This window comes from Rhinoderma darwinii, chromosome 4 (assembly GCF_050947455.1).
Source record: "Rhinoderma darwinii isolate aRhiDar2 chromosome 4, aRhiDar2.hap1, whole genome shotgun sequence".
Taxonomy (NCBI): Eukaryota; Metazoa; Chordata; class Amphibia; order Anura; family Rhinodermatidae; genus Rhinoderma; species Rhinoderma darwinii.
Genome location: NC_134690.1, coordinates 24,030,962 through 24,091,909, shown reverse-complemented (window position 1 = coordinate 24,091,909; position 60,948 = coordinate 24,030,962). Strand labels below are relative to the sequence as shown.

At 44.4% G+C, this 60,948-nt stretch overlaps 1 protein-coding gene across 2 annotated transcripts; it reads right to left on the bottom strand.

Moving 5' to 3' along the window:
• Positions 1-5,568: 5,568 nt before the first annotated feature.
• Positions 5,569-25,684, bottom strand: LOC142759064 (cytochrome P450 2K1-like). Of its 2 annotated transcripts, none has more exons than XM_075860898.1 (9): positions 25,459-25,684; positions 25,162-25,324; positions 15,314-15,463; positions 14,427-14,587; positions 13,466-13,639; positions 11,995-12,136; positions 11,087-11,271; positions 9,446-9,587; positions 5,569-6,314 (listed from the first exon to the last, which is right to left on the bottom strand). In XM_075860898.1, exons 1-9 carry the CDS (start codon positions 25,642-25,644, stop codon positions 6,133-6,135), a joined length of 1,485 nt encoding a protein of 494 aa, XP_075717013.1. In that variant the 5' UTR covers positions 25,645-25,684; the 3' UTR covers positions 5,569-6,132. The 2 variants fall into 2 exon arrangements, with proteins under 2 accessions (XP_075717013.1, XP_075717015.1); XM_075860900.1 differs by lacking the exon at positions 5,569-6,314 and adding an exon at positions 8,072-9,313.
• Between the last annotated feature and the right edge of the window lie 35,264 nt (positions 25,685-60,948).

Sequence of the window (60,948 nt, the reverse complement as noted above, 5' to 3'; positions counted from 1 at the left end):
ACAGAACAAAACACTTGTTAAAAATCAGCCAATGCTCACTGGCAATGAGAAATTTGCAGGCCTAAGATGCAATCAGTCAGTGCAGTATGGTATATCTGTATATGAACAGCGTCTGCAGTACGCTGTAATTTGTAAGTCAGGTAGTGACAGTGGCTGACAGTCAGTGAAGCATTGCGGTTAAAAAATAGAGAGAAGCCACCCCCCCCCTCCCCCGACAGCGTCCTCAGGGGTTCAGGTGGGGCTACTAACGGTGTGTTACTAATCCACCCTTCTTAAGACTTCGGGCCGCCATGACAGTGGGCGTCGGTCCAGAGGCCTACGCATTAACATCATACCCAATGGCCTTCGTAACGATAGTAGGTCATGCATCTCTGTCTGAATCTTCTGTACTGGGGTCTTGGGCTGGCCAGCGGGTTCCATGGCCTGAGCGTACTGTCACGGACACAGGGTATGTGGACCCGCTAGGCCGCTCCGCCGTAGAGGGGAGGCAGCTGACCAGGTCACAGTCTATGCGAAAGTCAAATGGCAGACAGTAATGCTTGGGTACCTGAAATAGTCCGGACGGTGGCTATGGCCTCAGCACGGATGGAGGCTGGTGCGGCAGGTGGCGCCAGACGTGGCGGGCAGTATCCGATGAGGCAGAAGACACTTGGCGTGGCAGAAGACACTTGACGTGGCAGAAGACACTTGACGTGGCAGAAGACACTTGACGTGGTAGACGACACTACTCCAACGCTGGTAGGCACAGGAACTAGAACAATACGGAATATAGGAACGGTAACAGGGCACGGGTAACAGCTGGAACGGAAGACACTAAGGGACCATTGCGAGACAGACTGGGAAAGACTAACAACGCTAAGGCAAGAATTAGAAGGCCAGGGGCCTTTTATAGACCAGGAAATCGTGGCAGTTGATAGTGATGACGATTTCCTATTTGCACACGCTGGCCCTTTAAGGCCGGGCGCGAGCGTGCGCTCGCACCCTACGGGACACAGCCGAACGGAGCGGAAGTGAGCGCTGGCATCTCCTAGGAGGGAGACGGAGACCAACGCTCACAGATCCATGGCTGCGGGCGTCGGGAGGTGAGTAAACCCAACGGCCCGCGGCCATGGACGCTACAGGCTGTATGGCGTTAGCACCATACAGCCCCCTCTGTAGATAACGCCATACAGCACCCCCTGTAGAGAACGCCATACAGCCCCCCCTGTAGAGAACGCCATACAGCCCCCCCTGTAGATAACGCCATACAGCCCCCCCCCCTGTAGATAATGCCATACAGCCCCCTTTGTAGATATCTACAGGGGGGGGCTGTAAAAAAGGCACTTTCTACAAGGGGGGGTTGTGTGACACCCAGGGGAGGGGGGACCCCAGTCAAAAGTTTGCTATGGGGCCCAGTCTTTCCTAGTTCTGCCCCTGATCCACACACAATGGGAACACCAAAAATCTCCAAATCTGGGGGATCACCCAATTAAAACTGGGCCCCAGAGCTGGCAATCTTGACAAGAAACTCCTCCAGAAGGAAGCTTGGTGGATCCACAGGCTTAGCTCTTTGAGCCCTTATGGTCTCAATGAGGGCTTCACCTATGCTGCCTTCCTTTAATCAAAGGGGGCATTGTTCTATCATCTTTGATCCCATTTTTGGGTCTCCTTGACCACTGTAGCCTACCTACCTCTTCTGATCATCACCTACTTGTGATCTAAATTATACGTATATGTAAGTACCACTCCTGAACACGACCAATTATACAGTGTTTTATACCTACAGTCCTAGTTGCATATCTAGGATATTATATTCCCTTTCTCCCAGTTTTTGCTCATTATAATCTTTACCTGTTCCCCCAGTTTCCTTTACCTCCATTCAATCATTAATCCAATTGTGATATATTCTCTTCTCCTTCTGGCTCACCCTCAGGACGGTATCCAAGTTTAGTCCTCCTGGTATTTTATATCAGCACTCTATTCTGCTGACAGTACATTCATTCATTATTCATCTGTACCACTTAATCTTTTCAACATACGCCTGAGTGTTGTTACGGACGCAGCTATTCGGTCTTTGCACCCAGTACTCCGGATCTCTAGTTCCCTAACTCTATAATGATTTCATTTGACCATATACCTTGTCTTTACAAATGTTTTTTATCGCCATTCACTCATTCCTTCATACACTTATACATTTATACCGTGAGCTATTGGTCTACTTTACATTTGTTCATTTGTCCTATATTTTGGAATAATTCTTTTTATTTTATAATTTTTTTTTTATGTACTTCATTCTTCGAAATGATATCACATAATCAGTGTGGATTCTCCATACGTATTATTTCAAGAATCATCAGTAAACCCAACACATGGACGTCCCTTTTCCAGGCTCTATGTTAGTTTATCTCACTTACCTTACTGGACTTTTCTCCCGATACTCTAAGTGCAGTGACATGCGCACTTCTTGTTCTCTCGCACTTCTTGTTTCTGGCTATACTCTAACGCCTTGTGCGCAGGCGTGCTTACCTTGATTCTTGATTGGTGTTGTCTATCGGCCATTTTGATTGGCCAATGGCCTGCCTGTCCCAGAGATGACGGCTGGTCTGTTTAGCCTCGCTCTATTGGGTCCCTGTGGACCGACGCCCACTGTCATGGCGGCCCGAGGTCTTAAGAAGGGTGGATTAGTAACACACCGTTAGTAGCCCCAGTTGAACCCCTGAGGACGCTGCGTGTGCAGCGAAACATGTCGGGGGGGGGGGGGGGGGGGCTTCTCTATGTGTTTTAACCACAATGCTTCACTGACTGTCAGCCACTGTCACTACCTGACTTACTAATTACAGCGTACTACAGACACTGTTCAAATACAGACATACCATACTGCACTGACTTATTGCATCTTAGGCATGCAAATTTCTCATTGCCAGTGAGCATTGGCTAATTTTTAACAAGTGTGTTGTTCTGTTTTGGTGTATTTACTTATCCATTTAACTATATCCAATAAAAGTTATATTTTATTTTATCTCACACTTTCATAGCTGGCTGGAAATAAGGGCATCCCCCTTTTTTTGCTTAACCGCAAATCAGTTGAACTAGTGCAGTGTAAATGAGTGGAGAGAAGTGCATGACGCTGATTGGTCACTGATTGGTCAGCGTCATACACTCCTCTGTACAACGCCCACTTGGTCTAAAGTAAAAACACGCCCACTTGGGCATTAAGAAACTAATTAGCATAAAGCTAAAAATCGCTCATAAAGTGGTAAAAATAGATCGTTTTTAAAAATAAAAAGCACTGCTGTCATCTACATTATAGCGCCCATCGGCTTATGTAGGAGATAGGGCACTTATAATGTGGTGACAGAGCCTCTTTAAGGCAGAGATGTAACGAGGTTCTTTCATCTAGGGCAGGGAAAAGATTTAGTCCTCACAGCTCCAGCTATTCTGGCTTCTAATTGGCATCGACTATAACACGCAGGGCACAAGTCCTATCAGCACTCCTCTAGCTATGCCCCTGGCTTAGGATATTGTGTCCGATTTCGAATAGCAGAAATCTTTAGGCAGCCCTTTCATTTTGGAAATCAGTGGAGGTACTAGACCAAAGACTACAACAATGTGATTCCACATATCTACGACCTCCCAGAAAATCACTAGAAGTGGAATTCCCTTTAAAGTCAAAATACTTTCAATAATCCAAAAATTGTTATTGTCCCTAAACCTCAAAGTATGACTCTCCTGTAGAGATAACCATCCCAGTCTATACAGTAAAACTGACAATTGAGCTGCAGGAAACAGAAAACATTAGCCTATTTTGACTGTTCTAGTGGCCATTGCGAAAACTGGAATATTACAAGATTTTTAAAGTGAAAATGCTTGCAGTAACCCGAAATTGTTATGGTCCCCAACTTTTAAATCCCTTAAAGTATCACCTACCGGAAAAGTGCCATTCCAGAGATCCCCCACATCCTCTTTTTAGGCTCCAACTGAAGACTGTTTCGGCAGGGGTCACGGACTGCGACCTCCACTTACCTGCCTCCTGCAGATCTTCCTCTTCCTGCCGGTGTCTCCCTCCCCAGAGACACTGGCACATGAGTCCGCTCTGTCCCGTAGTGCTCACTAGAAGGGGCGCGCTGGTTCCCGGCCTTAAAGGGCCAGCGTGCGCATATGTAAATAATTATTTAATAATTCACTGATCACCCTGAACTATAAAAAGGGCCCTGCCCTTCTGATCCTTGTCTAATCATTGTTAGTAATTCCCATGCTAGTCTTGCAAATGGTTCCTTAGTGTTGTCCCGTTCCCAGTGTCCCATGCCCTGCTACCTGTATCCCGTATCCCATGCTGTGTTATTGTTCCTGATCCTGTTTAATGATTGGACTCGTGCCTCACCACACCCATTGTAATCTGCCACGTCTGGTGCAACCTACTGCACCTGCTGTCATCCGCCACGTCTGGTGCAACCTGCTGCACCTACTACCATCCATGCCAGAGGCCCTGCCACCATCTGTACTATTTCAGTTACCCTTGTGCTATGAACTCGTATAGACTTTTGCATAGAGTGTGACTTGGCCAGCTGCCTCTCTGCTACGGCGGAGCGGCCTAGTGGGTCCACATACTCCTAGATCGTGACAAAGACGGTGCTGGGTCCTTACTTCCAAGTGATAGTATTTTTACCTTTCCATCTTCCCCGTTGATCTCATTAAGATGGTTGGGCATTTTAGGTCTTCTAGACTGATTTCTAAAAAGAATGGTCCCGTTTACAAACATATAATGACCATTAAATATTAACCATAAATTTTTTGTATATCTAGAAAGTTGCTACTATAATTTGTTTATTTCAAAACTCTGAGATGTGAGGCAACCAGAGATGTTTTATTGGAAGTGAAGGAGTTTATCTGCCATGAGTTTTATGAAAAACCCATTGAAAGGGCCTGGTGGGTGAACCCCTTTTCCACCGATACAGTCAAGACCTCTGGTTATCAGTCAAGTGCGATTTAGCACACCAGGTATTGCTAAATAAAGGCTGGTAATTCATGAAGTCATGGCTCCGAGCGTTCCCAGTTTGGGTGAAGAAGTAGTTTGAGCCTCACTGATTACTGATAAGGTCATTGTTTGTGCCTGGTCCTCAGCATGAAGGCTTTTCCCTAGTAGTTAGGGAAGCTCTCAGGCTACCAAGAATTCTAGTTTTAGGATGTCTGTTCATTTGATATAGAGTTTAAATACATTTTCAGATAATGATGGGGCTTAGTCCCCCAATCCTAGTGTTGGGATAGTCATGTGTGCACAGTCACTCTCTTATGGAAACAATCAGGTACGCTCACCATTAACTATAATGGCAAGCCATCATGCATGCACGGCCACCAATCTGCCAGGAAAGTCTATTTTTGGGATTTTATGGGAAAACATCATATGTGTATGCTGCCATGTGCTTGTCTTCCTGGTGATCTTTCCATCTTGAGTAAATCCAACACATTTCTAACAATAAATGAAACAAATCATTTACCAGGTTCAAGATTTACAGAAATTCTTGCTATTTACTTCCTGCCGAATCCGGTGAGAACAGAAATAAATAAAACAAAATGTTTCAAACACATACATTCGAAGTAATGAATATTTATTGAATTGAAAAAAATCCCAAATCATCGAACAGATCCCTGTTTTTAGTATGACTTATTACATTCTCCAAAAGATGATGTGGTATAGCCCTACAAAAACTAGGGACTGACAAGAGCCTTATCTGTATATATATAGAGTATAGTGTTAATATCCTGCCTTATCTATGCTCCTAGCAGTACAACAGAGCTGTAGTTTACTCGCTCTCAAAATTATAATGAGATGACACTGCTATTCCAGTCTATACAGAAAAGCTGACAATCAAACTGCGGAATACAGGGAGCATGAGCATTGCTCTAGTGGTCATTGCAAAAACTGCACATAAAACAACACCAAAAATCTTATTCATGATACATTCCCTTTAAATAAAATCTTTGAGCACAATTCTTGAGAACCACAGCTGCAGGAGGAGCCCTGTTTATTTACCTGTGGTTCATTCATACAAGTACTTTCATGATGTAGATATGGTAATGTTGATGATAATCTAAACTAATTGAAAACATTTATATTGTAAATGCAGGTCCATTGCGAAACACTGCAGATTTATTTTAATAGCGAGGCACAGCGCAAATCATCTGCGGTTTTGGTGCACTTGTTAATCCAGCAACAGACGACAGGTCCACATCAGTGACCCCCAGGGGGAGACAGAAGGTGAATTTCTGTAGTAGGCTTGTAAAAAAGACAAAGAGCTCCATTCTTGCAAGTGTCTCTCCAGCACAGGCTCTCCGACCTATAATGAAAAATGACAAGAGTTGAATCATAGGCCAGAAATTTGAATACAGTAAAATTCCAATGATCTTGAATCCTAGGAACCACTAAGGTGCAGGATAATCAAAAATGATGGACCATCAGATGTCTTTATACCTACTGTACTTAACACTTACTAGGAAATAGATCCACAGGCCACTCTTTGTGGTAGGGTCAACATATTTAAGGGTTTCAAAGCTTCTACTTTGAAGTTAAAATGACAAGGACAATGGTGCACACAATCAAATGAAATATAATATCCTAAGAGGGCCACTCCCGGCTCCAAGCGTAAGGAAACACCATACACCCTGTGGATTAAGGCTATGTTCACACGGAGTATTTTGGGGGAGGAATATCTGCCTCAAAGCTCCAAACGGAATTTTGAGGCAGATATTCCTCCCCCAAAATACTCCGTGTGAATAGCAATTATTGCGCCGTTTTTCGCCCGCGGCCATTGAGCGCCGCGGGCATAAAACACGCTTTCTCCTGCCTCCCATTGAAGTCAATGGGAGGTCGGAGGCGGAAGCGCCCGAAGATAGGGCATGTCGCTTCTTTTCCCCGCGAGGCAGTTTTACTGCTCGCGGGAAAAAGACGCCGACGCCTCCCATTGAAATCAATGGGAGGCGTTCTCGGGCCGTTTCTGCCGAGTTTTGCGACGCGGTTTCCGCGTCAAAAAACTCGGCAAAAGACCCCGTGTGAAAATAGCCCTCTACCACCTCCCTACAAAAACAGTCAGGTGTCCACATGACCACAGCATATGTTTGAAATCCATTGTATCCTCTGGGCACCAGGGACTCCTACATCAGCCCTCAACTCCATGCTCTGCAGTATTTGAAAGGTCTGGTTGACTACAATTATTTCTGTTGCACAAACTACGCTGTACTACATTACAGGACACTAGTTTAGTCAGTGATGCCACCACATCTTCACAATTTTCTTCGAAATGGGGCCTTCATAACGCTCCCATTATAGATTGCTTAACTAGATGTTTATGCATCCATATGCCATTGATATGAGCCCCTTTTATATAGTAGATTGAAATCTATGGTCTAATATACACACAAAAAAATTATTCCAAACTCGACTACTTGGGCCTGAAGAGCCTCATCTGAAAAACGGAGTCAAGTTGGCTAGTCCAAACTCTTTCTGGATCTGTTGAAAGGTTATAATCACTCCTTCCGTATTTAATTGGAAAATATACTTAAAGGGGTTGTCCGAGATTTAATGACTTTGTGTTAATGCTTGTAAATTATAAATGTAAATACATTTGTAATATACTTACATTTTTCAAAGTGACCCCGTTTCCAGATCCTGCCGTGGGGAACTTGACGGGTGACGTTACTCTCTGCACTGGCTCTGGCCGCTTTGTTGATCTTGAATTCTTTGCTGTGTTTACGACACTTCACTTGTCACGTGGTGTATATCGGCTTGTTCTGCTTCACAACCCGTAAAGCGCATGCACTGTCACTGCTGTTCTCACGATCCCTGCTGTTCTCGAGATAACAGCAGGGGCCGCGCATGCGCGTTACAACAGAATAAGCCGACATACACCACGTCACAAGTGACGTGTCGTATGACCGGAAAATAATTGAAGATCAACAAAGCGTCCAGACCCAGAGCAGAGAGTGACATCACCCGTCAAGTTCCCCACGGCAGGATCTGGAAACGGGGCCACTTTGGAAAATGTAAGTATGTTACAAATATATTGACATTTATAAATTACATGCATTAAAACAAAGTCATTACATCTCGGACAACCCCTTTAATCCTTAGTTGTTCCCACGCTTTAAAATGTTCTAATTGACAGAATTGCCACAAATATGGATTATTCTATATAGGCAAAAAATTTAGAGCAGCCCAAAATAACTAACATCTTTTACATTCCCACCACACAAGTAAGATGGTGGGCCTTCAAATAGTTTCTCTCCAAACCCTATGAGCTTTCAGTGCCTCCAATAGAGGGTACCCTGAGCCAACTAGTGAAAATTTTCTCCATTGGGTCCCACTTGAGTCTCACTGGTCAAGAGACTTCCACCCCCTAAAGTGCTGGAACTTTGCCAATACCCCTTCTCTTTAGGCAACTGTAGTTTTTGCAATTTAATTATTGGGACCCTATGCTAAACAAACCTTGTATCCTAGCATCCAAATCAGGGGCATTTCGCAGGGCATAGAGCACCTGGGGGATCATTGTCATGTTAATCAGGTTGGCTTAGCCAAGAGGGCAGTATTATCTATACATAAACTTTGCTAAAAATCTTGAACTAGTAAAGGTTGACTGTCAAGGCCACATAATCCTTCAATGATTTAGTCAGTTTGATACCTTTGATTTTATTTTCAGACACACAAGGGACAGTTTTCTACCGCAGGTGTAAGAGGAGGATCTAGCAGGAAAAGGGCAGACTTTGTCCAATTGATGGACAGCACAAAAAAATCGAACTTGCTCCAAAAATGAGAAGAGGTCGTCAATGCTTCAAAACCTCGGTCAGCGGTTCCGTACCATCAACCATCAACCACCAATCTAACATCAGTTTATGAGGTTTTGGAAAGCTTTAGAGCACCTATAGATGAGGACCCTGGAAGATATGGACCCTTGAAAAATGTGGACTTCACTGCTGGGGATGCCTTGTAGACCCACCATCATGGACCTTAAGTGCAGGACTACTACACCTTTTTAATCCAGCATCAGCCTATTTTTATACATATGTGGATCCTCAGGCGCTGGTCTAGAAGACTTTTGCTTTATATGTTCTCTGCAGCTTCCTGTTGTAAAGATTTAGTATTATCCTTTGATAATGGATAACAATGGATAACAAGTTATGGTGAATTTCTAGGAAATTACCAATGATCCCCAAAACCCCTCTCCAAAGTCTCATGGGACATAGTGAAATGTGTCCCTAAAATCAGGCAGATGGACTAGGTGTTCATGTTACTCTATCCCCCGGATATTTGTCGTTATTGTGTCATCATTGGAGACCTTCCAATCTGAAAAGTAGAAAAGACCTGGGTGAAGGTTCAGCATCTTTATCTTATAGACGGGCACCTAGGTGGTCCCAAAAGTGTTGTATTATTGTAATTTTACTATATCATGTGCCATATTTATACTGTTATATTTACCCGCAGAGAATGGCATGAAGGCATCTTTCTTTATGAAGTTTCCCTTGGAGTCAAGAAAATGATATGGATAGAACTCTTCAGGTTTCTCAAACTGTGTTATGTCTTTCAATACTGAGGTCAATAATGGGATAATATAGGTCCCCTAGGGATAACGAATAGAATTTATGAAATAGCATATGACAATGAGGTCTCTATTTATACATCACACCAGATATTTTTGTTATGCTAAAGCAGATCATTTTCTTACTCAAAAAACTGATGTAGCAGAGCTGAATTTGACATTGAACCGTTATGATCACTCAGTAGGTTTCCTTGCAGTCTTAAAGAAAACCATATTATGATATCAGTATGAATTATGTAAAACTACAAACTCAGCTCTCCTGCATCTGTATAAGGCCTCATGCATGTGGCAAGGCCTGTACGGTGGAAGACAGTGGCTACAGGTCTGTATTATGAAGCACTAGGCTTGCCGTCATATGGTGTTTCCATGTAGGACCAGACTTACGTTGGATGGTGCCGTGTGCAGTACCTTCTGTAGGTGTCCCACACACATATGGTGTGCCGTCATGCAGTATACTTAAATAAACTTACCATACAGTGCCTTATCTAAGTGCCATATCATATAATGTCTAAATAATAGTGCCATAAGTTGTCCTGATGATACTTCCATAGAGTTGCCTAAATAACAATACTATAGAGTGCTGCCACCAGAAAAAATACTGCAAAAATAATATACTGTACCATGGCTAAGTAGCAGTGCCGCACAATATGAATACCGCCATATAGTGCTCAAATAATACCAACATATGAAGACCAATTAACAAATTCAAGTATGCTATAAAATTCACATTAAGATTTGTAGTGGTCCCAAGCCATGGGTGCCAGGCCAGCAGTGACGCCCCTTCAGCAAGAGCAGCTGATGTGCCCTGTGTGACTGAGCAGGTTGCACACTGCTAAGGCTGGCAGTGTCTCTGTGAGGTACTGTATTATCCTCTAGAAGAATACCGCCATATTTAGACATGCAATAAGACATGCCACTTATGAAATCGGAGGTACACGAAGCTATAATATGGCCCTTAGCAGTCTAATACAGATCTCTGTTGGCCATGTGCATTGGGCAGAGAGGATGAAACAACACATGATTTAGGTTCATTTTATATACTGGGTTTGTTGTACATTTTATACTTCTAGTCCATACCAGATCCCTAGTGTTAACCTTTAAACACCTGTCCATATGCCCATATTCCACAGGATAGGTCATCAGTATATGATCTGTGGGTGTCCGACGCAGATCAGTTGCTCTGTCTGCCTGCTGACACCGGATGCCCATGCCGGAAGCAAATGGCTCTGGTCACGGAATAGCGGCCGAGCTGCAGTACTGCATAACATCCAGTGCCCGGGGGCAGCTGAAGCAGCTGTTTGTGTGGGTGTCGGACCCCCACCGATTATATCCTGTGGATAGGTCATCAGTTGTCCATGCCTGGACAACCCCTTTAAGGGAACATAAAGATGTTGGAGGTAGCTAAGGAAAGGTCACATTGGGTAGTATCTGCTGATCATATAATTTGCAGGGCCAGTTAAAATTGATGTAATTAATAAAACTATAGCAAAATAATTGCACATTTCATACAATTTACTTACTTTTGGAATAAAATATCCTTTAAAGGTCACGTCTTTGGTTGTTTCATGGCCCAAGCTGAGAGGGAGAATGTCAGAGAACCTCTGGACTTCATGTATGACTGCATTTGTGAACGGCATTTGGCCTCTGTGGCTGTACATGGGCTGTGCAGATCCAACAACTCTTGAAATCTCCCCTTGAACCTTTTCTAAGTAAGATAAAAAACAATCTGGCAATAAGTCAAGATGTTCCCATAGTTCTCCTTCGGGACTTTTTTGCATACACTGGACTGAATGTTACTACATGACTGACCGAGGGTCCTTGTTATCATAGGGTCATTGTGTGGGTTCAAATCACCATCTACAGAACATCAATGTTCACATCCTATCTGGCTTGAGTTATAGTAGTTATATGTGTATATGTAAGGACATTGATGGGGATGGGGATTTTGGGTTCCATGGAATGGCTCCAAGTAAACCATTACAGCACAAAGAAGAAAATGTTGTCACAAAATCAGGGGTACTATACGTTTTGGGGCTGTAACTTTCAGTATACCTGTTTATATGTGCATTATTTAACTTATTTTTTTTCACATATGTGTGGACATTGATAGAGATGGTGATTTTGGATCCATGCAATGTCCCTAAGGACAACTAAAGACTGGAGAATGTAGTGTTGTCAAGGGGATACAGAAGGAGTGCTTAAACTTCAAGAACATCTGTTTGTGCACCATTTCTTACTTTTTTTTTTCTTCTGCATTTTGCATCGTAATAACCCTACAATATGGAGTTGGTTCAACTAAAGTCCCAACGAAAACCTCAAATTAATTACATGGATGGCCTCACATGTTTAGTCAGACGCAAGAAATAACATATTGTGATAGCACCAAGAGTTTATCTAAATGACAATCTCATCTCTGCTCCACTTGTACCTTGGAGTTTTGGATATTTTATCATCAGTAGAAGACCCCAGTGCAGTGTGGTGGACGTTGTCTCCATTCCGGCTGAAAACAAGTTTCTTACAACTCTTGTTAGATTCCCATCGTGAAAATATGATTGAGGGTTTCCTGCTTCCTGTGCAATAAATCAGTAGATAAAGTGAACAATCAGCAAGTTATTTCAACTTACAATATTCTTAAAGGATATACTGGGTCTGTTTTTGCATGTTATACTCCAGTCCAAACCAGATTCACAAATTGCTGAAAAACTTACGGCTGACTATGATAGAAAGTTGTAAGTACACACAAGGAATCACAGTTTTTCTGCATTTGGGTCTGCCTAGCTGTCCGTGTCCAAAAGTGCCTAGAATAGTCACGTAATCATCAGGCCATTAAGCAATGGAAGAAGGTGGTCTTCTGGACTAATAAGTCCCAACTTACAGGACTTAGGAGATCTGCGGCTAACGTCTGGGTGCCAGATACCACAGGACACATTCAGAGATCTTGTGGAGTCCATGCCATGACGGGTCAGGACTGATAAGGAGGCACGATCGAGACCCACACAATATTTGGCAGGTGGTTTTAATGTTATGGTGGCTTATATATTGTATACATACTGGGCACATCTATGCTTCTACTATGGATTAAAGGCCACATCAATAGCTAAGCACTAAAGAACCAAAGGTGGCCATGCACATTAAATAACTGTCCACCGAACATTTGATCAGTAATTTGTCCCAACCCCGCATGCTCGGCCAAGTGTGCATGTTTACTTCATTAGAGTGGGAGAGTCAACTGGCCCCCATGTGAATGGGCACCTTAAGGCTAAGAAATAACTATGGGTGACGTGCAGCGTTGGACTGGGGTTCCTTGGGCCCTCCAGAGGAGATTATTTTGAGGGCCCACCCTCCATCTATATAGTACATGTCCACTATTAATTTCATCATAGTCCTTGTTATTATCATTGTACACACCGGACATATCATGAATTATGTGTAATAAGTAATCTGTAAATCAACTCATGAGAAATAGTCCCTTGTGGCAAGGGATTGGCTCCAAAGTCACCTCCAAATGGGGTTGTCTTCTGCTGTGTCTTTGAGGCCCATTATTGTGTAAGAGCCTGGGCCCACCATAGGATCCTCTGGTGGTCCAGTCCAACTCTGGTGCCGTGACTGTTTGGTAATATCTGATATATAATATGGATGAATCATATCAGATTTGCCTCAATTATTGACAACTTGGTGGGGCTGTTCTGCATATTATATAGCAATAACTGTCAAATTTAATGTTCCTTGACATCTCCTAAGGAATATAGTTTGTCCTAAATTTTAGTACGTTAAGATACCACCATAAGTCATGATGAAGATCTCACCAGACACGATAAAATAGATCTACACTTTTACAGAAAACATGCATCTTATTTTGACCACCATATAACATTCAGAATACCCAAAACTTACAGTACCTCATTTTGTCTTACAAGGAATACATCAATTAAACTTCTTTGATCATTTTTATCCAAGTTCTTCAGATGTTCTACAAATGTTCTTCTAATAAAGTCATACAATTCTTCTACATTTTTAACAATGGTTTTGTGACTACCGGGGAAAATCCAGAGGAACGGGAATATGTTAGAGAGCTGTTAAAAGAACAAAAATAGATTGTGATAAGTAACATTTCATATTTTTCTCCCCTTAGTGATATGAAGCCAATTTGCTCAACAGGAGACGGAATATAAGTTAATTTGATAGGTGTTTAGTATTTAAAAAAAATTATTAAATAATTGGCAAAATTTTGCTTTATAAACACCAGGTCTTTACCTTTTCTAATATTTTGGATCTTTGATCAAACTATCTATTTCTTCAATAGAGAATTTGTTTTATAAATTATTATTTTTTTTTCCTTCTATGGCTTTATTATAAAGTTATCAATGTAACCCTTAAGTGTCCTTCCCTTCTAACTCATGAAGTCTCCATGATGAAATATATGAATTTCCATTTGTATGTAGGTCAGCTAATAATCGTTTATTGAAAGGTTTTTCAAATTAGTAATATACATTGTTTTTAATTCATTTCCAAGATCTCTGTGAATAAAAATATTCTTGTATTCTCTTCTCAACTGAAGGGGAAATGTGTTGCTACAAGAAGTTGAATTCGCTAGAGACTTCAGGAGCTTGATCCTTGACGACCAGCCCATCACTGGAGTGAATTTGTTTCGAAAAGGGGTTTTCCAGTTGTGACAACCCCGTTAAAAAACTCATAAATCTGCATTATAAAAATTCAGAAAATCTTTTCACCATTGAGTCTCTGAAATGGGAATTACTTAGATTCTCTGGAAATGTCTAACCTGGCAAATTATTCCTGCATTTCAAATCATCTTCATCATCAATGTAAAATAAAAGCACAATAGGATTTTAGTAATATTACCGCAACCATTGGAGATCCCAAGAGTCTAACATTCTCTTTTGTCAGATCTAACAGTTTCCTAAATTGGGCATCATCGTAGTCCATTCGATACCCAAGTAAAATTGCCACAATTATATTTGCCACAGAAGCATTCAAGATCAGAACGTTGTCAAATGGTTTCCCTACAAAGACAGTAATGAACAAAAATTAGTAAGAGGAAGCAGAGTGTTTATATTGTGTCCGAGGCGTAACGTGAAGCTCCCGGGCCCGAATTGTAGGTCTATAACAGGGCCCCCAACTACCATGTGCCATTTCTAATGCTAGTCTGCATTTGTGGTATAGGGAGTTTTTGGTCCCTTCATGCATTGGCGCCCCGGTGTAACTGCTACCTCTGCAGTCCCTTAACTATGTACCTGTATTATATATTCGAATTAACCCAAAAACAATCAGGTAATGGTCAAAAAATAATAAATTAGTTTATGCTAAACAGTTAATACTTTGCACCCAGTTCCTTTACAATTCTCTTTCATCTAACCCTCAGTAATTTTAGGGTGTTTGGCCCCTAAACTAATGCATTAGGTGTCTTGGCAAACAGTATGTAAAGGGGTTTTCCCATCTTAGACATTTATCGCATATTCGGAGAATAAGCCATTAATGTCGGAGAGATGCGGGTCCCACCTCGAATCCCAGCCACCTCTCCTGAATATCAGCCTAAATGTGGTGTCCAGCGGCTGCTGCACTAGGCGGGTATGGGGTTCAGAGAACCCTCATTTTCTAGATAAACAAGGGTCCCAGCTCTGGGACCTAAACCTATCAGACATTTATTGTACATCCTCTGGTTATGCCATAAATGTCTAAGATGGGAATACCCCTTTAATGTTGATAGTATTAGAAACCGCATACTATACCTTTAAAGGTTGCAAAATATTTAGTCAAGTGGGCACATTCATCAGTAACTTTCTCTTCTATGGTACTTTTTCCCATGCCAAAATCCCGTAACGTGGTTATCGTAAATCTTCTCATGGTCTGCCAATTTTCGCCTTGTGAAGAAATAACTCCTGAAACATTGAAAACATTATTATTTTTTAATGGTACTGAAGATTTTTTTAAAGTGGTTTTCCTGGATGGGCTATCCTACCATGCAAGGTGATAGCCCCTTCATTGTGCTGATCAACAGTTTATAACTAGAAGACACCAGATTAGAGTACTGGACTCCCGGACTGGGGTACTCTACCCTATACAAATCTCCTCTTCCTTTCTAACCAGATAATACAGACAATCCAATTACAAATATTGTTAATTGTCTCCGTTGGGCAGTGCCGCATCTACCATGAGGCAATGTGAGCCGACAGCCTCAGGCAGCGCAGCCCAGCTGAAAGTGGGGGGCGGCATTTTGAGCCAGAGACGGACTGGATCGGGGAGGGGGATTATTTTACTTAGCAGACGTGCCCGTCTGTGAGGACACTACTGCTCCTCTCTGACGCTGTATGAAGCACGCGCCACCAGAGAGGAGCAGGTCTGCAGGAGGAGCGGTCGTCTCCTCAAGCAAGTGACAAGACGAATGAGGTGAGCAGTGGACTGCTGTGCATACAAGCTACGTCCTCTCCCTCTCTGTCCCTTTCGTCTGAAGCAGTCGGGGCAGAGAAGAGGGGGAGGGGAGAGTTCACAGCCTCAGCGTCTGCAGAGAGGAAGCTCGTGATAATGCCACAGCCCCCCCTGGTAGGTAATGCCACACAGCCCCCTGTAGGTGATGCCACACAGCCCCCTGTAGCTGATGCCACACAGCCCTCTGTAGATGATGCCACACAGCCCCCTGTAGGTGATACCACACAGCCCCCTGCAGGCGATGCCACCCTGCCCCCTGTAGGTGATGCCACCCTTCCCCCTGTAGGTGATGCCACCCAGCCCCCTGTAGGAATACCACGCTGTCCCCTGTAGGTAATGCCACCCAGCTCCCTGTAGGTAATGCCACCCAGCCCCCTGTAGGTAATGCCACCTAGCCCCCTGTAGGTGATGCCACCAAGCCCCCTGTAGTTGATGCCACACAGCCACCTGTAGGTGATGCCACCATGCCCCCTGTAGGCGATGCCACCCTGCCCCATGTAGGCGATGCCACCCTGCCCCCTGCAGGCGATGCCACACAGCCCCCTGTAGGCGATGCCACACAGCCCCCTGCAGGCGATGCCACACAGCCCCTTGCAGGCGATGCCACCCTGCCCCCAGCAGGCGATGCCACCCTGCCCCCTGTAGGTGATGCCACCCAGCTCCCTGTAGGTGATGCCACCCAGCCCCCTGTAGGTGATGCCAGCCAGCCCCCTGTAGGTGATGCCACCCAGCCCCCTGTAGGTGATGCCACCAAGTCCCCTGTAGGTGATGCCACACAGCCCCCTGTAGGTTGCACCCATCCCCCCCCCCTTATGGACAGTGTAGTCACTGACTTCTCCTGAAGAGGAATTCCCTGCCACAGGTCGGGAATTCCGCTTCAGAAGTGAGTGACGTCACTGTGTCCATATATGGACAGTGTAGTCACTCACTTCTCCTGTAGCGGAATCCCCGGCCATAGAGTCGGAGATTCCGCTGCAGAAGTGAGTGACTTCGCTGTGTCCATATATGGACAGTGTAGTCACGCACTTCTCCTGTAGCGGCATCCTCGGCCATAGAGTCGGGGATTCCGCTGCAGAAGTGAGTGACTTCGCTGTGTCCATATATGGACAGTGTAGTCACGCATTTCTACTGTAGCGGCATCCTCGGCCATAGACTCGGGGATTCCGCTGCAGAAGTGAGTGACATCGCTGTGTTCTTATATGGACAGTGTAGTCACTCACTTCTCCTGTAGCCGAATCCCCGGCCATAGCGTGGGGGATTCCGCTGCAGAAGTGAGTGACTTCGCTGTGTCCATATATGGACAGTGCAGTCACGCACTTCTCCTGTAGCGGAATCCCCGGCCATAGAGTCGGAGATTCCGCTGCAGAAGTGAGTGACTTCGCTGTGTCCATATATGGACAGTCAAGTCACGCACTTCTCCTGTAGCGGAATCCCCAATCCCCGGCCGGGGATTGGGGATTCCGACTGCTACAGCGAGCAATAAAAGACCCTCCTCCTCCTCCTCACATGCACTGTGAGGAGGAGGAGAGAGAGTGTGCGAGCGACGGTAGACCCGGCCATCACTCGTGACATATTCCGGTGATGGCCGTGTATTACCCAGCCCCATAGACTTCTATGGGAGCCGGGCGGCCGAAAATAGGGCATGTCCCACTTTTTGACGGCCGGTTTTCCCGGCCGTCAAAAAATAGGGCGTGTAAATAGCCCCATTAGGGGTCTATTATTCCTAATGCAGCCGGGTGCCGGCCGATTTATGAAAGGCCGGCACCCGGCCGGGAAACCCTGTCGTGTGAATCCCGCCTTACCCTCATGGTTCCGGAGCGCAGTGGAGGTCCTGACGTCACAGCGCTGTGCGCAGCGCATGACGTCACAACGCTATGCGCCGCGCACAACATCGTGATCCTGGATAGAGTTAGGACAGAGCTTCTGCCGCGGCTGAAGAGGAGGGTAAGATTAATATCCGTCTGTTGAAGCTGATTGGCGGGGTCCGACTCCCGGGAGCCAGCCTATCAGCTGTTTTGAAGGGGCCGCAGTGTGTGTACGAGAGCTGTTTCCCCTTCATTCCGGTCACACTGTGAATCGGTGTCGGCGATTCACAGTGTGAGCGAGTAAGGGAAATGAAGGGGAAGCAGCTCTCGTACGAGTGCTGCGGCCCCTTCAAGACAGCTGATTGGCGGGTCCCCGGAGACGGACCCCGACACATCAGCTATTGATGGCCTATCCTGAGGATAGGCCATCAATGTTTAGGGACTGCACAACCCCTTTAAGCCTACGATGTAGTAGGTTTATAGGGCCCATGAGACAGGATCACAGATTGTGTGATGCTGTCTGCTGGGCCCTGTATCTAAGCCAATCACATGGAAGGCTTAGATACATGGCCCATGTGTGATCCTGTCTGATGGGCCCTGTATTACTGTATAAGATTACGGTCTGCCTGACCCTGTATCTAAGCCTACCTTGTGGTAGGCTTAGATACAGGGTCCCACAGACAGTATCACACATGGGCCCTGTATTTAAGCCTAACACATGTGTTACTAATCGTTTTTTGTGTGTTTTCTTACATTTTAGATTCCAGGACTACTTCGATGACGGCTTTTTTTATTATCAATAAAATGGTTAATGAGGGTTGTGTGGTTTATTTTTATTTCAATAAAATATTTTTTCTATGTCTTTGTGGTTTTTTTTAAACTTTATTACTACCGCCTTAGTAATGGCCGCCGGCTGAGTGACAGCGTCCATTGCTAAGGCGGGGCTTAGTGTTAGCCGGTGCAGAGGCTAACACTAAACCCCTTTATTACCCCGGTACCCACCGCCACCAGGGGTGCTGGGAAGATCCGGGTACGAACCAGGCTGTGGAAGGCCTTATACAGTGGCCCTTCCCAGCCTGGTAATGCTAGTCTGCTGCTGCTTTATTGTATCTGGCTGGTTATGAAAAATGGGGGGGACCCCACGTAATTTAAAAAAAATAAAATACAAAATAATTGGAAAGAACGATGTGGGGTCCCCCTTAATTTTAATAACCAGCCAGATACAACACAGCAGCAGCAGGCAGCATTACCAGGGTGGTAGGGGCCACTGTTTTTGGCCTTCCCCAGCCTAATACTACCAGCCTGGGGCCGCCCCGGTGTCTGACCGTCACTGCAGATGGTCAGCTACTGGTTCGTACCCGGATTTTCCCAGTACCCCTGGTGGCGGTGAGTACCGGGGTAATAATGGGGGTTAGTGTTGGCCTCTGCACCTGCTAACATTAAGCCCCACCTTAGTAATGGAGGTTGTCAATCAGCCAGCGGACATTACTAAGGCTGTGATAATAAAGTTTAAAAAAGTACAAGCACATAGAAAAAATATTTTATTGAAATAAAAAAACACAACTCCCATTAACCATTTTATTGAGAATAAAAAAACACCGTCATTGAAGTCCTCGTATCCAAAGTCCAACAACCGAACCTGTAAAAAAAAAAAAACACACAAAAATAATTAGAAACACATAAAAAAGCAAAACAATTATTATTCTTACCTTTCCTGGGTCCAGCGCTGGAGCCGCAATGTCAGCGAGCTGAGTCCTGTATTTAATCCGATCATGTGTGATACTGTCTGCTGAGCCACTGTATCTAATCCGATCATGTCTGATACTGTCTGCTGAGCCATTGTATCTAATCCTATCATGTGTGATACTGTCTGCTGGGCAACAGTATCTAATCCTATCATGTGTGATACTGTCTGCTGAGCCACTGTATCTAATCCCATTATGCGTGATACTGTCTGCTGAGCCACTCTATATAATCCTATCATGTGTGATACTGTCTTCTGGGCCTCTGTATCTAATCCTATCATGTGTGATACTGTCTGCTGAGCCAATGTATCTAATCCTATCATGTGTGATACTGTCTGCTGAGCCCTGTATCTAATCCTATAATGTGTGATACTGTCTGCTGAGCCAATGTATCCTATCCATAGTTTATAGGGTCGTAGTGCTATACACACACACACACACACACACACACACACACACACACACACACACACACACACACATTTTTTTGGGCAGACACATATGTATTGGGGCTATTTCCCCTGACATTTTAAGTCCTTAGTGACGCCCCCGGCTGCTAGTGCTGGATTGTTGGGTCACTTAGGAGACCCAGCGATGCAACTGAAAGCTGCAGACTGTCGGCCATGAGAAGTTTGTGGGTGGGGGGGACCCAATAAGAACTTTTGCATCGGGGCCCATGAGCCTTTACCTATGCACCTGATTATAGGTGTATGCAGTATATAGCGGTATTATATGTGAGTGTAGTATATAGCAGTATAATAGGTGTGCAATGAATATAATGGTACTATATGTCTGCAGTTATAGCAGTATTTTTTATACAAACATTATGTAGTGGTATTATATGTGTACACACCTATAACATCGCTATTTAATGTACCGAATGTACAGAGTATAAAGTGATTTGATTAAATATACTTGCAGCATATGTTGGACTCTATATGTACAATATATTGCAGCATTATATATATATATATATATATATATATATATATATATAATACATATACAGTACATGGGGGTATTATTCAGTCACTATGTGGTTATTTTGTGGTGGTATTATTCAGCAACAGTATGGGGGTATTAGTCAGTCACTATGTGGTTATGGTTTGGCGATATTATTCAGTAACAGTATGGGGGTATTATTCAGTAACAGTATGGGGGTATGATTCAGTAACAGTATGGGGGTATTATTCAGTCACTATGTGGTTATGGTTTGGCGATATTATTCAGTAACAGTATGGGGGTATTATTCAGTAACAGTATGGGGGTATGATTCAGTAACAGTATGGGGGTATTAGTCAGTCACTATGTGGTTATAGTTTGGCGATATTATTCAGTAACAGTATGGCGATATTATTCAGTAACAGTATGGGGGTATGATTCAGTAACAGTATGGGGTATTATTCAGTAACAGTATGGAGGTATTATTCAGTAACAGTATGGGGTATTATTCAATAACAGTATGGGGGTATTATTCAGTAACAGTATGGGGGTATTATTCAGTAACAGTATGGAGGTATTATTCAGTAACAGTATGGGGGTATTATTCAGTAACAGTATGGGGTATTATTCAGTAACAGTATGGGGTATTATTCAGTAACAGTATGGAGGTATTATTCAGTAACAGTATTGAGGTATTATTCAGTAACAGTATGGGGTATTATTCAGTAACAGTATGGGGGTATTATTCAGTAACAGTATGGAGGTATTATTCAGTAACAGTATGGGGGTATTATTCAGTAACAGTATGGAGGTATTATTCAGTAACAGTATGGGGGTATTATTCAGTAACAGTATAAATGTATTATTCAGTAACAGTATGGAGGTATTATTCAGTAACAGTATCTGAGGTATTATTCAGTAACAGTATGGAGGTATTACTCAGTCACTATGTGGTTATGGTGTGGCGGTATTATTCAGTAACAGTATAGTGGTATTATTCAGTAACAGTATGGGGGTATTATTCAGTAACAGTATGGGGTATTATTCAGTAACAGTATGGGGGTATTATTCAGTAACAGTATGAGGGTATTATTCAGTAACAGTATGGAGGTATTATTCAGTAACAGTATGGGGTATTATTCAGTAACAGTATGGGGGTATTATTCAGTAACAGTATTGAGGTATTATTCAGTATCAGTATGGTGTATTATTCAGTATCAGTATGGGGGTATTATTCAGTAACAGTATGGGGGTATTATTCAGTAACAGTATGGGGTATTATTCAGTAACAGTATGGGGGTATTATTCAGTAACAGTATGGGGGTATTATTTGTAATGTTGATCTTACAATGTAAATTCTATGTAAATTACTGTGGTGGGGGCTGTAGGGAAGTGTGAGTGCGGCAGCAGATGATCAGGCTAAGAGACAGTCTGCAGAGTGACATGTGATGTACTTTGACATGTAGGTGATACTTACAAGTAGGATGTGGGCCCATAACTTGTGTACAGCCCAGGGCCTAAGAGCATATTAATCCACCACTTGCATCGAGCCAGCACAGGCAGACCACTACAATACAGCAGGTAGAGCAAAGAAACCTGCCCAGGACGTGCCGCTTCAAAACAGCGCTAAGCGCGATCCGTCCTGGACAGGCCTGAATGTAATTGCAGAGAGTGACGCCACAAAATGAGACTGGCTGCCGAGGAGAGATATGGGGCAGTGCAGTGCAGACTGTACTATTTGCACTGCACTGATTGGCAGTAAGAAGAATTCTTTAAATATTTTCTATACTTCAAACAGCACTTTAAGGCTATGTTCACACTGAGTTTTTTGCAGGAGGAAAATTCTGCCTCAAAATGCCGTTTGAGATTTTGAGACAGATTTTGTCCCTTCCAGCACGTCGTTTGCTGCCTTTTTTCGCCGCGTTTTTCACTGCGTTTTTCGCTTGCGCCCATTGAGTGCTACGGGCATAAAACTCAGCGAAATACGCTTTCTCTGCCTCCCATTGATGTCAATAGGAGGTCAGAGGCATAAACGCGTGAAGATAAGGCATGTCCCTTCTTTCTCGGGAGGCATTTTCGGCTGGTTTTTGACGAGTTTTGCCCAAAAACTCGTCAAAATACTCCATGTGAACAGGGCCTAACAAATAAACATCAAATGTTTTCCTATTTAAAAAATTTATATATTGCGTGTTTGTGTAAAGCTAGTAATGTGAAAACTCCGATAGATTTGGGTGTGGGGGCGTCTTTTTATAGTTCACCTCAGGCAGCAGAGGGGCTAGGTTCACCCCTGCCGTCGGGTCATAAACTGGAGGTACCTGAGTAGGTTGGGATCCACAATATCACTATGTTGCAAAAATTTTGTGCAGATTTGACCGTAGTGTCAGCCAGTTTTGATAGGAACACCAACCAGTAGATGTTTAAATGAGGAGTTAGGAGGGTGCAATGGGATTTTCAGGATTATAATATGTGATTATTTACTTCTGCATTATGGTTCAAGACCTGAAGCTCAAGAAATTATTGGACTGTTAAGACTGGGCAGGTCAGCTTACAATAAGCAGGAGCATAGCTAAGGGGGCTGATGGGGGCTCAAGTCCTGAGTGCTAGGGGGTCGCCAAGAAGCTACTCTGCCTTGACAAGGGTATGTAGATATAGGGTTACACTTCCCCTAACCTGCCTCTAGCCTAGCTTACCCAATTAGAGACAAGACACAGTTCCAGATAGCGTACAATATGGTGTCATGTAAGACGCAGTGGTGACTATGACACAGAGGGAGATGAAGTCACTTAACACAACAAAAGCCATTGAAAAACTCATCTGAAATTTTATTGTCACATCGTATTCATCGCGTTAAGGTTATGTTCACACGGGCTATTTTCAGCCGTTTTTTTGGGCGGTAAACGGCGCGAAAAACAGCTAAAAATTAGGGGGCTGAATGCCTCCAAACATCTGCCCATTGATTTCAATGGGAAAAACGGCTTTTTGTTCCAACAGGGCGTTTTTTTAAAAAATGGCTGAAAATCAGGATCGGTTTTCCCTTGAAAACAGCTCCGTATTTTCAGACGATTTTTGATAACCGTGTGAACCTACCCTAAGTGTCAAGCTAAAGACTGCTACATCTGTACACCTATTGTGTCACGGTTAGGCCTCAGGACAGGAGCGTAGACTGAATATGTCACTATTGGATTTGGCTAGGTCTAAACCGGGGGACAGAGTATAAGGGAATTTGCCATCTACACATTAGAACACCCTTTATGGGGATATGGACATTGCACGGCATTCCCAGAGTAGTCTCCAATAGTAACCGCTGATGGCTTGCAGATTTCTGAAGCGAGGTATTAGAATCTATCAATAGAAGCGTGGTTGTATAAATCTGAGGTCATGGTTGGCAGAGTTCATACAACACTAGACAGGTCAGGGCAGGCAGCGACCCCAATGCACAAAACATTCCGGGTCACATCCAAAATAGCAAATAACAAACTGCTTCACAAATGAACAGGAGCGAAGGGACCTTATTGCTCCTGCCAATTCTGATGCAGCTCTGAGCAGGATTAAATAATCAGAGGTGATCAGTCACAGGCTGAACACTGATCAGCTGACCCAGGTCTGTCCCTTTAAGTTGTAGCAGAGATTGTGCGCGGCATTATGAAGAGACTGGCGGCAGCAAGACCAGGAGTGGGACATCGGCCGCTGAGCAATGCGTAGAAGCTGGCGTTCTGCTATACTGTACATTGATCCATTGACATCAATACAAGGTTAACCCATTCGTGCACGGCCAAGTATGGCATTAGGAGCAGGTACTATTATGGTATGTGTATGTTATCAGCAGTTGTCGGCTGTAATTTACATAACTCCAATTCTGACCATTTAACCCCTTAGATGCCATGGTAAATAGTGACACCTATATGGTCTTACAGAGGAAGGGGACACCCCCTGTAAGCCCATCGGGGCTTCTGTTCTGCAATAACGGTGGGGGGGATGGATTGCCTTGGCACCTGGTGCCTAACATATATGTATATGTACAGGAGTATTGCCATCTATTATGAAAGTAATCAAAGAATTACAAGTTCAGGTCCCCTATTGGAACTAACAAAAAAATAAATAAAAAAATAAAATAAATATATATATATATATATATATATATCTATACAATAATAAAATGTATAGTAAAAAATATTTCTAAGGACACAAAATAAATTATTACAACATGGTGTATGACATTTAAAGAAAAACCTAAATGCAGTTCGGTAATTGCAGTTTTTTGTTCACCCCCATTTCTTTAGAGAAAAAAGGAATAATGGTTTATCAATAAGTTCGGCAAAATGCAAAATGATGCCAAAAAACAACAACAATCCCTCATACAGCTACGTGAATGGGAAAATAAAAAACATATTAAAAAAAAGTAATAAAACATAGAAAAACTATACATATTTGGTATCGCTGTTCTCGTAACGACCCGTAGAATAAATATAACATGTCATTTATACCGCACGGTGAACAGAGTCTGTATTAGTGTAGGGGGCCCTGATCTGGGGTCTGCATTCATTTTGGGGTGTGCTGGAGGGGGTCATATGCAGATGCCATAGGTTGCGGGTATGTCCTGTTTTTTTCTTCATAATCAATGCAATCCTCCAGAGTATAAATAAAACCAAAAATACTCACCCATTCCTTGGTCCATATTCTTAAATATTCGAACAACTCCTCTTTCTCCAAACTCTTCAGCATGATTGACAAGAGCATCTTTCACCGTCTCATATCCGGCTAGGACCACCATTTTTTTCGTGCCCAGTTGAACACTAAACACCGAGCCGTATTTCTTTGCAAGCTTGAATATAATATTAAAAAAATATACTTAAAACATAAATAATAATGCACTTTTTTTCTTTACTTTTAGTCATATTTATATTTACAGTACGGATTTCTACAATGTCTTTTATTGAGATGATGAATTGTCCTTACCTCTAGATAAGTCCGTTGAGGCTTCTTTAAATCCAAGAGATGCAAATTTCCAATTAGTGGCCAACATCTGGGTCCAGGAGGAAAATCTTTGACCTGATTTTTATTAAAAAATTTTAAGACGTTCAAGATAAATAAAAGAGTCAAAACAAACAGGAAAAAAGTGCTTAAAGAGAACCCAAAATCCATTGCTGTGACCAGTGCAGATCCCAGACTTCTGTCTGGCACATGAAGTGTAGTGCTGATTACTTTGTCTAACCTTTGATCTCCACCTTTGTCCCAATTACACCAAGGGAACACGCTGTCCAAAAATATTTACAATCAGTGAATTGGAGTAAATACTAACTGGTGAATTAGGCCCTGTTCACACGGAGTTTTTTGCAGGAGGAAAATTCCTCCTGTAAAAACTGACCCTGGAGGTTTTCATGTTTGATGTGGTTTTTGATGTGGTTTTTGACGTGGTTTTTGAGGCGGTTTTCCAGGCGGTTTTTCAGGCTGTTTTTGCCGAGGTTTTCACACGCATGAGGCTGGGTTCACACAACCATGTTACGTACATAATGTACGGAACGTATTTCGGCCGGAAGACCCGGACCGAAGACAGTGCAGGGAGCCGGGCTCCTAGCATCATAGTGATGTACGATGCTAGGAGTCCCTGCCTCTGCGTGGAACTACTGTCCCGTACTGTAATCATGATTACAGTACGGGACAGTTGTCCTGCAGCGAGGCAGGGACTCCTAGCATCGTACATAACTATGATGCTAGGAGCCCGGCTCCCTGCACTGTGTTCGGTCCGGGTCTTCCGGCTGAAATACGTTCCGTCCATTACGGACGTAACATGGTCGTGTGAACCCAGCCTGACATCCTTCTGTCAACGGATCTGTCACCATTGAAATGAATGGTGATGCAAACGGAACTTACTTCACACTTGCCTTTCCGTTGAGGGGTTCCCCTGACTGAAAGCACCGACGGAACCCCTCAGCGGAAACCACGCTGATGTGAACAGGCCCACATTAAAAAAAAAAAGTATACTTACTTCTTGAATCAATTTCCCAACATCAATGTCCATTCGGTGGTACACCTCTGCTGTCGTCATTTCTGTTCCTGAAATGTTAAAAAAAAAATAAAAAAGAGATGACATACATGAACAACTGCATAACAAAATTAAAAAATTAAAAATAAAAAAATTAAAAAAAAAAATCTAAAAAAAAAAATGCACAGCTCCATGCATGTATAGCATGTATGGAGCATAGGAGCAAGTGCACTTACTTGTATTCGATTTGGATGCAGGACTTCGGTTTTCTGTATCCCTGAGTTCTGTCCACGATGTTTTTCAGGCACCACGAGCAGACAGGAAATGACAGCCCCTTGCTGGGCTGGACTAGCAGCAGGAGTCGACTCCTGCAAAACACTCGGCAATATACTCGTCAGAAAACACCTCACTAGTTCGAGGTGTTTTTTGACGTGTCCCCATTGCTTTCAATGCGGTTTTGGACGCGGAAACCGCATCAAGAAGGGTTATGTCCCTTCTTTTTGCCGCGAGGCGTTTTTTTTACTCGCGGTAAAAAAACGCCTCTGTCTCCCATTGAAATCAATGGGAGTCATTTTGGGTCGTTTTTGGCGCGTTTTCCGACGCGTTTTCCGCGTCAAAAAACGTGTCAAAAAACTCCGTGTGAACAGGCCCTTAATGTCACGGACACTGGGTTTGTGGACCCACTAGGCCGCTCCGCCGTAGCGGGGATGCAGCTGACCAGGTCACAGTCTATGTGAAAGTAAGATGGCAGACAGTAATGCTTAGGTACCTGAAATAGTCCGGGCGGTGGCTGTAGCTTCAGCATGGATGGAGGCAGGTGCGGCAAGTGGCGCCAGACGTGGCGGGCAGTATCCGATGAGCAGATGGCACTTGACGTGGCAGATGGCACTTGACGTGGCAGATGACACTTGACGTGGCAGATGGCACTTGACGTGGCAGATGACACTTGACGTGGCAGAAGGCACTTGAACACGGGTAGGCACAGGAATAATGCGGAATACAGGAACGGTAACAGGGCACGGGTAACAGCTGGAAAGGGAAACACTAAGGGACCATTTGCGAGACAGACTGGGAAAGACTAACAACGCTCAGGCAAGGATCAGAAAGGATGGGGCATTCTTATAGAGCAGAAAATCATGTGGGTTAATGATTATTGTTTTCATGTGCGCGCGCTGGCCCTTTAAGAGCGGGACACAGCCGGACGGAGCGGAAGTGAGCGCTGGCATCTCCTAGGAGTGAGACGGAGGCCAGCGCTCACAGATCCATGGCTGCGGGCGTTGGGAGGTGAGTGAACCCGACGGCCCGCGGCCATGGGCGCTACAGTATCCCCCCTCTTACGCCCCCTCTTCTTGGGACCAGAGTGAGAGAGGAACTTTTTAATAAGAGTAGGGGCGCTGAGGTTCTTTTCTGGCTCCCAGGACCTCTCCTCAGGACCAAACCCTCTCCAGTCCACCAGATAGAAAGTCCTTCCTCCTACCCTCTTGCGGTCCAGGATCTACTTTACCTCGAATACATCAGAAGGGCAGCTGGAAGCAACTGTGGAACTAGAGGTCTTGCTGTAGCAGTTCAGGACCACTGGTTTCAGGAGGGACACATGGAAGGAGTTAGGGATTCTGAGGGTAGGGGGCAGCCCCAGCTTATAGGAAACCGGGTTAATTTGTTGCAGGATCTCGAAGGGACCAAGGAACCTGGGAGCAAACTTGTATGAAGGAACCCTTAAGCGAATGTTTCGGGAGGACAGCCAGACTTTAGTCCCAGGAAGATACTGAGGCGGCTCTCTTCTTTTGGTATCTGCCTTACGCTTCATGCGATCTACCGCCAGCAAAATAGAGGACCGGGTCTGTTGCCAGATTTGCAGGAAGTCCCCATATGCAGAGTCAGCAGCGGGTACCTGAGATGAAGTCGATACTGGAAGAGGAACTTTGGGATGTTGACTGTACACGATGTGAAACGGAGTGGAAGTGGTGGACTCACTTGTGTGGTTATTATATGAAAACTAAGCCCATGGAAGAAGTTCGAAGCTGTACCCAGTTATCGTGCTGTGAAGAGATGAAGTGGCGGAGATAATTTTCCATGATCTGGTTGATCCTCTCAACTTGCCCATTGGACTGGGGGTGATAGGCAGAGGAAAAGTCCAAACTCACATCCAGGAGTTTACAGAGGGCTCTCCAGAACTTGGAGGTAAACTGAACCCCCCGGTCGGACACAATGTGAAGAGGCAAGCCATGCAGGCGGAAGATGTGCTGAATGAAGAAACTTGCCAATCGAGGATCAGAGGGTAGGCCGGTCAGCGGGATAAAATGTGCCATCTTAGAGAACCGGTCCACCACCACCCAGATGGTGTTGCATCCTGCTGAGAGAGGAAGGTCCGTGACGAAGTCCATAGCGATGTGCTGCCAGGGGGCACTGGGTACAGGCAGGGGTTGAAGCAGACCGGCAGGCTTGCTGTGAGCCACTTTGTTAGAGGCACACACCGTGCAAGCAGAGACAAAGTCCAGAACATCCTTAGGTAGCGTGGGCCACCAGAAGTGACGAGCGATCAGGTCTTGGGTCTTACGGACACCGGCGTGCCCAGCTAGTTTAGAACTGTGTCCCCAGCGGAGAATTCTTTTTCTGTCTGCCTACCGAACAAAAGTTTTCCCTGGAGGGATATTTCTAAGCTGCAGAGGATTGGCGGTGACAACGCAGGATGGGTCTATGATCGTCTGAAGGGACTCCACCGTGTCTTCCGTTTCAAATGATCTGGACAGGGCATCAACCCTCATGTTCTTGTTAGCGGGACGGTAGTGGAGCAGAAATTGGAAACGGGTGAAGAACAGTGACCACCTGGCTTGACGAGGATTCAGTCTTTGAGCGGACTGAAGGTAAGTGAAATTCTTGTGGTTGGTAAAGATCAGGATGGGGTGAACAGCGCCCTCCAGAAGATGTCTCCACTCCTCCAGGGCCAATTTGATAGCCAGTAGCTCCCGATCTCCAATGGAATAATTGCGCTCAGCAGAGGAAAACAGTCTTGAGTAGTAGCCACATACTACTGCCTTTCCTTTGGAGCTCCTCTGGAACAGAAGTGCGCCTGCACCAACAGAGGAAGCGTCCACTTCCAGTGAGAACTTCCGAGATACGTCAGGGTGATGGAGGATCGAAGCTGAAGTGAAGGCTTTCTTGAGGCTAATGAATGCGGACTCTGCCTCTGGAGTCCACACCTTGGCGTTCACACCCTTCTTGGTAAGGGTAGAGATGGGGGCCGTCAGAGAAGAAAAGTTCGGAATAAACTGCCGGTAGAAATTGGCGAAACCCAGGAACCGCTGTATGGCCCTTAGGCCTTGAGGACGTGGCCATTCCAGGACAGACTTTAACTTCTCAGGGTCCATCTTAAGGCCTTGATCCGAGATGACATAGCCCAGGAAGGGCAGAGACCTCTTTTCAAAGGTGCATTTTTCTAACTTGGCATACAAGCGATTCTCTCTTAGTCGCAGAAGAACTTGACGAACATGCCTCCGATGGGTCATCAGATCTGGGGAGAAGATTAGAATATCATCGAGATAAACTACAACACACGTATAGAGGAGATCTCGGAAGATGTCATTAACAAACTCCTGAAATACTGCGGGAGCATTACACAGTCTGTAGGGCATCACTCGGTATTCGTAGTGCCCATCGCGGGTGTTAAATGCCGTCTTCCATTCGTCACCCCAGCGAATCCGGATTAGATTATAGGCCCCCCGCAGATCTGGCTTGGAAAAAATGTTGGCTCCTCGTATGCGATCAAACAGCTCGGAAATGAGTGGCAACGGGTATTTTTTCTTGACCGTGATCTGATTGAGACCACGGTAGTCAAGTCAGGGTCGGAGAGATCCATCTCTCTTTTTAACGAAGAAGAATCCTGCCCCGGCCGGGGAGGAAGATTTTCGAATAAAACCCCTCTCCAAGTTCTCCTTGATATAGGCTGACATCGATAAAGTCTCTGGCAAGGAGAGAGGATATACTTGTCCACGGGGAAGAGAAGCATTGGGAACCAGTTCAATGGGACAGTCATAATTCCGATGTGGAGGCAACGTCTCAGCCTCTCGTTTGCAGAAGACATCCGCAAAACTGGCATACTGAGAAGGTAGATCGGAGAGTGACTGAGGCAGAGGGGGCACAACAGGACGGACTTGTGACAGGCAATGGCTATGGCATTTGGAACCCCATTGAAGAACCTCTCCAGAACTCCAGTCGAGTGTCGGGGCGTGTAGACGGAGCCATGGCAGACCCAGCAGGATAGGATTGATAGCCTTGGGTAGTACCAGGAAGGAGATCTGTTCTGAGTGAAGAGCTCCGACCCGTAATGTCACCGGCTCAGTGATGAGCATGATTGGATCAGGCAGCGGTAGACCATTCACAGAGGCAACTGCCAGGGGTCTCTCCAGACGGACTGTGGGTAGTTGAAACCGATCCACTAGATCTTGGTGGATAAAATTATCAGCCGCTCCAGAGTCAAGATAGGCGGAGGAAGAATGTGATGTCCGGTGACGATGGCCACAGGTATCGACAATTTGGAAGAGGTTTTAACGTTTGGAGACGTTCCACCTAGAGTTGCCTCTCCAACCAACCCTAGGTACTGGAGTTTCCCGGTTTCTGTGGGCATTGACGCACAAAATGACCCTTGAGGCCGCAATACATGCAAAGTCCAGAGGAGCGTCTGCGCTGCTTCTCCTGTTCAGATAACCGGACTCTGTCTACCTGCATGGGTTCCTCAGGTAGCGCACTAGGAGTGGACAATAGTGGTCTCTGGACAGGGGGTGCTGGTCTGTGGGCCCGGCTCTCCTGACGAACCTCTTGAGAGCGCTCCCGGATTCTCATATCAACCCGGGTGGCTAACAGGATGAGGGCATCCAAGGTAGAAGGAAGGTCGTGGGCTGCCAGTTTGTCCTTGATGTGAGAGGACAGTCCCTGCCAGAAGGTCGCCACCAGTGCCTCATTGTTCCATGCCAGCTCGGCTGCTAGGGTACGGAAGGAGATTGCAAACTCCCCTACTGTGGAGCCTTCTTGCTTGAGGGTCAACAGAGTGGCTGCGGCAGAGGATGTTCGACCCGGCTCCTCGAACACGGCACGAAAGGACTGCAGGAACAAGGCTAGGTCCGAGGATACAGGTCCCTGTTGCTCCAAGATTGGGTTCGCCCATGCGAGGGCCTTGCCAGCGAGGAGGGAGATAATAAATGCCACTTTGGCCTCCTCGGAGGGGAAGAGATGAGGCCGTAGCCTAAAATGCACTGTGCATTGATTAAGAAATCCTCTGCATGCTCTGGGGTCACCGTCGTAGCGAGGAGGAAGAGGCAGAGGAACTGAGGATCCGGAACAAACAGGGGGAGCAACAGGCAGTGGCACGGCAACAGCCTCTGGAGCAAGAACCGGGGTGGAACAGCGAGTAGATCCAGGCGGACCAGTATAGAATTCACAGCCTCAAGGAGTTGATCCTGACGAGTGCGTAGGTCATGCATCTCTGTCTGAATCTTCTGTACTGGGGTCTTGGGCTGGCCAGCGGGTTCCATGGCCTGAGCGTACTGTCACGGACACTGGATTTGTGGACCCACTAGGCCGCTCCGCCGTAGCGGGGAGGCAGCTGACCAGGTCACAGTCTATGTGAAAGTAAGATGGCAGACAGTAATGCTTAGGTACCTGAAATAGTCCAGGCGGTGGCTGTGGCTTCAGCACGGATGGAGGCAGGTGCGGCAAGTGGCGCCAGACGTGGCGGGCAGTGTCTGATGAGCAGATGGCACTTGACGTGGCAGAAGTCACTTGACGTGGCAGATGGCACTTGACGTGGCAGATGACACTTGACGTGGCAGATGGCACTTGACGTGGCAGATGGCACTTGACGTGGCAGAAGGCACTTGTACACGGGTAGGCACAGGAACAATGCAGAATACAGGAACGGTAACAGGGCACAGGTAACAGCTGGAACGGGAGACACTAAGGGACCATTTTCGAGACAGACTGGGAAAGACTAACAATGCTCAGGCAAGGATCAGAAGGGCTGGGGCATTCTTATAGAGCAGGAAATCATGTGGGTTAATGATTATTGTTTTCATGTGCGCGCTGGCCCTTTAAGAGCGGGCGCGAGCGTGCGCGCGCACCCTACGGGACACAGCCGGACGGAGCGGAAGTGAGCGCTGGCATCTCCTAGGAGGGAGACGGAGGCCAGCGCTCACAGATCCATGGGTGCGGGCGTCGGGAGGTGAGTGAACCCAACGGCCCGCGGCCATGGGCGCTACAATTAAAGGGACAGTGTCCTAAGAATTATTATGGATAATAGATATAGGTCCTAGCCCTGGCTGGTCCTTTCCCCCATTCTAATGGGTGGTGAGAATCTGTGCACGACTATCCTCTCTAAAGGCACAGGCGAGGTAAGCATGTGAGCGGAAGTGCCATGGCCGCTGCTCTCTGATAATGAGGCTCCTGTATGCTGCTATGATTGGTGCCCACATGGCAGGGATGATTGTAAGCAAACATAGGGGTGGAATATTGGCCCAAGGGTCATGGAAAGTGTGTGGAGGGAAAAACAAACATATTATAGTCTACAATTATACTACTATAATGGGGGCCCCATTTGTGTCCTTGTTATGGGGCCCCATGTGTTCATTGTACACCCCTGGATAATGGATTTAGATTATTTTCAAGTTTAATAAAGTAGTGAGCAGGTCGGAGGAGTACATACAAATCATAGCGCCCCATAGAAAAACTCAGAATGGGCTCTATTCCCCCCACTCAGAGCTCTGTCCCATCTGCTACCCATTTCTTACAGCTAAAGGGTAACTAGGGCTGGGTACACACAACCTATTTTCAGGTGTAAATGAGGCGTATTATGCCTCGTTTTACGTCTGAAAATAGGGCTCCAATACGTCAGCAAACATCTGCCCATTCATTTGAATGGGTTTGCCGACGTACTGTGCCGACGACCTGTCATTTACGCGTCGTCGTTTGACACCTGTCAAACGACGACGCGTAAAATGACTGCCTCGGCAAAGAAGTGCAGGACACTTATATACATTATATGCAGGACACTTATATACATTATATGCAGGTCACTTATATACATTATATGCGGGACACTTCTATACATTATATGCGGGACACTTATATACATTATATGCAGGGCACTTATATACATTATATGCGGGACACTTATATACATTATATGCAGGACACTTATATACATTATATGCAGGACACTTATATACATTATATGCAGGACACTTATATACATTATATGCAGGACACTTATATACATTATATGCGGGACACTTATATACATTATATGCGGGACACTTATATACATTATATGCAGGACACTTATATACATTATATGCGGGACACTTATATACATTATATGCGGGACACTTATATACATTATATGCAGGACACTTATATACATTATATGCAGGACACTTATCTACATTATATGCAGGACACTTATCTACATTATATGCAGGACACTCATATACATTATATGCAGGACACTTATATACATTATATGCGGGACACTTATATACATTATATGCAGGGCACTTATATACATTATATGCAGGACACGTATATACATTATATGCAGGACACTTCTTTGAAACTTAATTTGAGCCGTTTTTCATTGAAGTCAATGACGCCTCGCATAATGCGAGGAAGAGCTTTTACGTCTGAAACGACGCAGCTGTTTTCTCCTGAAAACAGTCTGTCTTTTCAGACATAAAAGCCACTTATCCCTGCACATACCCTAAACGTTTGACAAACTTCTTACATGTCATAGTGACATGTCAGAAGTTTTGATTGGTGGGGGTCCGAGCACTGAGACCCCAACCAATCGCTAAAACGAAGCACCAGAAGCGCTCGTGTGAGTGTTCAGCCGCTGCGTTTCTGTTTGGCTTTTTCCGGAAGTTTACATAAAAAAATTGTCCATTTACTTACAGCAAACAGAGGTTTTGAAAATGATAAAGAATTGCAGCAGAAAGTAAGTTTGAGATCTCTTCATTAGGGAAATATGACAAAGTATGCAATTTTAGATTCTGTATTTATAATTGAACACAAATAACCGCCTATAAATTTACAGCGGTGACAGTCGTGCTTTAACGCATAGCGCCATAGAAAATAGTGCTGTGGTCATGCAGGGACAGAGCCTGCCATGTGATGTGCACACAGCTGCATGGCTCGTCTCAGTTACAGTACAGTCATCAGAGCTGTGTCTTGTAACGAACCCTGCACCTGTGTGCATCATGTGACCAGGATAAAGGTTTATCCTTTAGGAGAAAACACTAATGGTTCCTATTAAATGGCAGCAAGCAGAGTTCTGGAAAACCATGAGGAATTGATACAAAAATCATATTTAAAATTTTTAGCTTTTCATTATTACAGGCCCTCAGGCTTATTGGCCGTAGGGTCTATGACTGTGGGCAATGTAGGAGTTAATATGGGTACAGCGGGGCTAGGGGAAGTTAGATTACCCCCCCCCCCTTTCTTTACTCTATGTAAATGGCAGGGTAGCCTATAGGGATTTAGGGTCCCTCCTACAGGGCGGCTTTATTGGGAATAGGGGCGGTTTTTGCTCTCCTCCCCTGCCTGAGTTTAATTATAAGGCAAGGGTGGGAGGGCATCTTCCTCTCTGGCCGTCACTTGTCCCACCCTCCCTCCCTATTGACTGTTATGTGTGTATTTTTATTTTTAAAAAAAATTTGTAACACATATATATGTGTGTGTTAAAAAGCAAACAAAAAAAAAAACACGGTTTTGTTGTACGCCCTCTGTGGCATTTTTGGCATCTTGGGGATATGTGATCCCTTTGATTGTCAATTTGCTAGGACGTTGTTGTCCTGTTGATTCATGTTTCTATGTGTTTTTCGTGTTTTGTATGGGGAAATACTGGTGTCACAGCAGGCGGTGTTGGGTAGAGAGCTGACCTTCATGCCCCGCCCTAGGCGGGCTGGCATTCGGGTAATAATTTAGGAATACTTTGTGGCAATCGGTTATTGTTATAAATAAAAGCAAGAAAATAAATAAATATAAATATAATAAAGCTGTGGCCGACCCTCGTGTCAACCCACGTTCTAAATAAAGTCAGCCTCGTTTGTGTTATTTTACAGGGCTACATATTTTCCCATAGCCAAATGGGGGTATCAGCGGTGAGCACACAGTCTCCAAAGAGTATCATGTATTTGCTGAAACCGGACATCCCCTTTAAAGAGGCTCTGTCACCAGATTTTGCAACCCCTATCTGCTATTGCAGCAGATAGGCGCTGCAATGTAGATTACAGTAACGTTTTTATTTAAAAAAAACGAGCATTTTTGGCCAAGTTATGACCATTTTCGTATTTATGCAAATGAGGCTTGCAAAAGTACAAGTGGGTGTGTTGAAAAGTAAAAGTACAAGTGGGCGTGTATTATGTGCGTACATCGGGGCGTGTTTACTACTTTAACTAGCTGGGCGCTCTGATGAGAAGTAACATCCTCTTCTCTTCAGAACGCCCAGCTTCTGGCAGTGCAGATCTGTGACGTCACTCACAGGTCCTGCATCGTGTCGGCACCAGAGGCTACAGTTGATTCTGCAGCAGCATCAGCATTTGCAGGTAAGTAGCTACTTACCTGCAAACGCCGATGCTGCTGCAGAATCATCTGTAGCCTCTGGTGCCGATGTGTCCTCGCTCGTCTGACACGATGCAGGACCTGTGAGTGACGTCACAGCGTGATCTCTGGAGAACACGGCTGTGTCTGCACTGCCAGAAGCTGGGCGTTCTGAAGAGAAGTGGATGATACTTCTATACACAACGCCCAGCTAGTAAAAGTAGTAAACACGCCCCGATGTACGCACATAATACACGCCCACTTGTACTTATACTTTTCAACACGCCCAGTTGTACTTTTGCAAGCCTCATTTGCATAAATACGAAAATGGTCATAACTTGGCCAAAAATGCTCGTTTTTTAAAAATAAAAACGTTACTGTAATCTACATTGCAGCGCCGATCTGCTGCAATAGCAGATAGGGGCTGCAAAATCTGGTGACAGAGCCTCTTTAAGGCTGAAGTTAGCCGCATTCATAATATAAGTATAAAAGTCATATAAATCCAGCAGCTTTAGAGTCTGTGCAGGGATGGGATATTTTTTCACAATTAGCTGAGGATCAAGTGACTTCTTCATGAGAACTTGCTTTTCTTGTTAACCCCTTCCCGTCGCAGTCATTTTTCAGATTTAAATTTTTGTTTTTTCCTTCCCACCTTCCAAAAGCCATAACATTTTTATTTTTCCGTCGATATAGTCCTATGAGGGCTTGATTTTTGCGGGACGAGTTGTAGTTTTTCGTAGCGCCATTTATTGTCATTTAATGTACTAGGAAACGGCAAAAAAAATATTTGTGGGGATATAAAATGAAAAAAACAGCAATTCCCCCATAGTTTTTTGGGGCGTCGTTTTTATGTTATTCACTGTGCAATTAAAACAACATGTTAACGTTATACTGTGGGTCAATACGATTATGGCGATACAAATATATATAGTTTCTATTTCTATATTTTAACACTTTATTTTACAAATTTTGACTTTTTTTATTATTCCCGCTAGGGGACTTCAACCAGCGATCGTTAGATACTAATGTATTGCAGTATATTGTGATTCTAACAGGCTTCCATTAAGCCCTGCTGGAGGCAGTGCTTAATAGGAGTACAAAGATGGCGGATCTGGGGACCTTCATTAGGCACCCAGGTAGCCATACCATAGCAACCATCACCCCCCCCCCCCGCGCAATTGCGTTGCGGGTGGTGCGATGAGATGTTAGAGGTGGACAACCCCTCTTTCTAACGATGTAAATGCTGCGGTCGCTGTTGACAGCGGAATTTAACGAGTTAAACGAGCGGGATCGCGCTAGAGCGCGATGCCTCTCAGTACTCTGAAGTGTCAGCTGTAACATACAGCCGACACCGCCATCGTTTGGGCTGCAACGGCGGTCATGACACGTCACCCCATGAAGCGGGCCCTCTGATCTCAACCAGGCCGGCCTCCTGGGACAACGTTACATCCCATGTGACCACCGCTTCAGCCTGTTATTGGCTGCAGTGATCACATGGGATGAAACGTCATCCCAGAAGGCCGGCCTGGAGGAAGAAACACAGACTCCTGGGTAAGTATAAGTTTTTTCCGGAGAAATCACTGCGAACCTGCTGCAAAAATTACAACTGCTATTTGTTGCGAGTTTACACAAACACAATTGACATACTGCGAAATAAAACTCTGCATGCAGGTCAATTTCTGAGCGTTTTTACGCTCAGTATTTACGCAGTGTGTGGATGAGATTTGTTTTATCTCATCCACTTTGCTGCTACTGTATTTGCTGCGGATTCTCCGCAACTGATTCCGTTGCGGAAAATCTGCAGTATTTACGCAACCTGTGAACTGACCCTTTGGGTTCAGTTATTAATTACTATACTATGAAGTACATTATTGAAGCAAATTCTGCTGTTTTGACCTTCACAGCTGCTATTACTGGGAAAGCCACAATGTCAATAGCTATGGCCCATGTCAGGTATACTGGAGGGAAAAAGAGCAACTGCATAGCACACAGTGAAATTAAGCAGAAACTATTCACCTCAATAAAAAAAAGGAGGTCCTCCAGAGCCAAGGGCCACACAGGCTAAAAGATTAGCAAAGGGGAACTAAATTGAATTCAATGGGAGCTGTATGATTCCCTGGGCAGTGAGCTACCTCTAGTGGCCGCTGCAGGCAAACATCATTTTATAATTTGATGAAACGATTGTGTGAAGGGAAGCAGAAGATTTTTGAACTCAGAAAAAGAGCTTCTACCCTTATAAGAATTATGACCTGTTTCAAGCAAATAAAGGGGGCATTTTGTCACCTCTGTCTTAAGCGCCAACGCACTTAGAAACCTTGTTATAATCCATTGTTTGCTCCTGCTCCATCCTCTCTGTGTGATATTATAGGTTATATTAAATGTGAAAGTGTAACTAACCTTTTAAAAAGCTTTTGACTTGTCATAGTGATATGTCAGAAGTTTTGATTGGTGAGGGTCCGAGCACCGAGACCCCTACGATCAATAAAATAAAGCGGCAGAAATGCTTGTGTGAGCACTTCGCCACTTCATATCTGATCAGCTTTCCTCGGAATGCCCCCACTGATCAAAACTTCTGACATGCCACTACGAGATGTCAAAAGTTTTTTTTAAAGTTTAGTAGTTACTGTAACGTCCGTGGTCACTGACCACGAACTCCTTCCATCCAGACGACGCACTTCTCTCCAGAGATGTCTGCACATACGGCCGTCCTGTTCCACAGTGACCACCAGGGTGCGCTCCAGAGCTCAGTCCAGACTTAAGAAGCCAAAGCGCACGCAGGTGGGAGATTGAGCTGATTGCTCCCAGAGCACCCTGGGCTACAAGAAGGGCTGTGCCCCTTCCTCCCATGCCTGAGCTTTGTTTGTCGTATCCAAAGTTTGTCTATGCAAATGGTCTCCTAGTGTTTTCCAGTTCCCAGTGTTCCCCGTACCTGTATCCTGTATCCCGTGCTATCCTGGTCAAGTGCCGTCAGTGGCGGATTAAGAAGACCATGGGCCCTGGGCTGTTACCCAAACTTGGGCCCCCCTTCTCCACCACCACCCTCCCGCGCCGTAACTATTGCTAACACTACCTAAACACTAGTACACAAAGTAGGCACATTATGCACAAAGTACGCACATTATGCACAAAGTAGGCACATTATGCACAAAGTACGCACAGTACACAAAGTAGGCACATTATGCACAAAGTACACACCGTACACAAAGTACGCACATTATGCACAAAGTACACAAAGTAGGCACATTATGCACAAAGTAGGCACATTATGCACAAAGTAGGCACATTATGCACAAAGTACGCACAGTACACAAAGTAGGCACATTATGCACAAAGTACGCACAGTACACAAAGTACGCACATTATGCACAAAGTACACACAGTACAAAAAGTACGCACATTATGCACAAAGTACGCACATTATGCACAAAGTAAACAAAGTAGGCACATTATGCACAAAGTTGTCACATTATGCACAAAGTACGCACATTATGCACAAAGTACACAAAGTAGGCACATTATGCACAAAGTACGCACAGTAGGCACATTATGCACAAAGTACGCACAGTACACAAAGTACCATATTATGCACAAAGTACGCACATTATGCACAAAGTACGCACATTATGCACAAAGTACGCACATTATGCACAAAGTACGCACATTATGCACAAAGTACGCACATTATGCACAAAGTACACAAAGTAGGCACATTATGCACAAAGTACGCACATTATGCACAAAGTACACAAAGTAGGCACATTATGCACAAAGTACGCACAGTACACAAAGTACCATATTATGCACAAAGTACGCACATTATGCACAAAGTACGCACATTATGCACAAAGTACGCACATTATGCACAAAGTACACAAAGTAGGCACATTATGCACAAAGTACGCACATTATGCACAAAGTACACAAAGTAGGCACATTATGCACAAAGTACGCACAGTACACAAAGTAGGCACATTATGCACAAAGTACGCACATTATGCACAAAGTACGCACAAAGTACGCACAGTACACACATTATGCACAAAGTCTGCACAGTACACAAAGTACACACATTATGCACAAAGTACACAAAGTAGGCACATTATACACAAAGTACGCACATTATACACAAAGTATGCATAGTACGCAAAGTACACACGAGTATGCACATTATACACAAAGTACACCTTGTAAACACATGAATATGGACATTAAACACACATGAATATGGACATTAAACATACATGAATATGGACATTAAACATACATGAATATGGACATTAAACACACATGAATATGGACATTAAACATACATGAATATGGACATTAAACACATGAATATGGACATTAAACATACATGAATATGGACATTAAACATACATGAATATGGACATTAAACACACATGCACTTACCTTTTATGTCTTCACTGCAGCTCTTCTCCTGCTCACAGCACGACACAGAGCCCGCCGACAGTCTCCCCTCGCCCATGTCCCGACAGCTAGCAGCAGAGGAGAGATGTTTAGAGCAGGGAAGGGGGGCTGGAGGGGGAGCTTCTAAAGCAGCACAGACCACGGCTGCTAAGTAGAAGCGAAGCTCCCCTCGCCTGACAGGTGCGGTCCTGGCACCGGGGCTCCCTCCGGTGCTAGCGACGCCACTGGGCATGAGGGGGTTCGGGCGGTCATGGGCCCCCTGGGAGCCTTGGGCCCCCTCGGAGCCGTGGGCCCCGGGCGACCGCCCGAAACGCCCTAATGATAATCCGCCACTGAGTGCCGTGCTGTGCTGTAGTCGTGCTGTGCTGTATTCCATGTCTGTCCTGCTACTCCACGCCTGACATCTACCTGCTGCCTAGTCCCAGCTGAGCCTGCCTTGCAACTGTTCATTTAAAGAAGAGCAAAAAAGGTCCAAAAGGCGCTGCTATTGTTATTAATGTCACAAAGCTAGGCAAACATATAGTTCAAATATGTACATGCCCCTAGCTCTTAACTCTGCGCCCTTGATTAAACTCTTAGGGAATTTTTTTCTTTAAATCTTTTGTTGAGAATATCACATTCTTTATTAAAAATTAAATCATTTGAACAATTTTTCCATATCCTTCGGAACTGGCCAAAAGGATTTTTTTTTAACCAGGGTGAATAGTGGGCACTTTTGAAGTCCAGGTAACTGTTGACATAAACAGTTTTAAAATGAGTTCTGGTGGAAAACTGATTGGCATTTTTTCCTATTGTTAAATCCAAGAAATCAATCGTAGTATCTGAATATGTATATGTGAGTACTTAATCCACCTTTTATACTACAATGTCTAACGTAATTCCCCTTCTTTCTTTTTTACATTGTTCCTTTTGACTCCGCTGCATGTTTCTGGTTTTAATTACTGTTTTCGCTGATGTTTCTATATTGTTCTCTGCTCTCATTATTATATGTGCTAGTATTTGTATGCAGTAACTTTAATGTATTTAACTAATTATATGTTATTTTGTTATTTGTTTTAAAACATTTGACATTTGACTTTTGACCCCGCCCTTTTGGCGTTTTTTTTCGTCTGGCAGCTAATTGTTATCCATTTCCTCCTCTGTATTTAAACCTGTGTTAACCGCACAATCTGTATTGGCCTGATGAAGACGCCGGTCCGGCGTTGAAACGCGTAGCCTGTTCTCTCTACTAGTAATTAAATATTTGAACTGTATGTTTGCCTAGCTTTGTGACATTAATAACAATTGCAGCGCCTTTTGGTCCTTTTTTGCTCTTCTTTAAACTATCATTTGACAACAAACTTCGATTTGTTGTGTTACGGACCCGGCAGCAGCTTTCTTACCTCTGTGACACCTGCCATTGTCTACAACCTAAGGTGAGCACTTTTTAATATATTTTGTTGCTCCCTTGTTATCTCGCTTTTATTTGCACCATGTGGCGCCGTGTCTTTTTTACTCTCTTCTAGTTTGCTACTGTTCGAGCTGCCACAGGTACACTATACGAACTATAGACTGTGACCCGCGCCCTGTTGGCCAGCTACCATACCGTCAAGGCGGTACGGCCCAGTGGGTCCACAAACCCAACGTGACAGTTATCCTTTAAAGACATATTGGAGACACAAATACATGAAATATTTTAGTAAAAAAAAAGTAATATATCAGAATTGCTTTGCCTCATTCCGACAGACATACCTTTTTTTTACGGATATAGCTGTATGATGCCTGTTTTTTGCAGGATGGGTTATATTTTTTTGTGCATTATTTTGAGGTATCTTACCATTACATTTTTATTATATTTTTTTTCTAAAAATTTTAGCATTTCACCTTAAAGTGGTTGTCTAGCTTAGAAAATCCTTTTTCATATAGAAAATTTAGGATCCTTATCAGTTTGGGTGGTTTTTTAAAGAGCGTTTCTGGCTCTGGAGGACATGTACTCTCCCTCACTAGATAGACAACCCATTACTTTCAATGGACACTGTGTAATGCTTGATTTGTCCTGTAGTGGTGCTGCAGGTAAATTAAACACTTACTGCCAGGTTCCTCACAGATTAAAGTTGATTGCTGGGGTTCCAGCACGGGGACAGTTTGTGATCAGATTATTGTCAAAGGACCTTCTTACAGGTAGGGATTGTCCAAAACGGGGAACCCCTTTATATATTGTGTTCAATTTATTGTTTCCTTTATATAACCTGTTTAATTTATTGTTTCAGGTTTTTATAGTTAAGGATGCGTGAGTTATCACTATGTTTTTTTCTTCGTGCAACTTTTTTTAAACACTTCTTATTTATCTTTATTTTGTATTTTTTTAGTACTATTATGTTGTTAAAGTGTTCCTATAGTTTACATAATTTACAGGTTTTCCATAAATCAATAGTGCATGCAAAGATAAACTTTATAATATATAGTATCTTAAAGAAAAATGGCTCTTTCTCCACTTATGAAAGTTCTCTACCTCCTGTCCTGGCTAATTCATTGCCTGTAACGGCTCAGGATCTCTGCACTCACTGAATGTTATCTGAGCTTCTCGCTGAGGGATCAACCTTCCAACATTGAAATTCCCCATCTATTGGACTTTTAATCCCAGACCCTGATGTGCCCTGAAGCACCCACAAAACCTCCAGAAATGCCCACTATGAGGTACATTTGCATAAGTCCCGACCCTTATAGGTCTGTTTCAAGGGACAATCCCACATAAAATTATATAGTAGGGGGCAGTTGGGAGATAGGCTCATGTCCTGGGACAGGACACTTGTCACGTCGGGTTTGTGGACCCACTGGGCTGTACCATCTTGGAGGTAAGGCAGCTGACCTAGAGGATGCAGGTCAAAGTCTATAGTTCATATAGGTACCCGTGGCAGCTCGGACAGTAGCAAGGCAGGCTTGGCAGGAACATGGCAGCTGGTGAACGTCAGGCGCGGAGAATCAGGAGAGGCGTGGTATATAGCACAGCACGGCCCTAGAGCAGGATACAAGTATAGGATACAGGAACACTGGGAGCAGGAAACACTAGGAGGCCATATGCAAGACAGACTAGGAATACACAACAAAGCTCAGCAAAGAACTAGGGGGCTGGACCCCTCTCATAGTCCAGAGTACTTACGGGTCAAGGGTCATGAACGAAGTCCGGTGCGCGCGCTGCCCCTTTAAGAGCGGGCACGAGTCTGTGCGCGCACCCTACGGGATCCGGCTGTGGTGAGTAGACGCGAGCGCTGGCTTCTCCTGAGGAGGAGACAACCAAGAAGCAATTAAGCACAGGGGACCACACACCCCAATAAATGATACTATAAATATAATGGTCACGTATTGTAAAAGAATATATAGATCTTTATTGATAAATAACAATACATGGTATCACATAAAATACAATAAACATACAAACAAACAAACAAACAAACAAACACATGGAGAGCAGAAGCACGGTAGACTGATAAGTGTACCAAAGGGTTAGCAGACCTGACCCAGCTCAGAGTCTAACATCCAAAGTCAAATCCCAAAAATAGAAAATAAATAATGAATATGTGTTGTAGACATAAATATACCAAGAGATGCTACGGAGACTGCATAGTGTATAAAGAAGAATAATCTGGAGATATGTAGATATAGGAATGGCAGTAACAGCAACATCTAATGATAGCCTAATAATGAAGGAAAAAAACACATACCTAAGGACATGATGGAAGCGAACTGAGATAGGACAAAGGAGGAAAAACGCCTCGACGCACGGTGAACGCCGTAAAAAATGTAATAAATAACTATGGAAAAATTGCTGTTTTCTGTGAATCCTAACTTTAAAAAAATGTGCTAAAAAGTGATCAAAAAGTCGCATCTACTCCAAAATGGTACCAATAAAAACTACAAGTCTTCCCGCAAAAAAAAAGCCCTCATACAACCGCATCGGCGAAAAAATAAAAACTTTACGGCTCTTCAAATATGGAGACACAAAAACAAATAATTTTGACAAAAAAGCGTTTTTACTGTGTAAAAGTAGTAAAACATACAAAAACTATACAAATGTGGTATCGTTGCAATCGTAACAACCCGCTGAATAAAGTTATTGTGTTATTTATATCACACGGTAAACAGCGTAGATTTAAGATGCGAAAAAGAGTGGCGAAATTTCAGGTTTTTTTCTATTTCCCCCCAAATAAAAGTTAATAAAAGTTAATCAATAAATAATATGTCCCCCAAAATGGTGCTATTGAAAAGTACAACTTGTCCCACAAAAAAACAAGACCTTATACAGCTATGTCAACGCAAAAATAAAAGAGTTATAGCTCTTGGAATGCGACGATGGAAAACGTCAAAAATGGCTTGGTCATTAAGGTCTGAAATAGGCTGGTCATTAAGGGGTTAATACACGACAATATCTTGCTGGCCTTTGAAGCAGCTGATTGACATCGCATGCTGTTGTTTCGTTTATGATTTACAAGTACACCCAGATCCTTCTCAACAAGTGACTCCCCTAGTGTAGCTCCCCCTAGGACATATAATGCATGCAGGTTGTTCGTACCCAGATGCATAACTTTACATTTATCTACATTAAACTTAATTTGCCAAGTGGACGCCCAAACCTTCAGTTTGTTTAAATCCGCTTACAATTCACAAACATCTTCCATAGTCTGAACTATATTACATAGCTTGGTGTCATCTGCAAAAATAGAAATAGTGCTATTAATTCCATCCTCTATATCAATAATAAATAAGTTGAATAATAGTGGTCCCAGCACTGAACCCTGGGGTACACCACTTATAACTGGGGACCATTCAGAGTAGGAATCATTGACCACAACTCTCTGGATAAGGTCCTTGAGCCAATTCTCTATTCAATTATAAACTAGACTTTCTAAACCCATAGTCCTTAATTTACCCATTAGACAACTATGAGGGACAGTGTCAAATGCCTTTGCAAAGTCCAAAAACACTATATCCTCAGCGGCCCCTCTGTCTAGGCTTCTGCTCACCTCTTCATAAAGACAAATCAGGTTGGTTTGACAGCTTCTGTCCTTAGTAAAGCTGTGCTGGCTGTCACTTATAATACTATTTATTTTCACATAATTCTGTATATAGTCCCTCAATAGCCCCTCAAACATTTTCCCCACAATGGATGTTAAGCTTACTGGTCTATAATTACCTGGCAAAGACCTAGAGCCCTTTTTGAAAATAGGCACCGCATTTGCCCTGCGCCAGTCCCTTGGTGCTATACCAGTCACTTTAGAATCTCTGAATATTATGAAGAGGTGGACAGAAATAACTTAACTAAGCTCCTTAAGAACTCTAGGGTGTAACCCATCTGGTCCCGGGGCCTTGCGTATGTTTATTTTATTTAATTTAACTTGCACCATATCTACATTCATCCAATTCAGTATATCAACTGATATATTAACAGCACTGGCTACATCAGCTGCTATTTCTTCTGTTGTATATACAGAGCGAAAGAACCTGTTTAGTAACTCTGCCTTCTCTTGATCCCCTGTGACCAACTCCCCATTACTACTATCTAGGTGTCCTACATGTTCACACCTTGGCATTTTTGCATTTATATGTTTGAATAATTTTTGGGGATTTGTTTTACTATCCTAGGTAGAGATGAGCGAACTTTTCAAAAGTTCGGTTCGGCTAGTTCGCCGAATTTCACAAAAAAGTTCGATTCGGACCGAACTAGTTCGGACCGAACCTGTCACTTCCGTGCGTCGAGCATGCTACTGTCCAGGGTGCTGATAGAGTTAATGGGCTGCACTAACTCTTTCAGCAACCTTGACAGTACATGCTCGGCGCACGGAAAATACAATTTAAATGTAATAAAAAAATAAAAATTATACGTTCGTACTTACTTTCCTCCTGTCCGGCCTCCAGCGATGACGTTTCATCCCTTTCGCCGCTGCAGCCAATCACAGGCTGTAGTGGCGGTTACGCACGTCAGGATGACGCTTCATCCCACGTGACCGCCTCTGCAGCCAATCACAGGCTGCAGCGGCAACATGGATGAAACGTGGAGGCCGGACAGGAGGAAAGTAAGTATGAACGTATTATTTATTTTTTTGGGCATGTATGTATGTTTGCATGTATGTATGTTTGCATGTATGTATGTTTGCATGTATGTATGTTGTCATGTATGTATGTATATATGTGCATGTATGTTTGCATGTATGTTGGCATGTATGTATATATGTGCATGTGTGTATGTATATTTGCATGTATATATTTGCATGTATGTATGTATGTTTGCATGTATGTATGTTTGCATGAATGTATGTTGTCATGTATGTATTCATGTATGTATATTTGCATGAATGTATGTTTGCATGTATGTATGCTGTCATGTATGTATGTTTGTATGTATGTATGTTGTCATGTATGTATGTATGTGCATGTATGTTTGCATGTATGTTGGCATGTATGTATATATGTGCATGTTTGTATGTATATTTGCATGTATATATTTGCATGTATGTATGTATGTTTGCATGTGTGTATATTTGCATGTATATATTTGTATGTATGTATGTTACATAGTTACATAGTTACATAGTTACATAGTTAGTACGGCTGAAAAAAGACACATGTCCATCAAGTTCAACCAAGGGAAGGGAAAAGGGAAGGAAAAATTTCTACACATAGGAGCTAATATTTTTTTGTTCTAGGAAATTATCTAACCCTTTTTTAAAGCCATCTACTGTCCCTGCTGTGACCAGCTCCTGCGGTAGGCTATTCCATAAATTCACAGTTCTCACTGTAAAGAAGCCTTGTCGCCTCTGCAGCTTGAACCTTTTTTTCTCCAGACGGAGGGAGTGCCCCCTTGTTTTTTGAGGGGGTTTTACAAGGAACAGGATTTCACCATATTTTTTGTATGTGCCATTAATATATTTATATAAGTTAATCATGTCCCCCCTTAGTCTTCTTTTTTCAAGGCTAAATAGGTTTAATTCTTTCAATCTTTCCTCATAACTTAAATTCTCCATGCCCCTTATTAGCTTCGTTGCTCTTCTTTGTATTTTTTCCAACTCCAGGGCATCCTTTCTATGAACTGGAGCCCAGAACTGAACTGCATATTCTAGATGAGGCCTCACTAATGCTTTGTAAAGTGGCATTATTACATCCCTGTCCCGCGAGTCCATGCCTCTTTTAATACACGACAATATCCTGCTGGCCTTTGAAGCAGCTGATTGACACTGCATGCTGTTATTGAGTTTATGATTTACAAGTACACCCAGATCCTTCTCAACAAGTGAATCCGCCAGTGTAGCGCCCCCTAGGACATATGATGCATGCAGGTTGTTGGTACCAAGATGCATAACTTTACATTTATCTACATTAAACTTCATTTGCCAAGTGGACGCCCAAACACTTAGTTTGTTTAAATCTGCCTGTAATTCATGAACATCTTCCATAGTCTGAACTATATTACATAGCTTGGTGTCATCTGCAAAAATAGAAATAGTGCTATTAATCCCTTCCTCTATATCATTAATAAATAAGTTGAATAATAGTGGTCCCAGCACTGAACCCTGGGGTACACCACTTATAACCGGGGACCATTCAGAGAAGGAATCATTGACCACAACCCTCTGGATACGGTCCTTGAGCCAATTCTCAATCCAATTACAAACTATATTTTCTAAACCTATAGTCCTTAATTTACCCATTAGGCGTCTATGGGGGACAGTGTCAAATGCCTTTGCAAAGTCTAAAAACACTAAATCCACAGCGGCCCCTCTGTCTAGACTTCTGCTCACCTCTTCATAAAAACAGATTAGGTTAGTTTGACAACTTCTGTCCTTCGTAAAACCGTGCTGGCTGTCACTTATAATGCTATTTATTGTCACATAATCCTGTATATAGTCCCTCAATAGCCCCTCAAACATTTTCCCCACGATGGATGTTAAGCTTACTGGTCTATAATTACCCGGGGAAGACCTAGAGCCCTTTTTGAAAATAGGCACCACATTTGCCCTGCGCCAGTCCCTTGGCACTATACCAGTCACTAGAGATTCTCTGAATATTATGAAAAGGGGGACAGAAATAACTGAACTAAGCTCTTTAAGAATTCTAGGGTGTAACCCATCTGGTCCCGGGGCCTTGTGCACATTTATTTTATTTAATTTAGTTTGGACCATCTCTACATTCATCCAATTCAGTATATCAACTGATATATTAACAGCACTGGCACCGGCTACATCAGCTGCTCTTTCTTCTGTTGTATATACAGAGCTAAAGAACCCATTTAGTAACTCTGCCTTCTCTTGATCCCCTGTGTATTTATGTTGTCATGTATGTATATATGTGCATGTATGTTTGCATGTATGTATATATATGTGCATGTTTGTATGTATATTTGCATGTATATATTTGCATGTATGTATGTATGTTTGTATGTATGTATGTTGTCATGTATGTTTGCATGTTTTTATTTTTGCATGTATGTTTGCATGTATGTTTATATATATATGCATGTATGTAATTATGTTTGCATGTATATTTGTGCATGCTTGTATGTATGTATGTATCTTTGCATGTTTTGTATGTATGTATGTTTTCATGTGTGTGTATGCATGTATGTATGATAGTTTGCATGTATGTATGTATATATGTGTGTATGTTTGCATGTATATATGTATGTATGTTTGTATATATGTATGTATGTTTGCATGTATGTTTGTTTGTATATATGTCTGTATGGCCATGTATGATACTGTCTGCTGGCGCCCTGTATCTAAGTCAACTTCGGGGCAGGCTTCTATACATGGTATAACAGTCAGCATCATACATTAAACTGAATCTAAGCCTACGACATGTTTTATTTTTTTATTTTTTATTTTTTACATGTTTGGTGTTTGGACTACGTCGGTTTCGAGGACTACTTCGATGCCGGTTTTTTTTTCTACAATAAAATGGTTAATGAGGGTTGTGTTGGGGGTGCTTTATTTCAATAAAATATTTTATCTATATCTTTGTCTTTTTCTTTTCAAATTTTATTACTACCACTTTAGTAATGGCCGCTGTCTGAGTGACAACATCCATTACTAAGACGAGGCTTAGTGTTAGCCGGTGCAGAGGCTAACACTAACCACCATTATTATCCTGGTACCCAGCACCACCAGGGGTGCCGGGAAGAGCCAGGTACGATCCAGTACCCGACCATCTGTTGTGATGGTCGGGCTCTGGGGTGGCCGCAGGCTGGTATCATGAGGCTGGGAAGGGCCAAAAACAGTGGACCTTCCCACCCTTGTAATGCTAGGCTGCTGCTGCTGTGTTGTATCTGGCTGGTTATAAAAGTGGAGGGGACCCCACGTCATTTTTTTAAGTTATTTTTTTTTTTAAAAAGACATGGGGTTCTACCCAATTTATCATAACCAGCCACATACAACACAGTGTTATTAGCCTGGGAATGGACAAAACAAGTGGCCCTTCCCACCCATGTAATGCCAGACTGCTGCGGCCTTGTATATGGCTGGTTATTAAAAATGTGGGGGACCCAACGTCTATTGTTAAATTTGTTAAATTAAAAAACAAAAAACGACGTGGGGTCCCCCCCATTTTTATAACCAGCCCGATACAACACAGCAGCGGCAGCCTAGCATTACAAGGGTGGGAAGGTCCACTGTTTTTGGCCCTTCCCAGCCTCATGCCGCCCCCGTACCCGACCATCACAACAGATGGTCGGGTACTGGATCGTACCAAGCTCTTCCCGGCACCCCTGGTGGTGGTGGGTACCGGGGTAATAATGGGTGGTTAGTGCTAGCCTCTGCACCGGCTAACACTAAGTACCGCCTTAATAATGGACGCTGTCAATCAGCCAACTGCCATTATCTAGGCACTAATAAAGTGTAAAAAAAAACACAAAGACAATTATTTTTTATTGAAATAAGAAATCCCCAACAAAACCCTCGTTAACCATTTTATTAAAATTTGAAAAAACGTAGATCTACGCAGTAGTCCAACGAATCGAAGCTGTAGTCCAATCGGTACATCAAAATCTGCAACAACATAAAAAAACAGTTATCAATGTGAACAATAACAATACTTCTACTCACCTACACACATATATACACGCGCACACACACACAAACAACCATACACAAACACACACATATACACAAACACACATATACACACATATAAACAAACACACCCATATATACACAAACACACACACATAAACACACACCCATATACACAAACACACACACAAACATCAACATATATACAAATACACACAAACACATATACACAAACACACCCATATATACACACACCCATATACACAAACACACACATATACAAAAACACACACACAAACATCTACACACAAACATATACACATACACCCATATATACACACACATATACACAAACACACCCATATATACACAAACACATATAAAAACAAAAACAGACAAAGACACATACCCAAACACACACACTGTTTCTTTTAAATGCTGCTGGGGAACCCGCTCGATCCACTATATAAGGCTGCGCTATAGTGCAGCATTTAAAAGAAACAGGATCCTGACCTGTCCATAGAGTTTAAGGCAGCACAGAGTATTTTAGGAGATGAGCGTGCAGATTCAGTGCTGTTGTGAACTCTGCTCTTACCATTACGTAGCTCTCAGTCTGTTACCTCTCCTCCTGTCCTCAAGAACACCTTCACATGATTGGCAAGTCACCACGTAATGGTAAGAGCAGAGTTCACAGCAGCACAGAGTATTTCAGGAGATGAGCGTGCGGATCTTGTGCGGGGTGGTGACTTGCCAATCATGTGAAGGTGTTCTTGAGGACAGGAGTGGAGGAGAGGTAACAGACTGAGAGCTACGTAATGGTAAGAGCAGAGTTCACAACAGCACAGAATCTGCACGCTCCTCTCCTGAAATATTCTGTGCTGCTGTGAACTCTGCTCTTACCATTACGTAGCTCTCAGTCTGTTGGTGTTCTTGAGGACAGGAGTGGAGGAGAGGTAACAGACTGAGAGCTAGGTAATGGTAAGAGCAGAGTTCACAACAGCACAGAATCTGCACGCTTCTCTCCTGAAATATTCTGTGCTGCTGTGAACTCTGCTCTTACCATTACGTAGCTCTCAGTCTGTTACCTCTCCTCCACTCCTGTCCTCAAGAACACCTTCACATGATTGGCAAGTCACCACCGCGCACAAGATCCGCACGCTCATCTCCTGAAATACTCTGTGCTGCCTTAAACTCTGTAGACAGGTCAGGATCCTGTTTCTTTTAAATGCTGCACTGTAGCACAGCCTTATATAGTGGATCGAGCGGGTTCCCTAGCAGCATTTAAAAGAAACAGGATCCTGACCTGTCCACAGAGTTTAAGGCAGCACAGAGTATTTCAGGAGATGAGCACGGCCGGCCACAGGCAGCCGGTCGTTTTTCCAAGCCGTGCTCCCATTATGCACACGACCGTAAAAACACCCGTTATTGCGGGTTGTAATTACGACCCGCAATAACGGGCTCATAGACTTCTGTTACCCATGGGTACCTTCCCGTTTTCTCACGGGAAGGTGCCCGTGCCGTTAAAAAAATAGAACATTTTCTATTTTACGGCCCGTGCTGCTATAATTAGGGTATGTTCACACGACAGCGTCCGTAACGGCTGAAATTACGGGGATCCCTGTAATTTCAGCCGTAACGGCATGTGCAGGCGCTTGAACGCCGCATCCATTACGGCCGTAATTAGCGCTGCTATTCATTGGAGTCAATGAATAACGGCTTCAATTACGGCCAAAGAAGGGACAGGTCACTACTTTGATGCGGGCGTCTATTTACCATTTGACAGCGGCGCGTAAATTACGCCTCGTGTGAACAGACAAACGTCTGCCCATTGCTTTCAATGGGCAGATGTTTGTCAGCGCTATCGAGGCGCTATTTTCGGGCGTAATTCGGGGCAAAAACGCCTGAATTACATCCGTAATTAGTGCGTGTGAACACAGGGTATGTTCACACGCACTAATTGCGGACGTAATTCGGGCGTTTTTGCCCCGAATTACGTCGAAAATAGCGCCTCGATAGCGCTGACAAACATCTGCCCATTGAAAGCAATGAGCAGACGTTTGTCTGTTCACACGAGGCGTAATTTACGTGCCGCTGTCAAATGACGGCGCGTAAACAGACGCCCGTGTCAAAGATGTGACCTGTCACTTCTTTGGCCGTAATTGGAGCCGTTATTCATTGACTCCAATGAATAGCAGCGCCAATTACGTCCGTAATGGACGCGGCGTTAAAGCGCCTGCACATGCTGTAATGGCTGAAATTACGGGGATGTTTTCAGGCGGAAACATCCCCATAATTTCAGCCGTAACGGACGCTGTCGTGTCAACATACCCTTATAATGACAGCACGGCTCGTAAAAGCGGCCGGCTGCCCGTGGCGGCCGTGCTCGTAATTACGAGCACGGCCCGTAAAATAAAAAAATAGAACATGTTTTATCTTTTTAACAGCACGGGCACCTTCCCGTGAGAAAACGGGAAGGTACCCGTGGCTAACAGAAGTCTATGGGCCCGCTATTTCGGGTCGTAATTACGACCCTTAATAACGGGTGTTTTTACGGTCGTGTGCATGAGGCCCCGTAATGACGGGTGGCTACATGTGTGCACCCGTCATTACGGCAGCGTTGCTAGGCGACGTCAGTAAATAGTCACTCTTCAGGGTGCTGAAAGAGTTAACTGATCGGCAGTAACTGTTTCAGCACCCTGGACAGTGACTACCGATCACAATATAGAGTACCTGTAAAAAAAAAAAAGACATTCATACTTACCGGGAACTCCCTGCTTCCTCCAGTCCGGTCTCCTGGCCGTTGCCTTGGTGACGCGTCCCTCGCAACATCCGGCCCGACATTCCTTGATGACGATGCAGCCCATGTGAGCACTGCAGCCAATCACGGGCTGCAGAGGCCTCTGCAGCCAATCACAGGCTGCCGCGTCAGAAAAGAAGGTCGGACTGGAGGAAGAAGAGGGACGCGTCCGTAAGACAACGACCAGGTACGTATGAAATGCTTTTTATTTTATTTTTAATCAGCAGCCTCTTTTCTCTATCAGTGATTGACAGAGACAAGTGGCTGCCGATTTGTATAATATTTTTTACCGGGTTCGGTCAAAACGGGTTCGGCCGAACCCAGTGAAGTTCGGATTCGCTGCGAACCGAACTCTTCCTGAAGTTCGGACGGAAACCGGGTTCGGTTGTCCCGGTTCGCTCATCTCTAATCCTAGGCCACCTGCCTTTCATTTTGTATTTTTGCTGATTTTTTTACCTTTTTACAGATTTTATTAAGCTCTTTATATTTTACAAAGGCTACAGCTGTACCCTCAAAATTGTATCTTTCAAATGCCCTTTTTTTGTCATGTATTGCCCTTTTTACAGAAGGTGCAAGCCATGTGAGGTTTAATATTAGTCGTTTATACTTGTTACCTATAGGAATACATTTTGCAGTATAATTGCCCAAAGTAGATTTGAAAATCTCCCATTTATCATTTGTGCCATTATTTGACATTAGTTCTTCCCAATCTATATCCTGAATTGCAGCCCTCATCCTGGGGAAATTGGCCTTCTTAAAATTAAGTGTTTTTGCCCTCCCAGCTTGTGTTTGTTTTTTACAGTATATGTAAAATATAACTATATTATGATCACTGTTACCGAGGTTTTCACGAACATTGACATGCCCTACAAGCTCTGCATTATTAGAAATGACCAGATCCAACAGAGCTTCACCTCTAATCGGGTCTTCCACAAACTGGCCCATAAAATGTTCCTGCAACAGGTTGAGGAAATGTCTCCCCTTTGCAGTTGAAGCCAAACCATGACACCAATTAATATCCCGGTAATTAAAATCTCCCATTATCACTACAGTACCCGCCTGTGCAGCCCGCTCCATCTGTTTATATAGCTGAACTTCCATCTCCTCAGTTATATTGGGGGGTCTATAGATTACACCAAAATTAATTTTTTCAGTGTTTACCTCCCTTTGAAATTCCACCCACAAGGTTTCAACCTCCTCACAATCTTCACCCTCTAATGTCTCATTCACACTCACCTTCATATCGAATCTCACATACAGACGTACACCACCGCCTTCATATAACTTCTCACATACAGACATACACCACTGCCTTCATATCACTTCTCACATACAGACATACACCACCACCTTCATATCACTTCAAACATACAGACATACACAATCAACCTTCATATCACTTCTCACATACAGACATACACCACCGCCTCCATATCACTTCTAACATGCAGACATACACCACCACCTTTCCTATTCGCCCTGTCTTTCCGAAACAGTGTAAAACCTTGTAGATATACAGCCCAATCATGTGAAGAGTCCAGCCATGTTTCAGCAACACCAACTATATCTATATTTTCTTCCAGTACTAAGGCCTCCAGCTCCCCCATTTTGCTTGCTAGACTTCTGGCATTTGTGAACATACACTTTAACTTGCCTTTAAATGTTTCACTTTTTAGTATAAGAAATGTGATTATTTGACAACATTTGGGCTTTTTTATTTTCACTGCTGTTTTGTAACGAAAGCATCTCCTTATCTTGTTGCCTAGTCCTCTCCCCACAGTCAGTTTCTCCCCCCACCAATATAGTCTAACCCCTCTCTAACCTAACTACCCCTGGGGCATCTCCATGGTGTCTTCTATCTCAAAAGACCTGGACAAAGCATCGGCCCACACATTCTTGTCTGCCGGGCGAAAATAGAGCTCAAACTGGAACCTGGCAAAGAACAGTGACCTCCTGCCCTGACGAGGAATCAGCCGTTGGGCTGTCCGGAGGTAGGTGAGGTTCTTGTGGTCCGTAAAAATCAGGATGCGGTGAGCTGCGCCCTCTAGTAGATGTCTCCACTCCTCCAGGGCCAATTTGATGGCTAGTAACTCCCGATCCCCAATCGAGTAGTTGCGCTCTGCGGAAGAGAAAAGCTTAGAGAAATATCCACATACCCTAGACTTGCCCTTGGAACCTCTTTGGAACAGAAGTGCACCAGCACTGACAGAGGAGGCGTCCACCTCCAACGAGAACTGTAGGGATACATCTGGATGATGGAGGATAGAGACTGACGTGAAGGCACTCTTCAGGGTATTGAATGCGGACTCTGCCTCAGGAGTCCACACCTTGGCGTTCATGCCCTTCTTGGTGAGGTTAGAGATAGGAGATGTCAGTGAAGAGAAGTTTGGATTGAACTGTCTGTAAAAATTGGCGAATCCCAGAAAGAGCTGTATGATCCTCAAGCCTTGAGGACATCTTGATTTATTCTCTAGATCTTATGACTCCAGATCCTACGGACCCCCGCGTGACCTGCCAGTCTGGAGGAGTGTCCCCAGTGGAGGATTCTTCCACGATCAGCTACGCGCACAAAAGTCCTTCCTGGAGGAATGTCCCCAACTTGCAGGGGATTGACAGAGATAATGCAAGATGGATCAATAATATTCTGTGGAGTCTCCAAGGTGTCTTCCGTCTCGAAAGACCTGGACAAGGCATCGGCCCTCTCATTCTTGTCGGCCGGGCGATAATGGAGCTCAAACTGGAAACTTGTAAAGAACAGTGACCACCTGGCCCGACGGGCAGTCAGCCGTTGGGCCATCTGGAGGTAGGTCAGATTCTTGTGGTCTGTAAAAACCAGGATCGGATGGGCTGCGCCCCCTAATAGATGTCTCCATTCTTCCAGCGCCAATTTGATGGCCAGTAACTTCCAATCCCCAATCGAGTAGTTGCGTTCTGTGGAAGAGAAGAGCTTAGAGAAGTATCTACATACCCTTGACTTGTCCTTCGAACCTCTCTGGAACAGGAGTGCGCCAGCACTGACAGAGAATGCCTCCACCTCCAATGAGAACTGCAGAGAGACATCCGGATGATGGAGGATAGAGGCTGACGTGAAGGCACTCTTCAGGCTATTGAATTCGGACTCTGCCTCGGGAGTCCACACCTTGGCGTTCATACCCTTCTTAGTAAGGTTAGAGATGGGAGAAGTATGAGAGGAGATGTTCGGAATAAACTGCCTGTAAAAATTAACGAATCCCAAAAAGCGCTGTATGGCCCTCAAGCCTTGAGGGCATGGCCACTCCAGGACAGACTTTACCTTTTCAGGATCCATCTCGAGACCTCGATTCAAAACGCTGTAGCCCAGGAATGGTAGAGCATCCTTGTCAAACACGAACTTCTCCAAATTGTCGTACAGACGATTTTCCCTTAACCGTAGCAGAACTGAATGGAGATGTCTCTGGTGCGTCATAGGATCTGGAGAAAAAAATCAAGATATCATCAAGGTAGACTACAACACAAACATAGAGGAGGTCACGGAAAATGTAATTCACAAACTCCTGGAAGACCGTGGAAGCATTACACAGGCCGAAAGGCATTACTAGATACTCATAGTGTCCATTACGGGTGTTAAATGCAGTATTCCATTCATCACCCTGGCGAATCCGGACTAGGTTGTAAGCCCCACGCAGGTCTAGTTTAGAAAAAAAAATTGCACCATGTATACGATCAAACAGTGGCAACGGATATTTATTCTTCACCGTGATCTGGTTGAGACCACTGTAGTCGATACAAGGACGAAGAGAGCCATCTTTATTTTTGAGGAAGAAGAACCCGGCTCCTGCCGGGGAGGAAGACTTTTGTATGAAGCCCCTCTCCAAGTTCTCTTTCACATAGGCGGACATAGACAGAGTCTCTGGCAAGGAGAGAGGATATACCCTACCATGGGGAAGGGATCCACCAGGAATCAGTTCAATAGGGCAGTCATACGCCCGATGTGGGGGCAATGTCTCCGCCTCCCTCTTGCTGAAGACGTCCGAAAATGCAGCATAATGACTCGGCAATCCTGCCAATGACCGAGGCAGCGAAGGCTGAGCTGAACGAATCTGCACCAGGAAACGACCTTTACACTCAGGACCCCAGTGGAGAACCTCTCCAGAATTCCAGTCCAGGACTGTGGCATGCAGTTGGAGCCAAGGCAGACCCAGCAACACAGGATCAACAGCTTTGAAATAGACAAAGAAAGACAAAAGTTCGGAGTGAAGGGCTCCCATTTGGAGCCTCAGCGGCTTGGTCACAGCTATAACAGGTTCTGGCAGAGGTAGTCCATTCATTGAGGAAACTGTCAACGGCCTCTCTAGAGGGGTGGTAGACAATTGCAGAAGGTCCACCAGATCTCTGCGGATGAAATTAGCAGCGGATCCAGAGTCCAGATACGCAGAGACCTGATGCGTTCTCTCACCGGACACTATGGTCACAGTTATGGACAATTTAGATGGAAGTCCATCTTTACCCAAGGTTGTCACTCCTAGCAACCCTAGGTTTTGGGATTTTTGGGGGCACAGGCGCACAAGATGGCCACCGAGACCGCAATAAAGACAGTGTTCAGAGGTGCGCCTGCGTTGTCTTGGGTAGATAACTTATACTGGTCCATTATTACCGACTCCTTAGGAGGTGTAGTAGGAGGAGCAGCAGCTTGTGCCTCCTGCCGACGTGCAAGAATGTTCAACGCCTGCAGGAGTTGGTCCTGTCGAGACCAGAGGTCTAGAATATAAGCCCGCATCTCTTGAGACGTCGTCATAGTCTTGAATCGACAAGTTGGGTCCATGGCCTGAGAGTACTGTCCCAAAGGGTCTGTGGACCCACTGGGCGGTATCGCCTTGGCGGTAAGGCAGCTGGCCAACTGGGCGCAGGGCAATGTCCATAGTTCGTATAGGGTATATGTGGCAGCTCGGACAGTAGCAAGGCAGGCTCAGCTTGGACTAGGCAGCAGGTAGACGTCAGGCGAGGTGAAGAAGGTCAGATGTGGAAACATCATGACACGACGACTTTGGCACAGCACAGTGCTCGACCAGGATGGTATGGAAATGAAAGGAACAGGAACTGGGACAGGTACAGGAACAGGAACTGGAACAGGAAAAACACTAGGAGGCCATCACATAGACAAACTAGGGAACACAACAACGCTCAGGCATAGAAGCAGGGGGCAGGACCCCTCTTATAGTCAAGGGAACTCACGGGTCAAGGTTCATCAGAATGTCCGGTGTGCGCTGCCCCTTTAAGAGCGGGCACGAGTCTGCGCGCGCACCCTACGGGATCCGGCTGAGGTGAGTGGACGCAAGAGCTGGCGTCTCCTGAGGAGGAGACTGGGGCCAGCGCTTGCCGACTCGTGGCTGCGGCTGTCAGGGGGAGGTTGGAGCTGACGGCCCGCAGCCACGGACATTACAGGTACAGTATATCTATAATACAGTACATTACACTTTGTGCCATTATTGACACCTAAGTATCCCCTAGTGACAGGCCATATTGGATAATAATAATAATAATCTTTATTTATATAGCGCCAACATATTACGCAGCACTTTACAATTTAGAGGGAACATGAAACAAACAATATCAGACATTACATAGTGACAAAGTTCATTTACAATTCAAACCTGGGGAGTGAGGACCCTGCTCTCAAGAGCTTACAATCTATGAGGACATAAGGGAGACACAAAGTGTAATAGTGTTTGTTCTGTACAATGGTTCGGCCATTTTTATACACATGCGGAGGTAACATAAAGCTGCATGAGCCGGTCACCAGCCAGTATCCGTGTATGACGGGCATGAAGAGAAGGAGTGTGTGGGAATCTTATTCTGATGACTAATCTAAATGGAGGGCCATGGAAAGGAGTCAGATTAGGGAATGTTATAGGCCTGTCTAAATAGATGTGTTTTCAGGGCACGTTTAAAACTGTGGATATTGGGAATTAATCTGATTGTCTGGGGTAGCACATTCCAGAGGACGGGTGCAGCACGAGAGAAATCCTGGAGACGGTAGTGGGAGGTTCGGATTATGGAGGATTTTAATCTAAGGTCGTTGGCAGAACGTAGAGCCCGAGTAGGGTGGTAGACAGAGATGAGGGAGGAGATGTAAGGAGGTGCAGCACTGTGGAGAGCTTTGTGGGTGAGAGTAATAAGTTTGAATTTTATTCGGAAGGGGATGGGCAACCAGTGCAGTGACTGGCACAGATTAGAGGCATTGGTGTAGCGGTTGGTCATAAAGATGAGCCTGGCTGCTGCATTGAGGATAGATTGGAGAGGGGAGAGTTTAGTGAGGGGAAGACCGACTAGTAATGAGTTACAGTAGTCAAGACGAGAGTAAATCAGAGCAACAATGAGAGTTTTGGCAGTTTCCTCCGTAAGAAAAGAGCGGATTCTGGAGATGTTTTTGAGGTGAAAATGACAGGAGCGTGAAAGTGATTGTATGTGAGGAGTAAAGGAAAGATCTGAGTCAAAAATAACCCCGAGACAGCGGGCGTGCTGCTTAGGAGTTATGATAGTGCCACACACAGAGATGGAGACATCAGGTTTAGGGAGGTTAGTAGATGGTGGGAACACAAGGAGCTCAGTTTTAGAAAGATTCAGTTTCAGATAGAGAGAGGACATGATGTTAGAGACAGCGGACAGACAATCACTGGTGTTCTGTATTAGAGCAGGGGTGATGTCACGGGAAGAGGTATATAATTGGGTGTCATCAGCGTAGAGATGGTACTGGAAGCCAAATCTGCTGATGGTTTGTCCAATAGGAGCTGTGTAGAGAGAAAAGAGGAGTGGACCTAGGACTGATCCCTGAGGAATCCCGATATCAAGGGGAAGAGGAGAAGAAGTGGAACCAGCAAATGACACACTGAATGAGCGGTCAGAGAGATAGGAGGAAAACCAAGAGAGAGCCGCGTCCTTGAGGCCAATAGAGTGGAGCATGTTAGGTAGGAGTTTGTGGTCTACAGTGTCAAAGGCTGCAGAGAGATCCAAAAGAATCAGGAGAGAGGATTTACCGTCCGATTTAGCCGCGAAGAGATCATTTGAGACTTTAGTAAGGGCAGTTTCTGTGGAGTGTAGAGTGCGGAAACCAGATTGTAAGGGGTCAAGAATGGAGTTAGCAGAGAGATAGCGGATAAGGCGAGAGTAGACCAAGCGTTCCAGGAGTTTGGAGATGAAGGGCAGATTAGAGACTGGTCGGTAGTTGGCAGCGCTGGATGGGTCAAGTGTTGGTTTTTTCAATAATGGGTTTATAATGGCATGTTTAAAAGCAGAGGGAAAGATACCAGAGGAAAGAGAGAGGTTAAATATTTTAGTGAGGTGACTAGTGACAGCTGGGGAGAGGGACTGGAGGAGGTGTGAGGGGACAGGATCACTAGTGCAGGTAGTAGGACGAGAAGAAGAGAGGAGCCTCGAGACTTCTTCTTCAGTTATTGGGTCAAATGCTGAGAGTGAAGAAGAGGGAGTGCGGGGGGGACGGGGATCGATGTTACTAGGGGACTGGGAGATAATATCATGCCGGATGTTGTCAATTTTAACTTTAAAATAATTGGCCAGGTCTTCAGCACAGAGATCTGTGATTGGTGTCTGCACTTTAGGACTAAGGAGGGAGTGAAAAG

Excerpts from the sequence above, each read along its gene's own strand:
- LOC142759064 (XM_075860898.1), bottom strand. The coding sequence starts at position 25,644 with ATGGATTTTGGGTTCTCTTTAAGCACTTTTTTCCTGTTTGTTTTGACT. Across the intron at positions 11,272-11,994 it reads AAAATATCCAAAACTCCAAG|AAAAGGTTCAAGGGGAGATT; the intron begins GTACAAGTGGAG and ends TATCTTACTTAG. Across the intron at positions 9,588-11,086 it reads AAGGATATTTTATTCCAAAA|GGGACCTATATTATCCCATT; the intron begins GTAAGTAAATTG and ends CGTTATCCCTAG.